The sequence below is a fragment of the Neofelis nebulosa genome, chromosome 18 (genome assembly GCF_028018385.1).
Source record: "Neofelis nebulosa isolate mNeoNeb1 chromosome 18, mNeoNeb1.pri, whole genome shotgun sequence".
Classification (NCBI taxonomy): Eukaryota; Metazoa; Chordata; class Mammalia; order Carnivora; family Felidae; genus Neofelis; species Neofelis nebulosa.
In genome coordinates this window covers 27,371,187-27,443,275 of record NC_080799.1, presented here as the reverse complement: position 1 = coordinate 27,443,275, position 72,089 = coordinate 27,371,187, and the positions used below count along the sequence as shown (strand labels likewise).

The 72,089-nt window shown below is 44.1% G+C and overlaps 2 long non-coding RNA genes across 3 annotated transcripts; one reads left to right on the top strand and one right to left on the bottom strand.

Annotated features, from left to right (window-relative positions):
* Positions 1-4,182: 4,182 nt before the first annotated feature.
* On the top strand, positions 4,183-11,383 carry LOC131501703 (uncharacterized). 2 transcript variants are annotated; one of them, XR_009256857.1, is made up of 4 exons: positions 4,183-4,485; positions 5,461-5,608; positions 6,005-6,090; positions 11,100-11,383. It is a non-coding gene; the product is annotated as an uncharacterized LOC131501703 (long non-coding RNA). The 2 variants fall into 2 exon arrangements; XR_009256858.1 differs by lacking the exon at positions 11,100-11,383 and adding an exon at positions 8,150-9,294.
* A 22,782-nt stretch (positions 11,384-34,165) lies between these two features.
* On the bottom strand, positions 34,166-44,123 carry LOC131501704 (uncharacterized). Its single transcript, XR_009256859.1, has 3 exons — positions 43,886-44,123; positions 36,537-36,622; positions 34,166-35,473 (listed from the first exon to the last, which is right to left on the bottom strand). It is a non-coding gene; the product is annotated as an uncharacterized LOC131501704 (long non-coding RNA).
* Between the last annotated feature and the right edge of the window lie 27,966 nt (positions 44,124-72,089).

The window sequence follows — 72,089 nt, the reverse complement described above, 5'->3', positions numbered from 1 at the left end:
AACCTTAAAAGCTGATTTGGTTGATAGAAAGTTTTCTGTAGGCTCTCCTTTGTTGCAATATGCAGATGATTTGCTTCTCTGTTCCCTTCTTAAACCTCTTCACAGGAAACTACATTCACCTATTAGGACTTTTGGCTTTAAAGGGACACAGTTTCCAAAGAAAAATTGCAGTTAGCTTAAACTCAGGTTCTATACTTAGGATCTGATCTTGAAACAAAGACCACATTTGGACCCAGATGAAACCCTTCATGACCACTTAACCCTAATAGATTACCTTTTGACTCCCTGTGGAAATTTACAGGAAACTCCTCTAGCCAATGCAGAATTTTCATGGTATACTGATAGTTTGTTTTTAATGTTTATTTATTTATTTATTTTGAGGGAGAAAGTGTGAGCAGAGGAGGGGCAGAGGGAGAGAGAGAGAGTCCCAAGAACTGCAGTGCAGGCAGAGCCCGATGTAGGACTCGATCTTGTGAACCATGAGATCATGATCTGAGCCAAAATCAAGAGTCAGATGTTTAACCGACTGAGCGCCTGGTATACAATAGTTCTTGTTTAAAGGATGAAATGGTAAACATGCTGAGTCTATTATTGCAATTCTTTTTGAAGTCATCGAGATGACAAGTTCACCTTTGGATACTTCAGCCCTGCAGGCTGACTGATATGCCCTTACTTGGGCTTGTACTTTAGCCAAGAAACCCCTAAGCATTTATACCTATAGTCAGCATATCTTTGGGGTAGTTCATGACTTTGGAATATTATGGAAACAACGAGGTTTCCTTATCTCCAATGGGAATAAAATTTAAAATGGCTCCTATGGGGCGCCTGGGTGGCGCAGTCGGTTGGGCGTCCGACTTCAGCTAGGTCACGATCTCGCAGTCCGTGAGTTCGAGCCCCGCGTCAGGCTCTGGGCTGATGGCTCGGAGCCTGGAGCCTGTTTCCGATTCTGTGTCTCCCTCTCTCTCTGCCCCTCTCCCGCCCGTTCATGCTCTGTCTCTCTCTGTCCCAAAAATAAATTAAAAAAAAAACATTAAAAAAAAAAAAATTTAAAAAATAAAAAAATAAAAAAAATAAAATGGCTCCTATGTCCAAAATTTATTCGATGCTATACTTTTGCTGGCTCTCTGGCTGTTAAGGTTCCTGGGCATTCTAGACTCTACTCCTTGGAGACCAAAGTAAACCACTTCCCTGATATTTCTGACAAAAAGCACTGCTTCCAAGGAAACCCACAGCCAAACCTCTGTCATGTTCCAAAGTGATGTTCACCCAAATGATAATTTGGAAAAATTGACCAGAGATACCCAACATTTGGCCCTAGATAGGGAAAAACAGTATTGGAAATCTAATAGTTGTTGGCTCAATAAAAAGAGAGAACTCTGATTTGGATCTAATAACAATCCAGTCCTACAAGAAATTCTAAAATTCCCATTGTTTACCATTGTATATTCATGAAACCACTGGTCTAGTGACAAAATGATAGCATTTATGAACCAGTATTGGTGGGGAAATATTAATAAGGCCCCAGATAGTACCTACATCGCTTGCCCCACTGTCCAAAGTATAATCTAGGGAAACCTGACTGTGTAAATAGATTTCATATAGCTTCCCTGTCTCACAGATATGAATATATTTTAGTCATGGTTTCTATGTTTTCTACTGGACCAAAGATTTCTCTTGTAGATAGGCCAGTGTTTCTGTAACTAAATTTCTGTTACCTGGGGAACTTCTCTTGAACTTCATGGTGACCAAGGAACCCATTTACAGGTCAGGTGTGTGCTTTTTGGCTGGTTTTGCAACGCTTTCATTGTACCATCCTCAGTTTTCAAGATTAGTCGAACATACTAATGGCACTATTAGACTCAGTTGGCATAATGTGCAGAGACCCCCGAACATTTTGGCCAAAAATACTATCATTGGTCCTTCTAAATCTCAGATCCACCCCCTTTGGAACTCATGGCCTCTCACCCTTTGAGATAGTCCCAGGGCAACCAATGTACTTGGTCCCTGCCTCCTTTGACCCATAGCTGCTAAAAGGAGATATACTTCAATATTATAAAGGCCTGATTGCTGCTATTAAAAATAACCACGCTTTAGTGGAGGAATCTTTTCAGTTGGCTTCCAGGAGACAATGACCTCAGGCATCACATTTTGCTACCTGGAGATTTCATCTATTTGAAAAGACACCTCCCAAAAGATTTCAACCTCAATGAAAAGCCCTTATCAGAAACTGCTTTGTGCCACCGAACTCCAGGGGATAGACTCTTGGAGTCACATAAAACACCTAAAGGAAGCACCCAGCCCTGACTGAACCCGCACACCATCTGGTGACCTGAAAGTTAAGGTTTCCCAGAATTGAACAGGACAGCATCTGATAAGACAGCTTTCCCAAGATGTCGAGACTAGGCCTGTGTACCTTTTCTCAGTGTTGTTTCTTTTCTGTCTTTTGTGGAAAGATAATGCCCTTGTCTGTATTTTCCAAGCCCTGGTGAAAGGGAAAACCTCCTTTCCTTTCTTTCTTTCTTCTTGAAAATTTTTAATGTTTAGTTATTTTTGAGAAAGAGAGCAGAAGAGGAGCAGAGAGAGGGAGACAGAATCCGAAGCACACTCCAGGCTCTGAGCTGTCAGCACAGAGCCCGACGTGGGGCTAGAACTCACAAACTGTGAGATCATGACCTGAGTCCAAGTTGGATGCTCAACTGACTGAGCCACCCAGGCAGCCCCCTCCTTTTTTTTTTTTTTTTTTTAAAATGATTATTCATTTTTGAGAGAGAGAGAGAGAGCGAGAGAGCATGAGCAGGGGAGGGGCAGAGAAAGGGCGACAGAGGATCTGAAGCGGGCTCTGCACTGACAGCAGTGACCTGATGCCGGGCTTGAACTCATGAACTGTGAGATCATGATCTGAGCTGAAGTTGTAAGTTCAACTCACTGAGCCACCCAGGCGCCCCAGAAACTTCCTTTTCTGATTATGGCCTTTTGGAAATGGCCTCGTCTTGATCTCAGGACAAAATCATCTTTCACTTGCTTTTCCTGAAGGGTTAGAAAGTTCAGAATCTACAAGTCATCTGAACTATTAACCGACTTTGAATTCTTATTCATATTCATGATTTTTTAAATTTATGACTTTACAGACTGTATTATTGATAATATTTGGTGCAAACAGTTCTTTTGTGATGAGTACGACTTTAAAATGTCTTTGAAGTTTTGCTCTTTTGCCCAAAGTTCATCAGTGATTGTTTCCTCTTTATACCTGCACTGTATCTTCCCAAATGTACTTGGCTCATTCTTTTTTTTTTTTTTTTTTAATGTTTATTTATTTTAGAGAGAGAGAGAGAGAGACAGAGTGTGAGCAGGGGAGGGGCAGAGAGAGAGGGAGACACAGAATCCGAAGCAGGCTCCAGGCTCTGAGCTGTCAGCACAGAGCCTTACACGGGGCTCGAACTCATGAAATGAGAGTTCATGGCCTGAGCTGAAGTCGGATGCTTAACTGAATGAGCCACTCAGGCACCCCCGACTTGGTTAATTCTTTGAGTGTGCTCTTGCAGCATCCACCACTCTGCTTTCATGGCTGCTTTAAGTGGAGACTTCTAGAAGGCATACGTGAGTCCAGATTTGCCTCCTTTGGGGGAGCACCTTTATCCCTGAGGTTGGAATAAGTGCCAATAAGTACTTTTTCAGTTGCCTACTTTCAGACCTAGAGTCCTGATTTAGAACCACCATACAATTTGGAATGGTCACGTTACTATTTCTGGTGTATAATTATTTGAAGTTTTGTATTTTGTTGCCTGTCAGACGTCTTAAAGATAATGTACCCAAGAAGATGATGTTGGCGCAACATCTCGAGATGGTCTGCAGTGCTTAACCATCTTGACAAAAAATGGACCACAGATGGGAAGGGCCTGAGAGTTTCTCCTTCCAAGCTTCCTTGTTACTCAAATGTGGCTTTAAGTAGCTTCCAGCTGCTACGCGCGACAACCAGAAAAGGTCCTGCCTGGTACTGAGGTACCACTAAATGTAGAAAACTTGAATCTTTATCAGCAGTGCTTTTCAAAGAAAGATCTTTATCAAAGGGGGGGGAGATAAGACAAGGTTAATAAAAGGAAACCTTGTTTAGGATGGAGTTGGGAGGCCGGCAGGGGGAGCTCTCATGCTCAGCGCTAGTCAACGACAGAGCCAGCAGGAAGAGACGCACCTTGCACGGGATAGGCTACCTTAGCTAGTACTTTACTGCTCCAGCGGGAGGAAGACCTGGCAACAGCCCAGCCAATGGGAGGCAGTCCCAGCTCAGCCAATGAGAAGCCACTGTACTTCAGACTCCCAGTTTCCTCCAGTGGACTTTTCGTTTAGAAGGGCCTTCCCTACTTCCCCCTTTCCCCTGGAAAAGAGCATTCCTCTCCTTTGTTCTCCAGACTTGCCTGTGGTTCTGCCGAAGCTTGCTGGTCCTAGGTTGCAATTCTCTGCTACTCCCAGATAAACCCATTTTTCCTGGTAAAATAACTGGCACTTTTATTTATGTATTTAAAAGTTTATGTATTTATTTTGTGAGAGAGCGAGCACACACGAGTGGGGGAGGGGCAGAGAGCGAGGGAGAGAGAGAATCCCAAGCAGGCTCTGCACTGGCAGCGCAGAGCCTGACTTGGGGCTCAATGTCACGAACCATGACACCATGACCTGAGCTGAAGTCAAGAGTCAGATACTTAACCAACAGAACTACTCAGGTGCCCCCTGGCAGTGTGATTTTTAAGGTTAACAAGGGTTACTTATTCTCAGACCATCTTCAAATTTAAACATGATTTGTAAGGATTTCTCTCATTACTTAAAGACAAAAGAAAACAATTGACACAAATTCAATGTTAAAAATATTTTGGAGGATTTGGTATTTATTGACACAAACACAAAGTTGGCGAAGTGAATTACGGGAGTATTAATTTTTTCTTTTTCCTGTGCATTTCGGGGGCTCAGGGTTTTTGACGATGCGGGTGCCATTTAAATGAAAATATGAAGTTGATTTGGTTTTGATACTTGCAAAGACCACTGCACAGTTCCAACTTTCTATTCAAGCCAAGAAATCACAGAAATCTCATTAAAATGAGATTTTGAGAAGAATTGAAATTTTTTGCTTTATGTGCAATTTTAGATCTATTCCCTCTACCACTCAAATAGACCTTGAATCTTAACGTGTTATAAAAAAAATGAGGCCAAGACTTTTTTTAAAAAAAGATTGCTTTTAATTTTTCTTCATGTGTAGAAAATATATTTCCAACATAGAAAAAAATTTAAATGCAAAAGTTTTGGTGTATGTATTTCTGTGCAGTTTTCTGGGAAGGAGGGGCATAGCTTTCTTCAGCTTTTTCGAGGAGTCTGTGGTGCTCATAAAGGAAAGAACCATAGCATATGGCCAGGTTGGGCACTGTGACCTCTTTTCCACCTGGTTCTAATTACTCCCAATCACTGGTTGGTTAGGCTGCGAAGTTGTCGGTGTGCCTTTGTACCTCAGCCAACTACCCTTTGAGACCCCCCCCCCCCCCAAACTCAGGAAGTTTAATCAGTCCAGTCCCTGGCCCTTAAATCAATCAGGACCTCATTGAAGTTCTGCGTGAATCTCCCAAAGGTAAACAGATTTCTGTTTAAATGTTATTGCTCTCATTAGCATCAGCTGTTTTCATTATAAACGTGCTGAGATGTACTTTCTAATCCAGTTTATAAATTATACTTACTACTTTGAGATGTTGAAATATCTATCTATCTATCTATCTATCTATCTATCTATCTATCTATATTCATTCATCTCTGAGGAGCCTTTACTACCTCGCTCAGTGGACCCTTTGCCTGTGTGGTCTCTGAGTTCCTGCTCTTAAAACCTGTGGTTTATCTTCTGCCCCCAAGTGTTTCTTCTTTGACTCCTTTACTGGCATGTTTTTCCTCCTTCAATGCTATTGCATGGCTGTCCTTCAAGATCCAGTACTAACACGTTTTTTTTTTTTTCTCTCTACACTGGTTCCTGCAGAGTAGCCAGCTACCAAGTTTTCACCATCCTGCCACCTCGGTCCTCGCTTCTGCTATGTGCACTGCAACCTGGCTTCCTGGGGCGTGGTAAGTACTTTTAGCTGGTCTGTGGTTTATTTCAGTAGTTACATATTGATTGGAATGTTGCTTTCCACGTATAGCAAGGAATACTGGTTTCCAATTACCTTAGTTGCATGAAGTTTCCTATTTAAAAATGCACTTAAATTAAAAAATGAGTTGATTGACAGCAGGGATTGACCAACTTTTTCTGTAAAGGGCCAAATAGGAAATATTTTCAGTTTTGTGGGCTACATGGCCTGTATTGCAACTACTCGATTCTGCCGTGGAAGCGTGAAAGCGGCTGTAGACAGTCGTACACAAATGGGTGTAGTCAGGTTTGGCCTGCAGCTTGCTGAGCCTTGATTTCAAGGAACTTATTAAAACAAGAATTCAGGGAGTAAGTGGACATAGTAGAAACTTAAAGCGGAATGTACATGTTTTAGGATTGAGACACTTGGTTTAAGCTATCCCTTTGTTCAGTATGTGTTCTCTGTTGCAACTACTCTGTGCATTCAGGGTGCTCAGAACATACATCTTCTGTCTTGAAGGGGCTTAGTCCACACAGAGAGACAGACAGAAGAACAGGTAATTACAGTAGGCATATGTGTGCCTGTGCGTGTAGGAGGAAGAGTGGCTCTGTTGGTCCTGAACAAACTTCCCTTTTCCCCACCTTCTCTAGAATATTCACCTATATGTGTTATTATATACTTTATGCTAGCTTTTGCCCATTTTACAGACAAGGAAACTGAGGTCCAGAGAGGTTAATGAATTGCTGAAGGTCACAGAGCTGGTAAGGGGAGGGAGCGGGATTTGAACCGGATAGTCCGACTCTAAGATCAATGTCCCTAGTCCCCACAGTGCTCCCCTTGCCTCAGTTACCTTGACTAAAGAATTAGTTCATCCCACCAGGACTATTTGGTATAGCAGACCGGCCTAGTCTCTGAAATTTGTCAACCTAGGGAAATGCCCTTGATATCCTCCCTCTCATAATACCCCTGCAAAGGTGACTCAAGCAGTGTAGATGGGAGAAGCTGGTCTCTTCACCTGCACCAGAGGTGGACTGAGGACTTGCTTACCAACCAGAAGCTGTAGGTTGTACGTTAACAATCACCCTGCACTTCTGTATGAGTCACTAGATGTTGGACACTCTCCTAGGCACTTTGCATGGCTTGTCTGTATAATTAATTAATCCTCATAACAACCATTTGAGGGGGTGTATTAGTTTCCTATGGCTGCTGTAACAAATTGCCACAAACTTGGTTGCTTAAGAGAAATTTTTCTCTCTCTTCGTTCTGGAGGCTGGAAGTCTGAAATCAAGGTGTTGGCTAGGATGTGCCCCCTCTGCAGCCTCTAGGGGATGCCGACTCTCCCGGCGTCTTGTGGCTGCCCCTGCCCCATCTGGTGGCCCCCGCCCCCTCTGCTCCCTGGCTTGGGGCTGCATGACTCCCATTTCTGCCCCCACCATCACATGGTATTTCCCCTGGGTGTCTGTCTCTGTGGCTCCAGATCTCTCTCCTCACAAGGACATTGGTCATCACACTTCGATGCTACCCTAATCCACCGGGATCTCATCTTAATTTGATGATATCTGCAAAGACCCTGTTTCCAAATAAGGTCACATTCACAGGTGTTGGGGGTTAGGACTTCCAACTTTTGAGGGGGGACACAATTTGACCCACAACAGGGAGGTACTGTTACTGTTTCCATTTCATAAGTGAGGATCCAAGGCAAGGCATCGTGAAGTTAAGAACCTGTCCAAAGTCAGGCCGCCAGGGTGGCTCAGTGGGTTAAGCGTCCGACTTCAACTCACGTTACGATCTCGCGGTCTGTGAGTTCCAGCCCCTCTGTGCTGACAGCTCAGAGCCTGGAGCCTACTTGGGATTCTGTGTCTTTCTTTCTCTGCCCCTTCCCCAACTTGTGCGTGCGCACACATGCTCTCTCTCTCAAAAATAAACAAACATTAAAAAAACAAATAAAAGAATCTGTCCAGAATCAAACAGCTTTATTAGCAGAACCTGGATTCGAACTCAGGTATTCTGAGAGTCTGTGCTCTTAACCACTGTGTTAACAACTGCTTTGCCTGCAGAGCTGCCTGGCTTGGCACTTCAGGCACGCTGGGCCCTCCCTCCCGCGGCATCTGGTGACAACAACCATGCACTGAATTAGCTGAACACGAATGTCTAAAGCCCTGTGGCTGCATCAGGGTGGCTCCCAGGAGCCTGAGGACAGGTGAGGCGCTCGGCTGTGCATGGGGATTCTTGTTTACCTCAACAGGGAATCAGGCTCCCAGTGCGGCCAAGTTGGGCACATGACCAGCTCCTGCTGCCACCCGGGTAATTGGTTTTCTGTGTTCATTTCAATAATGAACGGCATTAAAGGAGGCTGGAGATGCAAGGGAGATACAAGCATTGTGGAAGGAACAAAGAGATTTTAATGTGTTGAGTCGGGTTCTGGGAAAGATGAGGGACATGATAATCGAGTATTAAAACAGAAGAGATTATGCAGTGGTCCTCACACCATCCATCACCGCCCTCGTCCTGGGCGGGTGGCAGAACTGAGTCTGCCGAGATCCCGGCATTATCTCCGCAGTTTATTTACATCTCAAATCAGGTTGCACTGACAGCAGCTAAAGAAATTCCAGGGAAGAGATGTAACTGCATGATCTATTTCCTACAGAAAGTGCAAACACAATACAGACTATCTGGTTAAATATATCATCCCAGAAATGATCCAACCGCCGAATGCTTAAGTCTGTACTTTATATTTCTCGTTGTCGTGAGACCATTACACGCCCTCAGAGACCACCTGCCTCTCCCCTTCTCTACCTTTCTGTCTGCTCCTTCAAGACCCCTCCTTCCCCCTTGCCTGAGATGTCAGTGCTCCCCAGGGCCTGACTTCCACATTATTTCCTTGTCTCCATATTTGCCTGGACAGCCTCATTTCCTTCAAGGCTTTCACTACCGGCTGGATGTGTACTGATGACTTCCAGACTGACCTTTTGGAGGTGCCCAACACTTGTTTTTCCCTTCTCAGTTATTTACATGGCCCTTCTCAGTTAACTACATCTTCATAGTTAAAACCTAGACAATATGAGGAGTCTGCAAACCCCCCCCCTCTCTTCTTTGTCCTGTATGTGCCTGGTTCCTGTCTTTATGGGAGAGCAGTGCTGGGTTCTTATGACTCCTTCCAGAGGCTCTTTACATATATAGAAGAAAATACAAATATAAATGCTAATTTTCCCTCGTTTTCTCCTCAAATGTTCTACACATATTCTGTACTTTGCTTTTTTCACTTTTGATCTTTCCATGACAGTATTTAGAGAAGTTCATTTTTTTTTCTTTTTATTTAAAAAAATTTTTTTTTGAGGGACACCTGGGTGGCTCAGTCGGTTGAGTGTCCGACTTCGGCTCAGGTCATGACCTCATGGTTCTTGGGTTCAAGCCCTGCATCGGACTCTGTGCTGACGGCTCAGACCCTGGAGCCTGCTTCAGATTCTGTCTCTCCCTCTCTCTCTGTCCTTCCCCTGCTCACTCTCTGTCTCTCAAAGGTGAATAAATGTTAAAAAATTAAAAAAAATTTTTTTTGGAAATGTTTACTTACATTTGAGAGAGAGTTGAGAGTGTGTGAGCAGGGGAAGGGCAGAGAGAGACTGAGACAGAATCTGAAACAGGCTCCAGGCTCTGAGCTGTCAGCACAGAGCCCGATGTGGGGCTCGAACTCACGAGCCATGAGATCATGACCTGAACTGAAGTCAGACACTTAACTGACTAAGCCACCCAGGCACCCCTTTTTTTCTTTTTTAAATTCACAATTGCACAGTGTCCCATTGTCTGGTGGCTGTCCCATAATTTATTTTGCCAGTCTTCTAACAGTGGACATTTGAGTTGTTTCTAGTCACTTGATGTGATGGTTAATTTTATGTGTCATTTTGTCTGGGCCATAAGGTGCCAAACATTTGGTTAAACATGATTTCTGGGTATGTCTGTGAGGGAGTTTCTGGATGAGATTAGCATTTGATTCAGTAGACTGAGTAAACACATTGCCCTCCCCAATGTGGGTGGGCCTCATCCAATCAGTTGAAGGCCTGAAGAGAATACAAGGCTGAAGTATTCTCTCTCTGCCTGTCTTCAAGATGAGACATTGGTCTTCCTTGCATTTGAACTCGGACTCAGACTCAGACTAGAACTATACCACTGACTTTCCTGGGTCTGGACTTCTCAGCCTTTATAATTGCATAAGCCAATTCCTTATAATTTCTCTCTCTGGATATAGTTATAGATAGATGAATAGGGAAAGATAGAGATATACAAAATACAAATCCCAAAGGGGGTATAGATCTATTGCCATGGTTTTCTCAACACATGCCTTTCTAGCACCTCTGATAGGTGAGGAGGAATCGAGAGAGAGAGAGAGAGAGAGAGAGAGAGAGAGAGAGAGAGAGTGAGTGAGTGTCGGGGAGGGAGGTTGGTAAAGACTTCCTACCCAGACAGGACAGCAACACTGGCTCAGGGAGAAGGAGGAGAGAGTGTTAGGGAAGGAAGATATAATCCCTGGCTGGGCCTTTTTTTTTTAAGAGATAGAGTGTGCGAGTAGGGGAGAGGGACAGAGGGAGAGAGAGAATCTTAAACAGGCTCTATGCTCAGTGTAGAGTGTGATGTGGGACTCGATCTCACGAACCTGGGATCATGACCTGAGCTGACTGAGCCACCCAGGTGCCCTCTGGCTGGGCCTTCTTTTATCAAGAGCAATCATGATCTTGACTGATTTGGATTCTGGGCAGAGGAGCTTATGTGCATTGTTATTATAGGGGACAAACCTTGACCCACTCTTACACACTGAATTGCATTTCCTTAAAATTCGTATGTTGAAGGCTTAACCCCCAAAGTGACTGTATGTGGAGGTAGCGCCTTTAGGGAGGGAGGTAGGGTGAAATGACATCATAGGGATGGATCCCTGATCTGATAGGACTGATATCCTTATAAAAAAAAGGAAGAGACAACAGAGTGCTGTCTCTCTTTTTCCCTCCATGAGCACAGAGGAAAAGCATGTGAAGATACAGCAACAGGGCAGCATCTTCAAGCCAGAAGAATGTCCTCACCAAGACCAACCCTGGAACCTTGATCTTGGACTTCTAACCTCCAGAACAATTAGAAAATACATGTTTGTTGTTTAAGCCACCTAGTCTATGGTATTTTGTTATGGAGGCCCAGCAGACTAATGTACCCATGTTGTTTTAATTAACTTTAGTTAGATAAGTAAGAGTTACTTTGAATCTCCTTGTAAAAAAAAAAAAAAAAATCATTAAAGAGTTTTTAACCAACATCTCCTACCTTGGTTCTTTAACCCGGCAATTGGCAATCTGTGGCCCACCGTCCCTATCTGGCTCTCTCTCTGGTTTTGAAATAAAGTTTTATCAGAACACAGCTTATTCATTTATAGATTGCCTATGGTTGCATTTGACATATCTGTGATTATCTACAGCAAAGATCTTATAAGGCCTGAAAAACCTAAAATATCAACCATCTGGCTCTTTATAAAAGATCACTGACTACTGCTGTAGACCATTTCCAGATGTAAGCAGTGTTACCAGTTTGGTGTGGATTATTTCAGTTTAGATGGCACAGCATTACTTGGGGTATGCATGCGTGTGTGTGTGTGTGTGTGTGTGTGTGTGTGTGTGTGTGTTACAGTAATGGTATCCCATCCTTCGGGGAGTCTTGGATTTGTCCATGTTAGTAGACAGATCTACTTCACAGGTTTAACTGCTGCATGGTATTCAAAACTATGAACATACTTTTTTATTCCATCATTTTCTCAATGGACGTTTTGCTGTTTCCAGTTTCTTCTTCTTTTTTTCACCCACCAAAACAGTACCACAATAAATATCCTTTATGCACATGGGTGAGTGAGTGATTGTGATTGATACCAAGACTAGAATTGCCAGGCCACGAGGCAGAAACATTTTAAAATTTGGTCATACTTTTTAATAGATTATGCATTTATGTGATTTGAAAACAAAAGATATACAAGGTATACATTGCAAAATCTCACCCCTTGTTTTCTGATCTATTTTGCCCTCCCCCACCCCTATAGATATTAGTTTCTTGTATATCCTTCCAGAGTTTCTTTATGAATAGATAAGAATAGGTATTCCTATTTTGTCTTATATATCTTGTATTCTTTTATATCCTTCCAGGGTTTCTTTATGAATAAAGAATAGGTATTCCTATATTGTCTTCTCTCTTACACACAAGGTAGCATCCTATCTATATACTATTTTATCTCATGATTTTTCTCACTTGACAGTATATTCTGGAGATCTTCCCGTAACTGTAAATCTTCTCATATAAGTATACGGAGCACATACCCATGCCTTTTTACACAGTATTTAGTTTGCATAGTATCTCTTTATGTGGATGTAGGTTATTTACTCCATTATAGAGGATCACTTCCCCGCCCCCCCATCTGTTGCTACTGTATAAGCAAGACACGCACATTTTACATTTCAAGAGGTACAGCCATGTTACCCTTCGAAGGGGCTGTGTAGTTTGCATGCATTTTTAAGGAGCTGAAACAGCAGACAGTTGCGTGCACTGTATGCTCCAGCAAGTTCAAACTCTTGCTGGTTCCCAGAACCTGACATATTTTGTCATGTGTCCTTGCTATTCTTTTTATTGGGGCCTCCTTTTCTACGCTTTGTCTGTCTAGCTGACTCTAAAATCTTCTGAGTTTTGTCTTGAAAATCTGGGAAGCTGTCACCAGCCCCTATAAGTACAGTTGATTTATTCCCTTTCTCTGACCACAGACGCTTGCCCACATTCTATTTTTGCACCTTTCACATTGTGATTTTTATTTCTTTACCAGTCGTGTCTCCCTTCTTTCACTGTGGACTACTTGAAGTGAGAGACCATATTTTTAGCCATCTACGTATTCCTAAAGCCCAGGACAGTGCCTATTGTGGAATGGCTGTTCAATAAATGTTGGCTGGATGAATGAATGAATTAACAAATGATTGCTACAAACAGAGATGAATCAACCAAACTGAATTTGGACAATGAATCCATGGGTGTGTTTATCCACTAGTCTGCCAATCATGCAGATCAGTTTATCTGCATGTGCCGATGGAATTTCCACGTAATTTGCATGCTGGAGGGGGAGGCTGCCAATTCACAAAGGATTCTTCTAGGCATTTGTCATTCATTAGAGAACATAAGCTTGCACTGGTGTTTATGCAGCACAATGTCAGCCAATTAGAGGGGATTGTAGCTTGGAAACAAACATCTGCTTGATGCTGGGTAAATAATATTTAGAGTCTGGTGTTTTATAACTGCCTATATGATTCATTTGAATCCCATATAATTTAGTATTTGATCATGTGGGACTCATAGAGATCATGCCCGTATGCAAGTTACAGCTGCAAAAACCATACCTGGCATTTCTGACCATGGCCTCAGGTACCAAGAGATGCTTTCTGGTTGAGGTGACACCAGGGACTAGAAGTAAGAGTGTATCCAGTGGTAGCCACCTTCCATAAAGAATAACAGATCGACACCTCTCTCCAAATTCTATCGTGGATAACCCTTCGGTAGACAACTCACGGAGTACTGGGAAAATATGAATATCTTCTGTCAGCCTTTGACAATTGGTTCTCCCTTTTCCAGGGAGAAGGAGGTTAAAATAAATGTAAGGGAAGTACCACTGATCAAGTTCCTTTTCTATCCCACGTTCTTCTCCAGGTTCCAGGTGCTTTTCTCACCTTTTATCCATCTGCAGCTCACAGCACTATGGGGTCAGAATTTTCAGTTACTATTTTACAAATAAGCAAACTGGGTCGGAGGGACTTGTCCCAGGCCTTCAGCTAGCAGGCAGCTGTGTTGCAAGTGAAAGCTGATCTGCCCAAGCCTCCCAGGATTCCCCTGCCCCCCCCCCCCCCCCCAAGCCTTCCCAGAGGCTGTGGCCAATGGTATTTGGTAGAGCCATTGGCTGTGACATAGCTCTGATTCTCTGCAGATAGTGCTGGGTGGATTGGCTGTGAAATCTGTCCCCCTTGCTTCCAAATGAGATAATTAAATGCTTTGGTATCTTGGCCCATGGGGTTTTTAAGAACATCATCCAAGTGCTTTGTGTGATAAGATGAGGGACCTGATGAAAGCCTGCTGCAGGTGGATGTGTGCATGTAGCAAATGACAGCCAAGTGGCCAAGAGGGCAGGATCTTTGCTAAGCTAATAATATTGCCTACCAGTTTGCATCACCATCCTCAGAATTTTTTTTTTTCAACGTTTTTTATTTATTTTTGGGACAGAGAGAGACAGAGCATGAACGGGGGAGGGGCAGAGAGAGAGAGGGAGACACAGAATCGGAAACAGGCTCCAGGCTCCGAGCCGTCAGCCCAGAGCCCAACGCGGGGCTCGAACTCACGGACCGCGAGATCGTGACCTGGCTGAAGTCGGACGCTTAACCGACTGCGCCACCCAGGCGCCCCAACCATCCTCAGAATTTTAACAAATGACTGGGCCACCGGTTTTCAACAGAATCATCTATGGAGCTTAAAAAAATATGCATGTCTGGTCACCACCCACAGATATTCCGATTCCATGGTTATTTTAAACAAGCTTTCCATGCTCTTCTGATGCACAGCCAGCTTTTGGAATCTACAATCTAGTCTATGGATCATTTGAGTCATCAGAACTTGAATAAGGATTGCTTTCTTTGGGTACATCTTTTCTTGATCACATCAAATCAATCTCTCCCTCTCTCTCTCCTTCTCTCCCTCCCTCCCTCCCTCTCTCCTTTTCTCTCTCTTCTATATTTTTTGCTAGCAGTCAGAAATTCTTAAAAGCTTTTTGCCACAAAACCATCTGCTGGAGAAATCTCCCACTAGGTTTCAAATGCCAAACTGTTCCCAGTAGCAATTTTCTTTATTATTTTGGGGAAAAGAATGAATTACATTTCTTTCCTATGAAAGAAAATACTTTAGAAATAAAAATGTTCATTATGGACCAGTGGCAGTTGCTTATATTTTTGAAAGAAATAGCTTTAATATTAGACACGTGTTCTGTGAGTTTACTTCAGGTTTCCCTTGCGGGCTTGATTCTTGCCTCAAGGACTAGCAGTATGGGTGATGGCAGTCTGGGGGTGCTCTGGTGGGCAGTGGTAACCCTGAACGGAGACCAGTTTGGTTCAAAGAATTGCAGGATGTTTTTTGACTTCCTGATGCCCACATGCTTTACTGAAGCAGATCATACAATGCTACAAGCCTAGCTTGAAGGTTTATATGGGTATCACCTTGCATAATCCCTTCCCAGTTCAGACCCTTCCCCCATTACCATGAAAATTCCCATCCTGTGGCAAGTAACAGGAGTGTTCTTAAGAGACTTAGAATAAGCCTGAAAATGCTTCCTTTGCCTCCATTTGGAGATGGTTTTCCTTAAGAGCCTCGTTAGATGATCTTCTAAACCTTTGAAATTCATTTGCTATGGCAGATGGCTATCTATCCACCAATATCTCATTATCCCCGGAGTTGCTTCTGGGACCAGGGACCACACAACCCAGCTCCCCTTGCATCAACATGTGGTCACTGGATTAGCCCTTAAAGGGAACATGAGCAGAAGTGACCTATGTCACTTCTGGGTCAGGGTCTTTTAGAAGTGGGTACCTTTTCCATTCTTTTTCTTTCTTTGGTGAGTGCAGGTAATGTCAAAGCCCTCGGGGAAAGTAGAATTATGAGATGGAAAGAACCCAGGCCCCTGAGTCACTGCATGGAATGAAGTTGCCTGCTGACCACAAACACTCCCACTGGGCCTCGATGTGAGTGAGAAATAAGCTCTCATTATGCTAAACCACTGAATTTGGGATTTGCCTATTATAACTGCATGGATTGCCCTCATTAACCATACACTGGCTGATCAGCCAGGTGCTGAAAATCTTCATCTGGCTTAAGGCACTTTGACCTCCTAACACAGGGATGCTGATAAGAGCAGTGACTCCTAATGTCCAGCGTGGAACATACAGGATAGGTAAGGAACTTTTGTCCTGTAACCACTGTTTGCAGAGAGAAGAGAGTGATGTTTGTTACCAGATAATGGGATGAGTAGAAAAGGATATTAAAGATAAGAGAGGACTGTAAAAGCAATGCCCATTGGGACAGGCAGGCAGACAGACAAATGATTTCTGCTCCTTCGGATGGGGGAGTATTTCCCACCCTGGTCCTGTTTAAGCCACCGATGACAGGATTTGTATCCTCCACTGTGCTAACCCTGTGGGGACAGTTCTGGCAGTAACCAGGGAAGAGGAGCACTTTGCAAATAACACGTTTCAGTATCAATAACAATAAATATCCTTGAAAGTCTCCACAAACCAGGCAGCAGGCTAGGTAGAGCGAGGACAAAAAAATCTGCCAAATTATATGTCTTCAAAGTGCTTACAAAGCAGTCAGGGTGACAGAACATAATAATAATAAATATTAAGGAACAGAGGCCAAGTATAAAGTGAATGGGGGAGAGGGAGCTGACACAGGTCTTCAGGAAGGAACAACCACATTTGGGCTGTGACAGGCATCAAGCAGAGACTCCTGGCTGGGACTCTCCTTTTGGCAGCTACATCTGGGTGAAGTGCAAATAAGAAACAAAGTCTCAAACCAGCCCTACTTGGTGTTAACCCTTCACCTGCTGGATCACAGGTAGATTGTGGAAGGTTCTTTGCGGGGGTGGGGGGATTGTGAGAGTGGCTTTTTCCAACCAATCAGAAGTATTTCATTTTAGCAATCCACACCACTGCCCTTGTGCCTACTGGCCAAATACTGACCTGGTATAGAATTATAAAAACCAAAACATTACAGAGAAAATGGAATCTCATCATGATCCCACCCTCAGAGAGGACTGTTGATAACAGTTTAGGGTGTATCCTGCCAGACTTTAAATTTTGTGTGCAAACACAAACAAGATCTTACTATGCATTCTGAACCACAGGTTTTCCTTTTCTCCCCTCCCAAAGCAGAGTGTATTGTGAACATTATGTGATGTGGGCACACAAAAGAATTACCTTATGCTCTTGCTTTTCCTTTTATCTCCTAATTAGAAGTTGTGGACCTAAATCAATACCATTACTGAAGTGTTTTTATGCGCTACCAAGCTGCATCCTTCCACTCGCACAGCATTTTAAGCATACGTTGTTGTTTGGTGTTGCTGCAAGCTCCATTACAAGTCCTGTCCTCCAGCTACTCTTCCTCCCATTATCTTCCTGGTTGTTTTTCCAGTCTCTCGCTCCATGTCCTGCAGGGCTCAACCCTGGTCTTGACCTCCTAAGTGTACTTTAGCTTTGGAAGGATCCGTGGTGAGTTGTTAATTTCTCGGTCAGATCTCTTGTACCTCTCTCTCTTCCTTCATGCTTTCCCTGGTTTAGTGTTCTGTCTCCTACACCTGGTCAGATGCTGGGAAGATCCTCAGTGGTCTCCAGCGCCTACTGTTCCTTAGGCTTGTCTCCCGGCATCTCACACCAGGAGTCAGATGGTGGAAGACTTTAATTCAAGGTTATGTTGTTTGGGTTCTAAGCTGTAAGTAAGAGGAGCAGATGAATTGACAAGTGGAAAGTAGTGTTTGAGGAGGATGGTGGGAGTAGTAAGGGGCAGTATAGAAGGTATGGTGCACAGTAGAATGACTTAAGCCTAGATTTGTGGGGAGGGCAGCCAGGGATCTGTCTGAGGTGCTACACAGTGCGTGCTGAAACACCACTGGGTATTTAACCACTGGATATTTAAGGTATCTATTTGTATTTAAAAAAATTTTTAATGTTTATTTATTTGTATGTATGAGAGAGAGATGGAGGGAGAGAGAGAGAGACAGACAGACAAAGCAAGAGCAGAGGAGGGGCAGAGAGAGACAGAGAAACAGAGAGACAGACACAGAATTCGAAGCAGGCTCCAGGCTCTGAGCTGTCAGCACAGAGCCCGATGTGGGGCTTGAACTCATGGACTGCGAGATCATAACCTGAGCCTAAGTCAGGTGCTTAACCAACTGAGCCACACAGGAACCCCATATTTGTATGTTTTTTTTTTTTTAATGTTTAATGTTTATTCATTTTTGAGAGGCAGAGAGAGACAGCATGAGCGGGGGAGGGGCAGAGAGAGACGGAGACAGAATCTGAAGCAGACTCCAGGCTCTGAGCTGTCAGCACAGAGCCCGATGCAGGGCTTGAACCCATGAACCATGAGATCATGACTTGAGCTGAAGTCGGATGCTTAACTGACTGAGTCACCCAGGCACCCCATCTATTTGTCTGTTTTTATTTGCAGCAGCAGCAGGATGTAGCAGGCAGGACTCACAGGCTGGAAGTTTTTCTTTTCTGGCTATGCCATCTTTATAAGAGTCACAACAAATAACCACCCAGTATAGGGTGCTGACTGGGTTTTCTTTCTGGACATATGTATTCTCTTGAATATCTTGTAGTCATCTCAGATTCAGAATGTCTTGAAATGAATTCATCACCCTTACTAAGCAAACTTACCCCTCTTCTGCCTTTCCCCACCCCATAAATGACATCATCATTCCCAAAAGGCAGAAGCAGCCTCAATTCTTTCTTTCCTCTCACCCACCTCCTGTAGTCTCACCATATTTGGTTGCATCTTCCAAAAACATACTTAGACCCCATCCTCTTCATTTCCACCTTTTTGGCCTCAGGCACCATCCTCTCTGACCTGGACCACTGCAACAGCCTGGACTCAGCTCCTTGTTCTCTTGTGATCCTTCCATCATTCTCCTCACAGCCAACAGAATGATCTTTCAACACTGTCAATCTAATCAAGCCCCTCATTTGCTTAAATCCCTTAATGGCTCCCCACTGCCTTCAGGAGATAAAAAGAACTCCTTACAGTGACCAGGCCTTGTATGATCTGGTGTCTTTGCTTTATTTTACATCACCCTCTCCACTGTTGTACAGTTCGTCTTCAAAACTGACATTCTCTGTCCAGGCTTAAGACCTTTCCTCATGCTGTTCCCTCTGCCTGGAATGATCACCAGTCCCTGCCTTTACTGAGCTAATGGTGCGTCATTTCTTAGCTCAAAGATCACTCATTCCAGGATACCCCACATTGGTTTGGATCTACCAATTAACATGCTCCTGAAATACTCTATACGTCTTCCCAGTATCCAGTGAACTTATGCCAAGTTTGTTTCCCTTCTAGATTTTTTTTCCCATCAGGCAAAGTTCTACATCTCTATTGTTTACCATGGTATCATTTATACCCATGCCTGGCACTTAGCAGGTGCTCAGTAAACACTTGCTGAATAAATAACCAGGAGTCCAGGGGCCCAGACTGGATGAGAACTGAACTAAATGCTCTTGAATCTGGGTTCCTGACTGTCCACAGGCTGAAGTGATCTGAGGGGCAAGGGTTACAAGTCTCCAACAGCTGCATGTTGCTAAGGAAAGGCCAGCAGATGTTCTGACTGCTTCTAGACGTTGCTGGTGGGCTGTGTCAGATGGGGCTGCCAGCTAGGCCTTGCCATGTCAGGAGACCTTGGGGGAAGGAGCAGATCTCAAGCTACAGCAGATGGTAAGTGCTGTCTTTAGTCTTTAACATTTAAGGGAAAGAACTGGGAATAGACACTCGGCTCAGTGGCAGTTATGATGCATTTAAATAAGCTTTGCACATCATTTACAGAAATGCATATGCCTCCAAAATTCTTAATTGCCCTTAGATTATGTAGGAGTTTCCTCTTGTCCATCTTTCTGTTCTCAAAACCTAGCACAGAGTGTGTCATGGAGCAAGCCCTCCGTGCACTAGGTGGGCTGCCTGCCGAAGGCAGGCACAGACTTAGACCTAGTGGCGTTTGACTGGCCTCGGGTAGCTGATTATCTTCTCAGGGAGAGTCACACCCCCTATCAGAGGAGACTGTGTCTTTTGCCTCTTTTTATCCGCCCCCAATTTACTCAGTTGTTCTGTCCAAGCCAGTATGGAGGCAGGTGGGTAGATGTCGCCTGCTCTATCGTATTTTCCTGGAACACAAAGATTTCTGAATAAGGGAAGTAGGGCGTGGATAGGTATTTCCATTGGCTTCCATTTGAAAATGGGAACATGAATATCTACTTCCTAAGACTGTTGTAGAGGTTAAGTGAGACCACATCTGTGAAAGGCCCTGGCCCATGCCTGACCTATGGGAGATAGCCATAAAAAGATAAATTTGAAGATGTCATGGTGGTTATAGTCATAGGGCTTGCAGTCATAGAGCCATGGGTTTAAATCCTGGCTTTGTCACTTACCAGCTTTGTGAACTTAACAACTTGTTTAACTTTCCCAAACCTCGGCGTCCTCATGGAGGAACTGGCACTAAATAACAGGGTCTAACTCCCAGAGTGTAGGTAGGATTAAATACAGTAATGCATAGAAAGTGCCTGGCTGTACAGTAAGTGCTCAATCAAAAGATAATACTCCTTAACATCATCATTATTCTTGGACAGGGGATGATGATTGGGGTGCCCTGGCTGTTTGAAATCGTCTGGGAAAATTTGGGTTTGGGGGTATATGTAGATACCTATCATCCTTCCAGTTATTCAAGCTGAAAGCTTGGAATTGCCCTTGAATCTTCTGTTTTTCTCACTCCCTTCAACCCGTGCATCAGGTATTCCTGTTGGTTTTACCTTTAAAATAGAAGCTGGCTACCTTTCTACCCCCTCCCCTGCTGCTACTCTGTCTGGGCCGCTGTCCTTTCACTCCTGGGCACTACTATGGCCTCCTAGCTGTAGCTTCTTTGTTTCCAAGTCTTCTCAGCACAGAGAAGTAAAACACAAGTCTGCCCACATCTCTTCTCTGCTCAAAACCTTCCAGTGGGTCCCCATCTCTCCTAGACTAAAACCCAAAGTCATTCCAGTGACTGATGTGGCCCCATAGCTCTCTCCCTATGTGATCTCCCTCTGCTGTTCTGTCTCCTCACCTCCTACCACTTTCTCCCTCACTCATTCTGTTCCAGCCACATAAGTTTATTTGATGTTTCCTTTTTAAAAAAATTTTATACTTTAATTTTTATTTTAAGTAAACTCTACACCCAATGTGGTGCTCAAACTCATGACCCCAAGATCAAAACTCGCATGCTCTACCGACTGAGCCGGCCAGGTGCCCCTATTTGCTGTTTCTTGAACACACCAGGCGCACTCCTATTTGGGGCACTTTGCATGGGCTGTTCCTTCTTCCTAGAATCTCTTCTCCCAGGTATTGGCATGGCTTATTCTCTCCTTCAAGTCTCTGCTCAAATGTCCCCTTCTCTGGAGGCCTTCCTCAACCACCCTGTCTAAATATCAATAGGTAGCCCTTTCGCAATTTCTAATTCCCTTTACTCCTACTGTGCTTTTTCTGTCCTTTTTTAGCACTAGTCTAACATACCGTATACTTTACCTATGTATCATGTATATTGCTTTTTGTCAATCTCCCCCATAAGGACAGAGATCTTCATGTTGTTCAGTGTTCTATCTCCAGTGCCTGGAACATTGCCGGGCATACAGTGGGCATTCGTTGAATGTTTGTTAAAAGGAAAAATGAATCAAAGGGAAGAAACAACTTTAAATATCTAGAGACAATTTATAAATGAGAACTCACAATGCCTGCAAAGTATTTAAACATTTAAAAATATTTGCTACCAACTGAAAAAAAAAACCAAACCACATTGTTTGCTAAAGAATGAACTAAGGGGAGGAAACTTTAAAGATCTGGAGAGTCAACTTATACATGAGAAATCACAAGGCCTGAAAAGTATTTAAACACTTAAAAATATTTGCTACCAGCTTGAAAATAGGGTTTTATTTCTCAGATTACAATCCAAATTTAAAAATTTTAATGAAGACTAAAATGATCTGGTAACATTGGATCCACAGTCCGCAGTGGAAAGTGTGGGTAGAATGGAGAAACAGTCGCCCCCTTTGGACCAGGCAGACCTTCTCCAGTTTGCTATGGTCCTAACCCAACCCACTGTCGTCACTTAGGTTACTGTTTGGCCCCCAGAGGTATCTGAATTTGCTTCCTTTGATTAAATTTGCCAGCAGTTGGAGTGAATGCTCCCATCTCTAAGGCAGGCATTCCTGTGGGTCTGGTATCCCCCCCCTGCCTGGGCTCTCTATTCATGTTTTAAGTAATTAGATACTGGGGTGATTGACCATGGAAGATCAGTCCTCAATCACTCCGGAACACATAAAAATATTCGTGAATACATGAGATGAAAATGTTACTCTGCTGGGAACATTGATCAGAGGGGTGATGTTTATGTAGCATTGTTAATTGGATTTCTACAAGGAGATATTCAGTCATTTGGGGTTTGTCTGATGCATCGTGGGCTGGGACAGTAGCTCTTGGCAATAACTCAGGGTGGCTCCATGGTCAGGGAGCTGGGTGGCCATCTGACCAACAGGCTAGGGAGAGGAAGGAGGGCTGACGAGGTCACTGAGGGGCTCTTATGGTCCAAACTTCTTATCAGTGAACTGCGCGGAGAACACCATCTCTCAGATTTATCCACAGTTTTAATGACTGTCCTATTTGAGATAATGACGCATATCTGGACTTTCACAAAGCCCTGAAAACACTCCCACGGATTGTGTTTTATCTCAAGTACTACAGTGTGCAGCGTCCAACATTACCAATGATATTATCTTTTGAGAACTCTTTCCCAGGTTCTTTATTAAGGTTTAATTAAATTTTATGTGTTATCAATTAGGATTAATCTACATTTAGTCTGAATTAGAAGGAACCAATTATAAATAACACCACTTCTCATTTATTCCTGAATGCAAAATGAAGGTTTTTAAACTTCTCTTGGAAAAAAAACCCCACAACACAACCCCTCTGAACCAAATGTGCACTTTAAAGAGTTTTATGCCCAGGAGGCAGAAAGTTCTATTAAAATAAAGTAAAAAGAGGAGAATTCTTATAGACAGGTGTTACACAGAAAATGGGGAGTAGTGAGGGAAAGGAGAGGTAGCCCAAATTGTGAACAAAGCAGACATCTGGGAGGAGTTCTAAGAAACTTGCATTTTCTATTTTTACACATTTACAAAGTATAGATCTTCCTTGACTTAAGATGGGGTTATGTCTCTACAAACCTGTTGCAAGTTGAAAATATCGTTACTCGAAAGTGCATTTAATACACCTAACCTGGTGGACACCGTAGCTTAACCTAGCTGCCTGCAGATGTGCTCAGAACACTTCCGTTAGCTGATAGTTGGGCAGAATCATCAAGATAAGAAGCTTCTGTACAGTGAAGGAAATAATCAACAAAATTAAAAGGTTGCAACCTTTGCAATGGGAGAGGATATCTGCAAATGACTTATCTGATAAAGGGTTAGTATCCAAAAACCTGTAAATAACTTATCAAACTCAACCCCCCAAAACCAAATAATCCAGTGAAGAAATGTGCAGAAGACATGGATAGACACTTTTCTAAAGAAGACACCCAGATGACTAACAAACACGTGAAAAGATGCTGAGCATCACTCATCATCAGGGAAATACAAATCAAAACCACGATGAGATACCACCTCATATCTGTCAGAATGGCTAACATTAACAACACAGGAAACAACAGATGTTGGCAAGGATGTGGAGAAAGGGGAACCCTCTTGTACTGTTGGTGGGAATGCAAACTGGTGCAGCCACTCTGGAAAACAGTATGGAGGTTCCTCAACAAATTAAAAATAGATCTACCCTATGACCTAGCAATTACACTTCTAGGTATTTACCCAAAGTACACACAATTACTGCCTTGAAGGGGCACATGCATCCTGATGTTTATAGCAGCATTAGCAACAATAGTCAAATTATGGAAAGAGCCATCGACTCCGTCGATCAGTCCATCGACTGATGAATGGGTAAAGAAGTTACTGGGGCGCCTGGGTGGTTAAGCATCCGACTTTGGCTCAGGTCAAGATCTCATGGTTCGTGAGTTCGAGCCCCGCATTGGGCTCTGTGCTGACAGCTCAGAGCCTGGAGCTTGCTTCAAATTCTGTGTCTCCCCCTCCCTCTGACCCTACCCTGCTCGCACTCAGTCTCTCTCTCTCTCTCAAAAATAAATAAACATTAAAAAAAGAAGATATACACACACACACACACACACACACACACACACACAATTGAATATTACTCAGCCATCAAAAAGAATGAAATCTTGCCATTTGCAATGATGGGAATTATGTGTATTATGCTAAGTGAAATAAATCAGAGAAATACAATATGGTTTCACTCGTGTGAAATTTAAGAAACAAAACAGATGAACATGTGGGAAAGAAAAAAAAGGAGAGAGAAGCAAACCATAAGGGAGACTCTTAACTATACAGGACAAGAGGTGGGTGGGGGGTGGCCTAAGTGGGTGATGGGCATTAAGGAGGGCACTTGTGATGAGCACTGGGTGTTATATGTAAGTGATGCATCACTAAATCCTACTCCTGAAACTAATACTACACTACATGTTAATTACCTAGAATTGAGGGGCGCCTGGGTGGCTCAGTTGGTTGAGCATCCAACTTTGGTTCAGATCATGAGCTCATGGTTGTGAGCTCATCGGACTTGCTGCTGTCAGCATGGAGCCTGCTTCCCATCCTCTGTCCCCCTCTCTCTCCACCCCTTCCCGGCTTGGGCTCTGTCTCCCTCTCAAATAAATAAATATTGAAAACTTAAAAAAAACCCTTGAAACATTAAAAAAAAAAGCCAACACAAAGCCTATTTTATAGTAAAGTGTTGAATATCTCCTGTATTGATTGAATACTGTACTGCAAGTAGAAAACAGAATGGTCGCAGGTACAGAATGCTTGTTGAACGGGAGCTATGGCTGCTGCCCAGCATCATGAGAGAGGATCTTAACTGCATGTTGCTAGCTTGGGAAAAGATCCAAAGTCAAAATTCCAAGAAAGATTTTTATTGAATGAGTCTTGCTTTTGCACCATTGTCAAGTGGAACCATTATAATTCAGGAACTGTCTGCATATGGACACATAGCCACAGGTATTGCAACCGTTTGTTACAAATAGACATTTGGCTGTAGCTCCAGGAGTTTTTCACATAGCATGCAACCTGAAAGATAAATCTGTTTTCCTACCTCTATCCACGGAGTTCTACAAAAACCCCTGTCCACGGAGATACAAAGGCCCTGCACGGGCAGAACGATTATACTTGGTGGGAGCACATCAAAAGTTTTTCCTCCTGAAATTCTAGCTGGATGTGGATGATCTAAGTCTCATAGCTGTGAGAGCAGCAATAACAATGAAGATGTGGTTATCTGTGTGTAGCTGAGGCAGAGACTTTGAACTTGACAGTGTTAACCTGGAGCAACTGCAGAGAGAGAAACTGAGAGTTCTGGTTTCTGGCGCATTTCTGTTTCTAGAAGAGGCCGGACTGTCTCCTGCTGTGTTGTGTTCAGTGAGACCAGTTTCGACCAGTTCATATATTTCCAGCTCTTTTCCTTCTGGGCACGGGTAGGCTTGAACTCTTCTCCTTCCCCAGCCTTGAATTTGGATGTGAGCACGAGGTTCGTTTGGTCAGTGAAATGCGAGAAGTGAGGGGTGTCAGTTGCTTGTGGAAAAAGCTTGAAGAACGGTTCACTCTGTTTTCCCTGTGCAGCAATTGTGGAGAGACGGTTCAGCTACAGCGTCCACTAGTCCAACGTGGGCAAGACCCTCCCTCTCAGCCTGCACTGGTCATGTAGCATGAGCACAAGTAAACTTTTGTTATGTTAAGGCATTGAGATGTTGAGTGTTTTTTTACTGCAGCATGAAGTAGCCTGTTTTGCCTCACAGAACTTCTCTAAGCTTTGATTTCTTCTAACCTTTGGTACCTATCTTCTTGGGTTGTTACATGAGGAAAAGAAAATGAATTGACAAAAAGTGCTTCCCTTAGTATCTGGCACACATCAGGTACTTAATAAATGAAAGTGCTTGCTGTTGCTGTTGTTGGGGATGCCTTATGTGTTGTGCATAAATGACTGTACCTGTCATGTTGTGATAGTATGTTCCAAGTTTATGTAAACTGTTAGCATTTCAGTATCTGGCCCTCCATCCTAATCAGGAGTCCCACAGCCCTTGATTCCTGTCTGTGTAGACACAACCTTCTAGCACGTAGTTCTAATTACTTTCTCCTTTCCATGACAACACTATCAAATAAACTCATAATATATAGTTTAAGAAAGTATAACATGTGATAAAAGCCCATTCCGGGAGCCACTGTGTTTTTTTGTTTTTTTTTTTTACAAAAAATTAAAAAAAAAATTTTTTTTTTTAATTTTTTTTTTCAACGTTTTTTATTTATTTTTGGGACAGAGAGAGACAGAGCATGAACGGGGGAGGGGCAGAGAGAGAGGGAGACACAGAATCGGAAACAGGCTCCAGGCTCCGAGCCATCAGCCCAGAGCCTGACGCGGGGCTCGAACTCACGGACCGCGAGATCGTGACCTGGCTGAAGTCGGACGCTTAACCGACTGCGCCACCCAGGCGCCCCTAAATTTTTTTTTTTTAACGTTTATTTATTTTTGAGACAGAGACAGAGCATGAACGGGGGAGGGGCAGAGAGAGAGGGAGACACAGAATGGGAAGCAGGCTCCAGGCTCTGAGCCATCAGCCCAGAGCCCGACGCGGGGCTCGAACTCATGGACCGTGAGATCGTGACCTGAGCTGAAGTTGGATGCTTAACCGACTGAGCCACCCACGCGCCCCCCAAATTTTTTTTTAATTTGCTATTCAACACAATTCTGTTTCTTCTTTCCTGTTATACAACTGATGCAAATCCTCTATGGAAATTTCAGAATTAACATTAGCAAACGCACCATCCAGAGATAATCATCATTGTCACTGAGGTTTCTATTCGTACACAAATACAGAAGTATTATGAAAACCTAGGGTCTGGACTTGAAATGTGTGATGGAAGAGAGGGCTGCACGCATCTCCGTGGTAGGTGCCTCCCACAGGGCGCCCGTGGGCGTCTGTACTTACAGGCCGCAGTCCAGAGCACTGCTGAGAACCACGGCCCCGGGGGCGAGCCCAGCAGGCAAACAGAGAGCACGGCCACCCCGGCGGGTGAGCGCCCCTCTCGCCGCCGGCCGTCCCGGGTATCAGGGCCCCAGGGGACGGGTGGCCACAAGCCTCATAGCCTCTCCCTACCTCGCCAGGCGGCGAGGAGCGTCCCGCTCGGCAGCGCCGGCCCCCGGAGCCACTGTGTTTTCAATGAGCACTTGGACAGGTGGCTTGCACAGGCCTTCAGACTCATCTGTGGACTCAAACACTCCTTTTCCACAAATATCCAGCAGTTGTAGGAGTAACTTGTGATTTGTTTAACTTGGGCCCCCGCACATTTTCTGGCTTGGGTCTCTCATTTGAGTGTGTCCAGCTTATGTACAGGTGTAAACCAAGTGATTTGTAGAGACTTGAATTCTTTTGGTGACCAATAAGTAGGTATGCACTGTGAACTCTTCTCATGGGCTTGGGGTGCTGTTGTGCCTCACAACCTCTAGAGGCTGTCATACATAGTAGGAAACCTCAGGAACATTCAGGAACGATGGTGAGGCTGGTTCAGATATTACCTGGACCCAGAATTTAGACTGTCTAGTTCTGTGGGATGGTAGAGTCTTGTTCCAGAATTAGGGTGTGATCCCACGGTGTGAAAACTCACTATTTCCAGGAATGCTTTGGTTGCAAATGACAGAAACCCAGCACAAAACCCAAAGAAAATGTACTGGCTGTCTTAATTGGGAAACCGCGATGACTAAACCCTTCCAGCTTTATGTATGGCTTACCTGCGTACTCAGATGCTGTCATTAGCTCTTTCTCTCCCCGACTCTGACTTATTTTCTCTGTATATTGATTTTCCTTTCCTTCACTGTTCACATGGTGGTAATGACAGCACCAGTGCCTCTGGGCTTCCATTGCTCTTGTACCAATGATTTCAACAAAAAAGATGGTGTCACTTTCTTGGTAGTTCCAGCAAAAGTACTGGGGAGAGCCCCAGAGTTAATTTTTCTGCTCTACAAAGAACTTCTGCAAACTGAAAAGATTTGTAAAAATCTAATAAAGAAATAGGCAAAAGATAGGAGTAGGTAATTTCAGAAGAGGAAATGCAAATGGCCAATAAGCAAATTAAATTATGCTCATTCTTATGGGGGAAGGGAAAATGTAAATAAAAAGACAATAAGATCATGTTAGAAATTCATTAGTTTGGCCACAATGAAGTGATTTATAATCCATGGCTTCTGAGTATGTGGAGGAAATAAGGACTCTCATACTTTGCTAGTATGAATAATAATAATTATTATTATTTAGAGATGGCCTTTGACCATATTAACCTTTATTTATTTTTGAAAGCAAGAGAGAGTGTGAGCAGGGGAGAAACAGAGAGGGAGACATAGAATCTAAAGCAGGCTCCAGACTCTGAGCTGTCAGCACAGAGCCCCATGCGGGGCTCAAACTCATGAACCCTGAGATCATGACCTGAGCCACAGTCGGACGCTCAACCAACTGAGCCACCAGGTGCCCCTGAGCAACAATTATTTTAACCATTCAGAGTAACTTGTGATTTGTTCAACTTAGGCTACTGGTTAAACAAAAATCTGGAAGTAGCTACTAAAATTAAAAATATACATATTCTTTGCAGCCGTTTCACTTTGGGCAGACAGAAATAAAAACACCAGATCAATAGAAAAATGTTTATTGCAACATATTGGATATTTGCAAAAATCTGGAAACCATCCAAATGTACAAAAATAGGAAATTATTGAGTGAATTATATTATTTCATACTCTGGAGTTTTATGTAGCTGTCAGGAAAAAATCATGGAGATATACCTATAAGGTCTTGGGTGTTTTGTTTTTTTTTTTAACAAGTTTTGTTTATTTATTTTTTAATTTTTTTTTATTATTATTTAGTTTTGAGAGACAGAGACAGGGTGTGAGCAGGGGAGGGGAAGAGAGAGAGGGAGACACAGAACCCAAAGCAGGCTCCAGGCTCTGAGCTGTCAGCATAGAGTCTGACATAGGGTTTGAACTCAAGAATTGTGAGATCATGACCTGAACTGATGTCGGACACTTAACTGACTGAACCACCCAGGTGCCCGTATTTATTTATTTATTTTAAAATGTTTATTTATTTATTTTGAGAGAGAGAGCACAGTGGGAAGAACCAGAGAGAGAGAGAGAGAGAGAGAGAGAGAGAGAGAATCCCAAGCAGGTTCTGGGCTCTCAGTGCAGAGCCTGACACAGGGCTGGACTCACGAACTCTCACAGTTCACATGATCTCGCATCATGACCCGAGCCGAAATCAGTATTCAGATGCTTAACCGACTAAGCCACCCAGGTGCCCCTATCTATAAGGTCTTGTTATGTAAAGAAAGCAAATTTGTATAGAATGATCTCATTTTTGAAAAAAAATCTATTCACGTGATTTAAAAAAATTTTTTTTTAATGTTTTTATTTTATTTTTGAGACAGAGACAGAGCATGAGCAGGGGAGGGGCAGACAGAAAGGGAGACACAGAATCTGAAGCAGGCTCCAGGCTCCGCACTGTCAGCACAGAGCCCGACGCGGCGCTCGAACTCACGGACTGCGAGATCATGACCTGAGCCGAAGTCTCAGACGCTTAACCGACTGAGCCACCCAGGCGCCCCATGTGATTTTTTTTATGGATGCATGTTTGTGTTAGCTCAGGAAGAACCCCTAAAGATACATACCAAATAGCTGACATTAGTTACTCTGAAGGGAGGGGTTCATGTGAGTATATGTTGCTATTGTAGTTTGAGAGAAAGATTGTCTAACATACGTTTTAAAAAGGACAAGGTGTTATCTATGTCCCTGAAACAAATTCTAACAGTACGTGGGCTTTGGCATTTAAGAGATTTAAGAGGCATCTTAAATCTCAGGGTAGGTGTGACTGAGGTGTGGGGGGTGGGAATCTGCACGTCCTGTCAAGGATCTCTTTCAGGGATAGCTGGTAAAAGCGCTTGTTGGCCAGTCTTAACTGTGATATTGGTGCTGCCATGCTGTGCCGCAAGGAGGTGGTATCATCCATTGACCTTGGTTATGCTGGACCTTCCATCTGAAGAATGGACACATTAGATGCATGTGGGGGTGGGCATCGCCCATTTCAGCAACTAGGATATCTTGCAGATGGCGAGAGGATGAGGTCAGGCCTTGGTTGTCAGGAGGTCTTTGCCTTCATTAGGTCTGAGTGGTTTCATTTGGCCGTGTGAGGCTCCTATTGTGGGTTAGTGTTATCTATAGACAGTACGTGGAGCCTAATATTGAAACTGCGTGATGGGCTAAAGGGCAGACGACTTTGGATTCTGCTTATTTTCCTTTTCATTGCATTGTTATCATTATTTCGGTTTTTGGGACATAACTAGGGAGTTGATATTATTTTTCAGAGTTACCAGGCTTTATGTTGCATCACGATCGGTGCATCTATCTGGTGAACGTTCATATATGGAGTGTTGGGCACTGTGGTAGGCATTTCAATGGCCTTGCTCTTGTACTTTGTGTTTTTCACACTTGTACTGAACAGCTATTACTATATGGAAATAAAGAAAAAAGAACAATTTCCCAAGTAATTATTGAGTCAAAAGAAAAATAAAATATATAATCAAAGACCACTTAGAGAATAATGAGAATGTGACTCATACATATGAAAACTTACAGGATATAGCCAAAGCCCTTAAATTGCTTTTTATTGTTGAAAATAAAAATGAATGAAGTTAGCTTTAAAATCAAGAAGTATGAAAATTAGCAAAAAAAATTTTCAGGAAGTAAAGAAAAATAAATCTTTTCAAGAACAAAGCAGAAACCCATGGATTCGAAAACAGAAAAGTTCAAGTTGTAACAAATATATCCCAGAAGTGGCCTTTGGAAGAAAACCAATAGTACAGATAAACCTCTGGCATATTGACTAAAGGGAGGGAAAGCAAAACAAAATTATAAATGAGGAAGTCAAAAAGGTACATGGGAGATTAAAACCCAAGATATTCCTATGCACAAGTCTTTGTAAAGAAATGAAAAAAAGCCCAACGATGCTGATTTTTGTGCACTCTCAACTATAGAAATTGGCTCGTGCAAAAGTAATGTGTGAAGAGCAGAATAATCATACAAAAATTAAAAAGTTAAAGTGTTACTAAATGGTAGCTCTAAAGTAGCCTCCTTGAACAGAGATTTTTCTAATGTGTTCCCCCCCCCATTCTTCCAGTAGCAGATTTTTTCCTATACTTGACTAACGGTTCCAGATTATAGAAAAGCATGGAAAACTCCCTAATTCATTTTATGAGGATGGAACAACCCTGAAATCCAATCTTGAAGAATATAGTGGAGGGGAGGGGGGAGGGGTGGAGAACAGAAGACCAAGGCACTAGATGAAAGACTATAAATAAAATAATAGCAAACAGAATTCAATAATACATTAATAGAATCATTCACCATGACCAAGTAGGATTTAGCCCCAGAATGCAAAGACTTTTGCTTTTCAGATCAATTTCATTAAAAAAGAAATAAAAGAAAATCTCATAGATTAGTTGAGGCAACTTTTTTGCACCCCTCCTGGATTTCATTCTCTCTTCGTCTCCCTCCTTCCCTTCTTCCATCCCTCATCCTTTGCAAAAACAACTATTTTGAAGTTGGTATTTATTCTTCTAATCTATGTTTTGTATCTCTACAATTTTTATGTGTCCATAAATATTTAGCTACATATTATTTTGTATGTCCTTAAAATTTCATAACTGGCTTTATTCTAAATGTGTCCCTCTGGAACTTGCTCTCCCCCACCCCCACCCCTTGGCGTTATGTTCTCAAGATTTATCCATATTGATACAAGTAGATCTAGTTGATTCATTATACAAATGCACTATATTTTATTTCTCTCTCTCTTTTTTTTTTTTTACACATGGACATTTAGTTTGTTTCCCTTATTTTGGTGGCTGATAAAAGTGCTACCACAAACATGGCACATGTTTCCCCAGGTTATAGCAGTTTCCTCTCCTGACAGCAGGGTGTGAGAGTTCTGTCTTCTACAGTCTTGCCAAGTCTTGTGTGGGATAGGCTTCTTGCTTGCTTGCTTGCTTTTTCTTTCTTTCATGTTTGTTTGTTTGTTTGTTTGTTTTGAGAGAGAGGGAGAGTGCATGTGCGAGCATGCGTGCAAGCAAGGGGGGGAGGGGCAGAGAGAGAGAGAGAGAGAGAGAGAGAGAGAGAGAGAGAGAGAGAGACTGAGAATCCCAAGCAGGCTCCACATTATCATCGCAGAGCCTGATTCAGGGCTTGATCTCACAAACCGCGAGATCATGACCTGAGCCGAAGCCAAGAGTTGGATGGATGCTCAACTGATTGAGCCACCCATTTATTTCTTTTTAATTTGTGTCTCCCTGATTACTGGCAGGGTGGAGATGTTTCCAGTGTTCATTGATCAAGAGTGCTCCTTTTTCTCTGAATTGTCTGTTTATATCCTTTCTAATTTACACTAGATTTAAAAAATCCTCTTCTTATTGATTTGTAGGATTTCTTTTTATATTCTGAATGTTGATCCAGGACTATTTGATAACAAGGAATCTATTAGTATATTACATCGCAGCATGAGGTTAAAAAAACGTGCCATATAAGGGGCACCTGGGTGGCTCAGTCAGTTAAGCTTCCAACTTTGGCTCAGATCATGATCTCATGGTCCATGAATTCGAGCCTTGTGTCAGGCTCTGTGCTGAAAGCTCAGAGCCTGGAACCTGCTTCAGGCTCTGTGTCTCCCTCTTTCTCTGCCCCTCCCCTGCTTGCGCTCTGTCTCTCTCTGTCTCTCTCTCTCAAAAATAAACATAAAAAAAAAAATTAAAGAACATGGTTGGATCTTAGGCAAACATTTAAAAATCAATAGCCAATAAGAAGACTATTATTAAAGTCTTATTCACAGTATCAACAAAAAATAAAATAACCAGGCTGTAAGAGGAAATGTGCATGAAGAAGACTATAAAAATTTACAGAGCAATGCAGATGGCTTAGGTAAAGAAATGTATCAGTCACCTGAATAGGAGCCTAAAGAGTTTAGGGATTTAAATTCTTCCAAAATTAGCTTACAGATTAACACATGGAATTTACACTGTTTACTACCTTAAAGAAGTAATTCTGTGGTCTAGTGAGGACAGCATGGGAAGGGACTTGAAACACCAGATATAATAACATATTACAAAGCTCTAATGACTAAAACAGAGTGGTATGACTCAACAATTCAGAACTGCTTAAGTGGAAGAGCTACTTAACAGCACAGGTGGTAAGTGGAAGACAAATGAAGCCAAGATAATCTTTTAAAAATCAAAGAGGATTGGAAGCTGGAGTAAAGGAAACAGGTAGGGCAGGTAAGGCTGGGCTGGGCTGTGGGTCTAGCTGTCTGCCAGTGAGAGAAACAAGAGGGCCAGGCCCTGACCCATCTTCCCTTTGCATCTATTCCTGCTGGCTTTGGGGCAGGGCTACAGGATGGTCGGAAGCACCCTCGCCATTCCATCCTCATTCCCCCTCCCCCTGGCTGCTTAGATTATCTACGACAGCCCTCCCAACCCCCAATGGAAAGGCTTCATGTAACAGAGATAATGCTTGGGGTCTTTCAAAGAACTCCTACAGGTCAGGGCTTTATGGTTGGCTAGAAAAGTAAACTGTCTCATAAATAACATTCATGCCTTTCAAAAAACCATTCCTGGAGCAGGTCATCCCCCAGTGAGTACTCTGGCTCACTCTCTCAGCTGTAGAACTGGTCTTGGAGGCACAAGGCACCAGGATCCTGCTTGTGGTAATTTAGCCTTCACCCCACCCTCCTCTCAGTACAGAGCATGCAAAGAGGAAGGTTGCCCAGGGTCTTGCCAGGTTAAGTATGAGAGTAGGAGGCATCTGGGTGTCTTATTCAGTGCTCTGGAATAGGCTCTGACTTGTGGAAGTGGCATGAAGGAGTAGGAGAATGCATTAGGAAGTAACACTCCGGTGTGATGTATGATCTAGAACAGGAATTGGCAGACTTTTTCTGTAAAGGGCCGGATAGTAAATATTTTAGGCTCTGTGGGCCATATGGTCTCCGTTGCAACCACTCAGCTCTGTCCTTGGTTGTGAAAGCAGTCATAGGCAGTAGGTGAACAAATGGGCGTGAGTATGTTCCAATAAAACTTTATTTACAAAAACAAGTGGTAGCTGGGGTTTTGCCCTCAGGCCATTGTTTGCAGATCCACAGTTCAGATTTTGATTTTGTATTAGACCCATCTCTGTTGCTTCCTTGTATGATACTGGTAAATTATTTTACTTCGTGAGATTCACTTTCTTCATATCTAACAATGGGGGTCATAAGTCTATAGGATTATTGTACATGTAAGTGAAGTGGGAGCTTTGTTGTGTTCTGTTTAAAAAATTTTTTTTTTTTAACATTTATTTATTTTTGAGACAGAGAGAGACAGAGCATGAACGGGGGAGGGTCAGAGAGAGAGGGAGACACAGAATCCGAAACAGGCTCCAGGCTCTGAGCAGTCAGCTCAGAGCCTGACACGGGGCTCGAACCCACGGACCGCGAGATCGTGACCTGAGCCGAAGTCGGACGCCCAACCGACTGAGCCATCCAGGCGCCCCATGTTGTGTTCTGTTTTTAGCATCATCACTGTGATTATTGTTTCTTGTGAGGAACAGAGGAGAGTCCTGAAGGTCACCCCAGGACAAGCACAATCCCCCATCCTAGCTTAAAAAAAATCAGAACAGTGATTCTACTTAACGCTTCTGTCAGCAGGCACGAGTCTTGAACATTTCCAAGATGCTGTAACATCTGTTGGCAGGTCTTTGGATATACTTCACATCAAATCTGAATTCCTGAAGGACCCATGCTCATTTTTGTAACTTCAAATTGGAAGTTGAACTAGAGGTTTTCACGGAAATCAGACAGGTCAGGACATTATGGTTGTTTAGGAGAATAAGTCACTGTCTCCATAAATAACATCTCACTTCTCAAGGGTCTGCAGTGTGGCCAGACCATCCTTCTGCACTTTGGCTAAATTTCTTTCTCACTCGGCAGTCATTTGTTGCTGGACATTTGGGAAGGAACATACATTTTCCTTCTCCTCTCTGCTCTACTGGAACATACCCAAGTCCCTGCTCTGGGACTTCTGTGGCGACACCAATTTTGTCACTGTCAGGAGCCAACGTGTGGTCTCTGAAAAGCTGGCTGTTATTTGATGGAAGGGCCTCTGGCATTAAGATGTCCAAATTATTTTATCTGATTTGTGTCAGAGCCAATACATCAGTGTCTGAGCTCTGTCTTGCAGCCTTCTCCTATCTGCATCCCCACTGCCCCGATGGGGACCATCATTGTGTCACTCGTGGTGGCCGGACTGGGTTCCTGACTGTCTCTGTGCCTCTCCTCTCATTGGTCCTTGTGCAGCCCTGCATCCATTTCTCCATGCAGCAGCCACAGCGAGCTTGGGAAAATGCAAATTAGATTACAATAAAAAATTTTAATGGCTTCCCACCAATTTTAGAAGAAAATCCAAACTTCTTACCACGGTTTCTAAGGCCTCACATGATCTGGCCCCTGTTTGCCTGTCACCTTGGCATAGGGGTTGGCTCACTAGGTACCAGCCACACTGATGGCCTCATACTTCTCACTAACGCTACAAGGCCCCCACCTTGGAACTGTACACAACTGTTTCCTCTGTGACAATGCTTGTATTCATTTCCTCTGCCTTCTGTAACAAATGACCAGACTTAGTGACCTAAAATAACACACATTTCTTATCTAAAAGTTTTGGAGCTCACAAGTCCCAGACAGGTCTCAGGGGATTAAAATCAAGGTGTATTACTTCAGAGGCTCTAAGGAGAGAATCCATTTCTTTGCTTCTGCCAGAAGTAGAGGCTGTCTGGATTCCTTGGCTCCTGGCCATGTCAGACCTCTGATTTCCTTGGCACACCTTTGATTCTCTTGCCTCCACTTTTCCCTCATGAGGACCCTTCTGGTCAGGGTGGACCCCGTGGAATAATCCAGGATAATCTCCCCACCTTACAGTTCTGAACTCGGTCATGTCTATAAGGTGCCTTCTGCCAATGTAAGGTAACAGTCATAGACTCCAGGGATCAGAACATGGACATCTTTGGTGGGCAGTGGTATTCTGCCAACCGCAGTGTTCTTCCCCATGTAGCTAACTCTCTAGTCCTGAATCTGATGGCCCTCCTCAGAGAGGCCTTTCTACCAGTCCCATCTACATAGGTTTCCCCTGATCCTTCCTCTTGTAACACCACGTGACTTTCCCTTATTGGAAATCCCTCAATGAATAGGCCCCATTATTAAACCTCTTTGGGTTGTACACTCTCTTCCCTGAAGCTGAAGGTGTCCTTACTCTATAGACCTTAACAGCCTGAGTCTCCTCCCTGCAAGATCTCTATCCAGATGGGCCCCCTTCTCCCCTCCCCCAGGCTTGGTCCTGCCCTGGCCTGGCCTGAGCTGAAATCCGGGAGAAGGAGCAGGTAGAGATGATCTTGGCTTACCCTCAAGACAGTCTTGCCAGCAGGCTTCCATGTCCAGTTTGGTTGGGATGCCAGAGGCACAGCCTCTTGACTCCTTTTGCAGGGCACTGGGTCATGGGGCAAAGATTGGAACGTTGGGGGGGGGGGTTTAGTGCTCTCTCTTTATAGACGGGGCGCTCTTGCCAGCTTAGAGAGTTACTGGCAGGACCTATCCTCGTCTGAACCAGCAAATGGTCTGGCTGGAGTGCTTTCATGCACCAAAATTTATGGTATTAATCACAGCTCAGCGAGAAACTTTTCCAGCAGCAGGCTCTCTGTTTTAGGTTGTGCTCCCCAGAAGCAGCCCCTGTGATGCAGATTGTGTAGAGTCATTTATTAGGACTTCTCAGGGGACACGGGTAGAGAAGTAGAGACATGGGGTAGGGACTGGAAGAGGCAAGAAGAGTGTGATATCATCAAGCAAGGTCCCATGGAAGGTCCGCGTGGCTCAGTCCCACAGGGGAGCTCCAGTGGCTATACAGGTCATGCCTCACAAAGACAAGAGCTGGTGAGTTCATACACCTGTACCTGTCACTAATTGGTTAAGGGCGAAAGAGAATTCTCTAAAGGGAATGGGAATTCCTAGATACTTTGTGCTGTTGGCATACCCAGGCAAAGTGAGAGCCGTCCTCTGACAGGACATATGGGTGCTGGCTGAGCTGCACACCTGTGCACACCTGTGCTTGTGTGCTAACAGCAGCGACAGATCTGAGTGTATGTGCAGAGCCCTGGAAGCCCAACTATGTTCTCCTACTCTTAACTGGACTCATCAATTCACTAAACACATACTCATTCATCTTCAAATCTATGCCAGGCTCTGGGGATGCAGGTGACAAAGGACATGGGCCTAGCCCTCATTAAGTTCAAAGCTGAGTAGGAAAGACAGACTTAATGTTTAAAAATGCCTACAAAAATGAGAAATTACAATTGTGTTCAGTGTTGTGGATGAGAAGGATGAGCTACCACTAGAGCAGACCTGACATGGTGGACAGGTGGGCATGGGAAGCTTTTCATAACAAGTGATGCTGAGCCAAGAGCTGAAGGATGAGTATAACTGAACCTGGCTAAAAAGGGAGGAAAGAACGTTGTAAGCCAAGGGAGCATGTGCAAGGGTCCTGAGGCAGGAATCACCAGGAGGAACTGAAAGAAGGCTGGTGTGTCTGGAGTTCCAAGAGTAGGGGGAGTGGTAAGAGACCAGCCTATGGCTTGTTGAGGAATGATTTTTTTCCTGCTTGCCACCTCATTTCTTTCTGATCTTGTCCAGTGTCTTTCACACCCAGATCTGTTGGCCATTCTATAGTATGTTCTCTGGAAGCCAAAGGGAAATGGGGACATAGAAAAGATGTTAGGTGGTAGAGTCTATTTTCAACTGTTCATATTTTCCCCACTGAAACTTATAGCTGAAATTAATACATAAATTTACAGCCGCAAGTCAGTTGTGATAAATAATCCCAGAAGTGTTCCGATTATTTACATTTTTATGGAATCTTGCCTGAGCAAACCCAGAGAGCTCACTAGGCACTTGAAGAATTATGTCTTGTTCAAAACCAATTTAATAGCAATGGCAAATAAAGCCATCTGTGGGAACTTGTAGAGTAGAGTAGTAATTCTCTGCCAGATGAGCAATATGCAAAAAGCACCAAATGAAGCTGAGCACACCGAGCTCAAAGAAGAGTAACAACCACAACTTAACTGAACCGTCCGAGGACAGCAGGCCTCCGAGTATCTCTTGCTTACATGTCATCCAGATGAGCATTCTGGTCACGTAGCGATGTGAGCAGAGTCCCTCATGCTAGCCCCGTACACAGCGGCGTGGGCTGGAGGCAGTTTGCACAACAGGGAAGAAAGTTCGCTTAGCGGAGGGGTCAGCAGCATGGGTTTGGGGTCAGAGTTGAGGTTCGCATCTGGGTTTTGTCACTTACTAGCTGTGCGACATCAGGCACATCATTATTTCTCACTGTCCTAATGCATAAAATGGGATAATACGTGTTTGTGTTTTTCTCTCTAAACCCAGCTAACGGCATTGGTTTTCTGTTCCTTCTTTCTTTTCTTTCATAGTTTACTGCTTATTTTTAAAAGCTTTACTGAGGCACAATTTATATGCATTGAAATCCACCCATTTTAAATGTACAGTTCGATGAGTTTTTAGTTTTAATTTATATAATCGTGCAATTACCTCCTCAATCCAGTTCTAGAATACTTCCATCACTCCCCAGAGTTTCCTTATTCCCATTTGTGGTTGATGCCTTCCCCCACCTCCAGCTGTAGGCGACCACCAATGTGTTTCCATCTCTACAGTCTTTTCTTGAAATCTCCTGTCACCCGAATCACATAACACGTAGTCTTCTATGGCCAGCTTCTTTCACTTAGCATACTGTTCCTGAGATCTGTCCCTGTTGTTGCACGCATCCAGTTTGTTCCCTTTTAATGCCTATTTTACGCATTTACCAGTTGATGGATACTCGGGTTGTCCAGTTTTGGGCTGTTACACTTGCATAGACGTCTTTGTGTGGACACATACTTTTATTTCTCTTAACTAGGTGTCTAGGAGAGAAATTGCTGGGTTGTATGCTAAAGTAATTTTTTAAGAAACCGCCAAATCGTTTTCCAAAATGGCCATACCATTTTATATTCTCACCATCAGTATGAGTTACCATCAATATGCATTTACTCTCCATCCTCACAAACGTTTGATTTGTCCATCGTTTTTATTTAGCCCCTCTAAATATGTTGTGGCATCTCACTGAGGTCTCCATTTGCATTTCTGTGATGGCCAACGGTGTGTGCACCTTGTCATACACTTAATACCCATTCATATATCTTCTTTGGAGAAGTGTTCATTCACATCTTTTGCCCATTAAAAAAATTGGGTTGTTTGTCTGCATATTATGCAGTTGTAACCATTCGTTCTTTTCTTTTTTTTTTTTTTTTCAACTTTTTAATTCATTTTTGGGACAGAGAGAGACAGAGCATGAACGGGGGAGGGGCAGAGAGAGAGGGAGACACAGAATCAGAAACAGGCTCCAGGCTCCGAGCCATCAGCCCAGAGCCTGACGCGGGGCTCGAACTCACAGACCGCGAGATCGTGACCTGGCTGAAGTCGGACGCTTAACCGACTGCGCCACCCAGGCGCCCCCCATTCGTTATTTTCGATACAGGTCCTTTATCAGGTATGTGTTTGGCAAATGTTTTCTTTCAGTCTGTGGCTTGTCTTTTTCATTTTACTTCATGCTATATATATATAGACTCACAGTCTCCACGCTGTGAGTGCAGAGCCTGATGCCAGGCTCCATCTAACAAACTGAGATCATGGCCTGAGCTGGAATCAAGAGTCAGAGGCTCAACTGATTGAGCCACCAGGCACCCCAACTTAGCGCTATCTTATAAAGAGCAGAAGTTCTGGGGTGCCTGGTTGGCTCAGTCGCTTGAGTGTCTGACTCTTGATTTTGACTCAGGTCATGGTCCCAGGATTGTGGGATTGAGCCCTGTATCAGGTTCCATGCTGAGCATAGTGCCTGCTTGGGATTCTCTCTCTCTTTGTCTCTGCCTTCCCTCCCCCACTCGCACACCCTCTCTCTCTCTAAAACATTAAAAAAAAAAACAAACCCGGAAGTTTGAAATTTTGATGAAGTCCAATTTGTTAACCTTTTCTTTTATGGATTGTTCTTTTAATGTCAATACTAAGAAATGTTTGCTTAGACCAAGGTCACAAAAGTTTTCTGTTATGTTTTCTTCTAGAAGTTTTAGTTCTTACATTTGGATTATGATCCGCCTCCAGTTAATTTTTTTGCATGTGGTGTGAGTTAAGGGTCTAAATTCATTTTTTAACATAAGGATAGCCAATTGTTTTCACACCATTTGTTGGGAGATTACCCTTTTCTCATTGAACTGCCTTGGCCTCCTGTTGAAAATCATTTGACTATTTATGTGTGAATTAAATTGTAGATTCTCTTACTTTACTTTTGAAGAATCACTTTTCTCCCCCTTGATGCAGGCTCATGGGATAGTAATTGGAGACCCCATCCTCTCCTAGATGTGGAGTGGGCACAGGAACGAAGCTGGTGTATTCTGATGCTTTCTACCTAGGATTTGAATCCTGGGCAGATCAGGGGACAGATAATGGAAGAAATTTGATTTAATGACAAAGGTGGTTTCCTAATCAAACTCATTCTAGTCTCAATTACAACAGCTAACGCCCACAGACCACTTACTAAGTGCTCAGCAAATAGTAAATACTTTTATTATATACACTTATTTAATACAGTAAAACCATCAGGCCTGCTCTTATTATCCCCATTTCACAGATGGGAAAGCCAAGGCATGCATAGCCCAAGTAATTTGTGCATCTTAAAGCTAGTAAGTATCAAGAACAGGATTTGAACCCAGGGAGCCTGGTTCTAGAACCCATGCTTTTATTTAATTTTTTTTTTTTTAATTTTTTTTTTTCAACATTTTTTATTTATTTTTGGGACAGAGAGAGACAGAGCATGAACGGGGGAGGGGCAGAGAGAGAGGGAGACACAGAATTGGAAACAGGCTCCAGGCTCCGAGCCATCAGCCCAGAGCCTGACGCGGGGCTCGAACTCACGGACCGCGAGATCGTGACCTGGCTGAAGTCGGACGCTTAACCGACTGCGCCACCCAGGCGCCCCTTTTATTTAATTTTTTAAAAAATGTTTATTTTTGAGAGAGACAGAGAGAGAGAGAGATGAAGACACAGAATCTGAAGCAGGCTCCAGGCTCTGAGCTGTCAGCACAGAGCCCACGTGGGGCTCGAACTCATGAACTGTGAGATTGGATGCTTAACCAACTGAGCCACCCAGGTGCCCCAGAATCCATGCTTTTAAATATCGGACTATTCTATCTTTGTTGTGCTTCTTTCTTTCTTTCTTTCCTTCCTTCCTTCCTTCCTTCCTTCCTTCCTTCCTTCCTTCCTTCCTTCTTTCTTTCTTTCTTTCTTTCTTTCTGTCTTTCTGTCTTTCTGTCTTTCTGTCTTTCTTTCTGTCTTTCTTTTTCTCTTTCTTTCTTTCTTTCTTTCTTTTTTTCTTTTCTTTTCTTTTCTTTTCTTTTTCCTTTCCTTTCCTTTCCTTTCCTTTCCTTTCCTTTCCTTTCCTTTCCTTTCCTTTCCTTTTCTTTTCTTTTCTTTTCTTTTCTTTTCTTTTCTTTTCTTTTCTTTTCTTTTCTTTTCTTTTCTTTTCTTTCTTCATTCACTCATTTTTAGTAATCTCTACACCCAGTATGGGGCTTGAGATCCACTCCCAGATCAAGTGTTGCATACTCTTCTGACTGAGCCAGCCAGGCACCTGGTGCTTCTTCTTCTTCTTCTTCTTTTTTTTTTTTTTTTTGCTTCTGGAAGTGCCTTGGTTCTTGTCTGCTCCCAGGCTTGGCTCTAGTATAGTCTAGAGGCTACTATAGATGACACGGTCTCCCATTTCCATACAGTAATTTCCCAGTGGCTTAAATCACCTACAGTCACTTTGTTTCTTGCAACTAAAGTATGCCGACAAGCCCAATTCACAGTTATTGTGAGGAATAAAGGAAGATCATGCATGTCAACCACTAAGCACAGTACCTAGTGCATAGCACATCAATAGATGTTAGAGGTGGTGATGATGATGGTGGTGGTGGTGGAGAGACATGAGGTCAGGTGATAGCAGTATAATACAACAGCTCTATGTGCCAGGTATGGTAGTGGCACAGAGAAGGAAGGATCCAACTCTGCCTGGGAAGTTCCATGAAAGCTACAGAAGAAATACGAAGGCTGGGTCTTGCAGGATGCATCTAGGAAGCATGAGGAGGAGGAGTAGACGAGAGGTGGAAATGGTCCGTAGAAAGCCCTGGCATGTTTTGAGAAGTGTGAAATTTGTTATGGTTGAATTGAAGGTGGAACTGGATGGGTGACAGAAGATGAACTTGGAGAGGTATTTTGGAGGGCCCTGTAGATCTTGCCAAGGATGTCTGACTTTATCCTGGATGAGGCATGGAGTCCCTGAAGGAGAATGTGTCCTGGTGCAACACTTGTCAGACGAGCATTTAAAAACCAGTTGAGATTTCCAGCACAAGATGGGGTCTTCTTCAGCCGTGTATTAGTGCACCAGGGCCGTGTCACAAACCACCACAGGCTGGGTGGCCACACCACAGAAATTCACCTCTCACACTTCTGGGGTCTGGAAGCCCAAGATCAAGTATTGGCAGGTTTGGTTTCTCCTGAGGTCTCTCTCCTTGACTTAGAGATGTTGTCTTGTTGCTGTGTCCTCACACGGCCTTTATCTCTGTGTGAGCTGGTGTCTCCTTTTCTTCTTCGAAGAACACCAGTCATACTGGATTAAGGCCCCACCCTTGTGACTTCATTTAATCTTAGTTACCCCTTTAAAGGCCTTATCTCCAAATACAGTCACACTGAGGGTTTAGGCTTCAACACGTGAACTTGGGCGGGATGGGGGATGACACAGTTCAGCCCACATAACTAGCATTTTGTGAAATATGTATTATCTCCTGAGCCCTGTGCCAAGTAACTTCCATGCAGTCTTTCATTTCATCCCCATACCAGCTTTGTAACCTTGGACAATTAAGTTAACCTCTCTGTGCCTCAGTGTCCTCATCTGCAAAATGAAGATAATAATAGTCTCTGCCTTATGGTGTTGTTATAAGTATCACCTGAATTAATATATGTAAAGCTGGGTGTTTGTTAAATATATAAATAAGCCCTTTCTAGGATGAGGGCAGAATTCATCTCCTCCTTTTACAGACCAGAAACCTGAGACCCAGAAGGAGTAAGCACCTTGCCCACAGTCAGATGGCAGAAACACTTGAATTCAGAGCTGTCATAACCACAACCCTATCATCTCAGATCTCTGAGATGGGCTCAGGGGGTCCTAGACTTGTGGTGGATTCTGCTGTTTCTCAAGGAAAAGAGCTTGACCAAACTCCTTTTTGGAGCACAGGGCTTTTCAAAAAGCATTCACTGGCCACTAGACTGGCACCGGGACTGGCACTCTGATCTGCCCAATCTGCTGCCTCAGATGACCAGCATCAGGGAATTTTTTAGGTGACAAGTTGGGGATAGATTTGGAGAAAGAGCAGAAATTCTGGTGGGCTGAAGCACAGGGTGCTTGGTGGCTGGTGGTGTCCTGAGCCGGAGTTAGTTGAGATTTGTACCTCCTGTCTGCTCTTTGGGTTGTAAGCCACAGGGAGACACTGGAGATCGTTTAAGCAGGATCACTTCATCAGTATGAATTCACAAAAATGGATACTGGCCAATTTAGGCAAATGAAAAACAAAACAAAACAAAACAAAACAATTAAAATTGAGACAAAGGTCAATACTCATACCTTTAGAAAGAGCTGCTCCAAAGATCTAGGCAACAGGAACTGACAAAACTCTTCAAGGCACTTTTACAATTTTTTCTTCTCTGCAGGATCCCCTTTGGGCTCGTTCCGGGGAGAGGGAATCTGATTGGCCTAGCCTGGGTCACATGACCAGCATCTGGGCGGGCAGACCCTCTTGACTGACAGTGCCACCAAACGGTCGCCGATGCGGGAGGGGGTTCCTCAAGTAAAAGTGGGTGCTGTTACCTGAAGATGGAGAGTTGTTAAAAACATAAGAGAGGATGCAAGTAGACTTCTCCTAACTGAGAGAGCAGACCTGAGAACCAAACCAGAAAAGGGTGCTCTTGCTAATTTTTCACAGCCAACTCAGCAGTTCAAGTGCAGTACCGCTTGAAAACCTGCCCCCTGCCTAATTTTAGCTTGTGACTCTAGGGATAAATGTAGGTCTTTTTCAATAGTTAAAATCTAATGGTGGACAACTGGAGACATTTCTGCCCATATAGAAACAGAGTGTGTTTTATGAAGAAATTTACTAGTTTTTTGAATAGATAATGCTTGAGTGGTATCTTCCGCTGGTTGAAAAATCAAGATGATACAAAAGGTGTACACCTGAAAGTCTCCTCCCTCTCCCAGGCCTACAGATAAGCACTTATTAGTTTCTTGGGTGCCCTTCTGGTGTTTCTATAAGATTCTGTTACAAGTACAGGTGAAGATGTATAGGAAGGACTTGTCCTGGGTTTCCTTTCTCGAAGGTGTTGGACTCCGCCCTTCTCCACCCCAGGAGGCTCAGTGGAATCCTCTAGCTCATTGGGACTGGGGAACTTAGGAGTTGAGGCCAGTTTTCACATTCCTCCAGGTTCTAGCCAGAAGGGCCAATCCTGTTGGCCACTTGTTTTGTAAATAAAGTTTTAACTGGAACACAGCCACACTCATTTGTTTACCTGTCGTCTGTGGCTGCTTTTCCTTCACAACAGCAGAGCTGGGTAACGGAGACTTTCAGAGCCTGACACGCTTTCTATCTGTCCCTTTGCAGAAGACCTTTGGGAGGCCTGCTGTAGGAGCTTCCCAGGATTAGAGAAGCCTTGATGGCCCCAAGTGAGGAGGCTATGACTTCAGAGAAGGAGCAGTTCAGACAAGAAGTCTGAGAGTCATCCTTGTCCCCTCCTTTGCCTCAGCCTACCCCCACCTCACATTAGTTCAGTACCAGTGCCTGTTGGTTTTTGCTCCAAAGTATTCCTGGATTCTGTCCATGTCTCTCCCTCTCTGGCAGCATCCTGGCTTCATCTTCCACCCAGACCACCACTGTCCCCCCCCAACCCCCCGAGTCTCTCTCCTGCTTCCATCCATTCTTCACAGAGAAGCCAAAGAGGGTCTTTGCTAAGTGTAGATCTGGTCAGGTTGGCTCACCCTCCTGCTTAAAACCCTTTAGTGGCTTCCTATTGTTCTTAGAATTGGGACTCAAATCCACAGTCTGGCCCCTGCCGGCCTGTCCAGAGCCCTCTCGGGCCATGCTCCCCACTCTCTGCACTCTGGCCACACAGCTGGTGCTGGGCTCCCTGCAAAACAGGGCTTTTGCCCTTGATACTTCCTCTACCTGAATATACCTGAATGTTCCCTACCCTCCTTGCTTTTTCAACGGACTCCTCATCCTCTGGTGTTACCTTGACCAGTACTTTCTCAAAGAGATCTCTCTTGACCTTCTCACTTCTTAGAGGCTTCTGTCCACATCCCCATCATCTTGTCACAGCTGCAGTTCTGTGTTTATTTGTGATCGTTTCTTTTTGGTCTGCCTTTTCCGTGAGAGTGGGACCCCTTATCCGCTGTTGCTGACTATGGGCTCCTTGGTGCCTAGCACAGTGCTTTGCACATAATAGACCCTCACTAGGTATTTACCAAGTAGAGAATGAATCGTGTTCCATTCCAGCCACCTCTGGGTGACAGGAGAAATCCTGCTGTGCAGCTTGTTGAGGTTTCAGGTGCCAGAGTCTCAATTTCGTCCCCCGAGAGCCACATTTAACACAGCGAGTTGGCAGAGGCAACCTTAGGCTGGTGTTGATTGAATGCCACTTTGAGACAGCAGCTGCTGAATTCCTTCCAGTTGGTGTCTCCAGCCCCAGACAGGGTGTACACAGTGTGCTTTTCTCCAGACTGTGTCCCCAGGATCAGTCATACCAGGAGGGCTGCTTGTCGCTTCCCTGTGCCCAGTCTCCCAAGAGCTCAACCAGTGAAGATACTAATGAGGAAAGACAGGTGTCTCAGTGTCCCTGCCCCCCATCTGTTAAGTATTCCATGGGATCCAGACACAGAATTTTATTTGTTTTTCTGGACCTAAGCTGCCCCTTGACATAGCCAGTGATTGCTTTTTTAAAACCATGAAGGGGGACTAGGTCCTTTCATCCACTGATAAGGTGCTAGGTGACAGAGAGATCAGCATCCCAACACATAAATCTGCAACTAATCCTTGGGAATCAATATTTTTCATTAAGAACCTGTGAGAGTTGGGCCATTATGGGGAAAATCTGTTTAGGTTGACACCTTGATGAAGTTATTCAGTTCAGGGGCTTAAGTCATTGAAAGGTAATAAAGAGCACAGAGCAATCTCGGGGCTGGTTAGGGGAGAAAACGATGGGAGTATTGAGTTTCAGTTCAGTGAAAAATGACCTCCTGATTTATTGGGGAATGATGGGGTGCTGGCCTCTTGGGCAGGCCGGGCCAGACACAATCAACATGGCAGCATCTCACTCACCGCCTTGCACCCACTGCAATAGTAGCTGCTATTTATAAGCTGTCTGGAGGGGAGAAATGGGGAAGTATGCCAGGGTCTTGGGATATTTTCAACATTCTCCAAGTCCTGACCTCATAATGCTCTTTCACATTTTGGATTTTCTCCTATAGATCATGTGAGATAGGGGCATTGAAGTGTTCTAAAGAGTTTAACAATGAGATTGAATTTACGTTTGTAGAACTGCCTTTATGACCCACTGTATCTAGAAGGACCCAGCCCATCACCAGAAAGAACCAGTCTTTCTTGGAGCCAATCATGGGTATATTCAGAATCCAGAGGATGGTGTCCCAACTGTGGGTCCCATTTGTCCACAGAGAATTACCTTAGATGGGCTCTTGGAAGTACACATTCTTGTCTCTTGCCCTCTTCCTTCCCCTCTTTCTTCCTTTCTTTCTTTTCTTCCTTCTCCCTCCCTTCTCCCTGCTCTGTGCATTTACAAGTGATGTTATCCGCGTCATATGAGGAGTTTCCTTTGACATTTTCTTGTAAAATCAAAAAAGTGCCAGCATCAGAGTGTTTTACATTGGATGAAATATGGTATTTTGATTTAGTGCAGACGAAAGATGTCCTCTCTGGGGGTGAGGATGAGGAAGTATTAAAGAGATGAAGGGTGCAGGAACCTCGTTCTACTGAAAAGTCACACTGGCAGCTGGATGGGATAGGTATGGGGAGGGCAGAATGCAGGCAAGGAGTCCAGGAGAGAGTCTGAACTCAGGCAGTCACAGTAGGGATACTAAGAAAGTAGATTCAGAAAGTAGTTAAGAAGTCAGATCAATAGGAGTTGGCTGACAGTTTGGATTTGGGAGATGAGGACAAGAGCTGGCAGATGAAGCAGGTGGGCTGGACGCAGGGCTGTGAGTTCTTGGTGATGAAGAGGGAGTGAAAGGCCAAGGCCTGAATGGGATCACCGAGAAAAGAGTGGAAAGAAGGAGAAGATAAACAGAACCAAGCAGCAAGGGACAGGTGGAGGGACAGGTAGAGGGGACAGAGGAGCAGGCAGAGAAAGAGAGAAGGAAAACCAGAGGGAGTGGAACCGTGGAAGCCAAGGGTGGAGAACGAGGGAAGAGACAACTGTGCTAACCGTCTGCAGAGAAGGCAAGTAAGATCATAACTCAGAATGCCCATCTGGCTTGGCAATATAGTGTCATTTCTGACCATACTCAGAACAGTCTCGGTGCCACGCTGGGAACCAGAGAGCAGCGGATTGAGGAGTGAGTGGACCTCAACTCCTGGGGCTTCTTTCATACTGTTCTGTAGAGCTGTGCTCCCAGACACGTGGTCCTTGCCTAGCACAACGTGAATGGCGCCCCCTACAGGCCTGGATGGAAGCGCAGCTTCTTAGTGTAGATGAGATGCTTGGCTTTGGGAGGTGGGAAGGGGCAGTTGCTATAGAGGAGTCTCACTTGCATTATTTCAACTTTGAGGAGATTTGAGCTATTGTTTTGGCACTGAGGAGGAAAACTTGGAGAAGAGGCTCGCGCTAAAGGTAGAGAAAACAGAGGGCAGAAAATTAATGAAAGGGGTAAGATCTAGAAAGAGATGCAGAAACCAGCCTTGTGCAGGAGGCCTGTCTTCCTTCAAGTCAGGAGGAACGGAGGTAAGTGCCCTTCCCATTTACTTAAGCAGCAAGTGATCCACTCTTTATGGGGCTCGGTCCTCAATGCAACACGCCGCTTAGATTTTGTGAGAGCCAGCGTAGGGTAATAGTCCTGGGCTCCGTGTTTATAGACCACAGCCAGGCTTGCCTACGGGAGTTGTCAGTCTGCTCTCATTTCCTGGTCTTACCTTCTAACACTTTATTCACTTATGTATTCATTAATTTATCCATTCCACAAGCACTCATTGAGCACCTGCTGTGTTCAGATACTGTACTGAGCCCTGGTGGGTACAAAACTGAACACAACCCAGTTCCTGCCCCCATAGAGCTTAGCGTCTTGTGGCAGAAGCACACTGGCAAGCAGACAGAGTGCCATGGGATCGCGACTTTCATGTGGAAAAGTGCTGTGCCGGCAGCCCCTGCGCATGGTTGTGGGGAGGCTTGTTTACATCCAGCCCAGCATTATTCCGCCAGTTAATCATTTGTCTAACTAGCCTGTTGGAGACGTTAGGATCTATGCCTTATTGGTTCCTGTGTCCCCTGTGCCAGGCAGAGCTTGGTTCTAGGAAGATGTGTAACAGACATGAGTGCTTCATGAGTGCTTCTTTCCAGCTATAGCTATAGCTATGTCTTTGTCCGGTGTTTCTCAGCCTTTTAAATTCTGGGTACCCCTTTCGTGATTTATCCTCCACCACCCCCAAATCCTCCCTTAAAAAGATTTAGTCTTTTTAAACCATCGGTGTTTATTAATAGCCATTAATTCATGTAGCCATTTAAAAATTAGGCATTTTGTAAAATAATAAATCGCAATATAAAATAGCAGTAACATTAAAAAAACAGCATTGGGGCACCTGGGTGGCTCAGTGGGTTAAGCGGCTGACTCTTGGTTTCAGCTCACAGTTCGTGGGACTGAGCCCTTTGTCTGGCTGTGCGCTGACAGCACAGAGCATGCTTGGGATTCTCTCTCTTCCTCTCTGTTTGACCCTTCCCTGCTCTCTCGCTCTCTTTCTCAAGATAAATAAGCATTAAAAAAAAAAAAAAAGGCATTTACTTAACCAGTCCGGTGGGGTTTTTGTCAACCTGTTGTGTTATGGTAGCTAAATGTCCAGATTTCTTTAGGGATTTGTTGTGGGTTCCCTTCCCTCTGCCTCCAGGTGGCAGCATGGAGTAGTGGTGAAGCCCTTGCATTTTGGAATCCAGTTTTTCTGGGCTCAGAATCTTGGGACTGCCAGTTACCAGCTGTGTGACCTTGGCTGAGTTACTTAGTCTCAGTTTCCCCACCCATAAAAGGGGAATATAATCAATACCCATCTTACAGAGTTTCTCTAAGGATTTTCACGAAGAGCCTAGGATATAGTTGGCATCTCAGAAGTGTTTTCCATCCGGTGAGGTCTGTGCTCTGACAACCCAGTGACTTCTCCCCGGACTGCAAGAAGCCCCTGGCCATCCCACCCCTCTGCGCCGAGGGAGGAGCTCTATAGCTTTTTCGGTTTGCTCCCCGTGATTTCCAAAGGCAGCAGCATTTCTGAGCGGAAACCAATGCTGGCCTGCTGCTCGCTGGTTCTGTATGTATTGATTAGCGTTGCAGGGGTGGGGATGGGGGTACTGTTCTAGAAACACTCACTTTGATTCCTCAAATAAATCCCCCCCGGGTCCTGCTAGGAAACTAATTGGGAGTTGATTCTGATGAATAAATGTGCTGCCGCCGCCTGAGGAATTGACCATGCTGGCAGATGGCTAGAGCATGAGAAACACTCTGTCGTGGCCTTCTAAGGGGCCCATCAATAATAGATCTGCTCCAGCCCTAGGAGGGGGAAGCATTTCTGCTGTAGGTATGAATTATGGATGCCGTTTAGGGTAATGCGGATCTATCTCAAAGGTTCCGCTCAGTTTATGTGCTAGTAAAAGCCGGCAATTTGCTTGTGTTCCAGCTATAATTTGCGCTACATTAAGGGACCCTCCTTTCCATAATGGATGTGCGGTTTGAACGCAGGCGCAGTCGGGCCTCGAGGGCAAGGCCCTGCCCGCCAGACGTGGATTTCGGCCAGGTGGGGCGTCCGCAGCCAATCGCAGGGCTCCAGAGCCCGAGAGCTGTGCTGCCGAGGCAGGTGGAGGCCTCCGCTCCTGCCCAAGGTCTTGGGAAGATGCTGCACGAAAGCCCAGAGCACTTCTGTGAGTCTTCCATCAAATGCACCGGCTGTATTTCCCGAGAGGAGCACAAAAGAAAACCTGTGGGCTGACAGTCTAGACAGAAAGACCCGGCGCTTTTGCAGGAGAAGCCTTAGGGGACATGGTTGAGAGCACAGATTTCTGGAGCCAGACTGTCCCGGTTTGAATACTGACTTTGCCCCTTCTGAGCTGTGTGACTTTCTGCAAGTTACCCAGCCTTTCTGTGCCTTTGTTTCCTCCTGCCCCCAAATGGTACTAATAGTCCCTACCAGTTACATGCTAAAGCCGGAACAAGCTCTTGAAAGCCAACTGTTTAATTATCAGGAATTGTGTGAGCTGGTTGTTCAAAACAGCCATTACCAAAAATTAAACTCTATAAACTTGTACTTACAAGTTATATTGAAACCAAAGGTAGTGAGTACTCAAAACTTATCGATTCCTTGCTATTTTACTCCCTTTTACTGTTATCTGTGCTCCTGAGGCTATTTATGTCTCTTATATCTGCATGGTGGCAGTGATATGGCGGTATGTCCCTGTGTCTCTCCTCCCATATCTGAGGCCTGTGACATCACAATGGTATCCTGAAATTGGCCCTGGTGGCAGTATTTACACCAGGGACATGGGCAAACATTTCCCCTAGAGCTGTTTGTTAAACTTTTTTTTTTTTTTTTTTTTAGAGCTGACTTTTTTTAAATTAAATTTTTTTTTAAATTTTAGAGATTGAGAGAGGGGTAGAGATAGAGATAGAGAGTGCAGGCAGGGGAAAGGGGTGGGGGGTTTGAGAGAGAGAGAGAGAGAGAGAGAGAGAGAGAGAATCTTAAGCCGACTCCACGCCCAGGGCAGAGCCCAACTCGGGTCTCCATCCCACGACCCTGAGGTCATGAGCTGAAGTCAAGAGTTGGGTGCTCAACTGACTGAGTCACCCAGGCACCCCAAGATTTAGTTTTCTTATCTGCAGTACTGGGGCAGTAACACTTCTCAGTTGTTGTGAGATTAAGTGGAATAATGTACTTAAGGAGTTTAACACCCTACCTGGATATAATAGGTACATAATAAATATTAATGGTGACCATAGCTACTACCTGGTCCTCAGAGGTCTTTACTCAAAAGCAGTGCCTGGGAGGTTGTCTCTGGAGAGCAGGCACTATGGGTAGGAGCCTGGGAAGCCATGGAGGGAGGATACTCCTGAGGCTGGCTCTGGGGAGGTGGGGCAGTGGTTCCCTGGTGATCCTCCTACCCCCGTGAAGGAGAGCAGATGGAACCCCTGGATGCTCAGTGAGAAGCCAACCACTGATACGACTTAGGGCTTTTCAGGACTCCAGAAAGAAGGGGGGCCTGAAAAATGATGGAGTGTAGGATCAGTGACGGTTAACTTCTTGAGAACCTTCTTTTGTAGGGGTGCAGTGGGGTTTCAGCTGGATTGTATTTGGTTTAGACAAATAAACAATGTTACTTCCACCTTAATATTTGAGAGCAATTCATAGTTGTGACAGGTGTGAAGTGCGTGGCTTGTAAAAGAGGCTCAAGAAACAGTTGTTTCCTTTGTTTTTTTGTTTGTCTTTATCACATTTAATCTCAACCCCACAGCTGTTTAGAGGTTGAGACCTAAGCTTTAAAGCCAAATAGACCCAACTGCAAATCCTTCACCAACCACTTACTTGGCAGTGGGAACCTGAGTGAATCACTTAGTCTGCACACACCTCAGTTACACTATCTATTCAATGGGCATTAAATATAGTACTGTTTTTAAGAATGAAATGACCCGGGGCGCCTGGGTGGCGCAGTCGGTTAAGCGTCCGACTTCAGCCAGGTCACGATCTCGCGGTCCGTGAGTTCGAGCCCCGCGTCGGGCTCTGGGCTGATGGCTCGGAGCCTGGAGCCTGTTTCCGATTCTGTGTCTCCCTCTCTCTCTGCCCCTCCCCCGTTCATGCTCTGTCTCTCTGTCCCAAAAATAAATAAATAAAAAAAAAGTTGAAAAAAAAAAATTAAAAAAAAAAAAAAGAATGAAATGACCCTTAAACATAATAAGTACTAACTAAATAAGTGGTGGTTGTTGTTACTGTATGCTTTATAAGTCAAGTAGGAAAAAATAAATTCCATTAAATAAAGGAAGAAACGGAGGCACAGAGAAGCCAAAAGTCTCCTCTGAGGTCAGGAGGGATTCAGAAGCCCAACTTGACTGTCTTGCCATCTATTCCAGGAGGGAACACTTTGTTCCCTGTACCTCTCAGAGCCAGGATTCCACCAGCCTGAGTGTTCCATGCTCCCCAAAGCTTTCCAAAGCTATAAATATAGATGGAACTTTCTGAGAAATTTGCTGGATCAGAGCTTTTGTCTAAGCAGACAACTTTGGTTGGCCTTGGCTCCCTTTCCTGATTGCCTTGTTCCATGAATCCATTGTTTCAGTTCACTCTGTGGTTTCTACTGGAATCTTCCAGAAGCACTTTAAGCTTAAAGAGGAGAGGAGGGTGGGATGCCAACCTCTGGCATAACACAGACAGTGAAAATACTCAGTCTGATTTGCTAGAGTTGCCAATGAACCTGATGGGGCTGTTGTTTTTAAAATTTGAGGGGTATGTGTACTTATTCAGGTATTTTTAGAGCCAGTTTTCTGATTATAAAAGCATTATGGGGCAATTGTGGGAAAATTTGGAAGTCAGAGATCCAATACTTTTTTTTTTCTTAAAGGTAAGCAGTTTAGTAAAATCCCAATTCCCTAAATCCCATTGGATTTTTAAAACAACACCTTATAGAATTTATAGCCTTTCCAATTAACTAATCAGTAAATCAATTAACCAGAAAAATCTTTATTGAGTGCCTTTTTTGTGTGTGCTAAGGTTGGTGCTGGGAGCTTGGTGAGATAAGAGAATGAAAAGCTCTGAACTAATAAAGGTTGTACAGTCCCAGAGGGAATCCAATCTAATAACAGTGCAATTAGTGATCAAAGTTTGGTCCTAAGGGTGGCAGGGGTTAGGACAGACAATAAATGCAGTATGAACTGAGACAAATGAGCCCCAAGGTGATAGGAAAGCTTGTTGAAAAATCTAGTGAGAAAATGTCCTGTTTCTTAGGCCAAAAGTAAAGGGAGAGGGAATCCTTCCCTCTCTCTCTCCCTCCCTCCACCCATTACCACCTATCTATCCATCCGTCCATCCATCTGTCCATCCATTCATCTACCCACCCATCCATCCACCCATCTATCCATCCAATTAAAATTTTTTTATTATACTTACCAGTCTTTCTGAGGAGTACTGGATATATAATAAATTGCATGAAGTGTGCATTTTGGGGGCTCAGTTGGTTAAGTGTCCGACTTCAGCTCAGGTTATGATCTTACAGTTTGTGAGTTCAAGCCCTGCATGAACTTTCTCTCTCTATCCCCCTCCTCTGCTTGTGTGCTCTCTCTCAAAAATAAACACTTAAATTTTTTAAAATTTTTATTTATTTATTAAAAATTTGTTTTAATGTTTATTTATTTATTTTTTTTTTTTTGAGAGAGAGAGAGAGAGAGAGAGAGAGAGAGAGAGAAGGGCAGAGAGAGAGGGACACACAGAATCTGAAGCAGGCTCCAGGCTCTGAGCTGCCAGCACAGAGCCCAACGCGGTGCTGAAACCCATGAACTGTGAGATCATGACCTGAGCTGAAGTCGGACACTTAACTGACTGAGCCACTCAGGCTCCCTAAAAAATATTTTTTAAATGAAGTATGCAGTTTGATGTTTTGACCTACTTACACACCAGTGAAACCATCACCACAGTCAAGGTAATGAACATGTGCATCACCCTGAGAAGTTTCCTGTGCTGCTCTGTAAGCCTTTCTACCCACCTTCCCAGACAACTCCTGATCTGCCTTCTGTCGGTGTGCATGAGTTTGCATTTCCTACAATTTTATAAAAATAAAATAATGTACTCTGCACTTTTTTTTGGTCTGGTTTCTTTCACATAGCATAATGACTTTGAGGTTTTTCCGTGTTGTAGCGTGTATCAATGTTGCACTCTTTCTTATTGCTGAATAGTATTCCATTTTACACACGTGTTAGTACACATAGTTTATAACTCACCTGTTGATGGATATTTGTTTTTTTTTTAAGTTTTGGACTATTAAAAATAAAGCTGCTATGAACATAGGTACATATTTTTTATGGACATATCCTTTTATTCTTGGGAAAATATCTAAGAGTAGAATGGCTGTTGCATATGGTAGGTACATTGTTACTTTTTGAGAAACTGACAAACTGTTTTCCAAAGTAACTGTACTATTTTATGTTCCCATCCGCAGTGTGTGAGGCTTCTGTTTTCTCCACATCTTTGCCAACCCTTCGTATGGTCAGTATAAGTTTTAACCATTCAAGTAAGAATAGTAGTGGGATGTTGACTTTAATTTACATTTCTCTAGACAGTAAAGATTGAGTTATTTTTCATGTACTTATTTTCCATCGATACGTCTTATTTGGTGATGTGTCCAGATATTTTCACTATTTTTTATTGGCTTATTGTTGACTTGTTAAGTTTTAAGATTTCTTTTTTAAAAAACAATTTTTTTATTAGAGAGTGCATGTGAGCAGGGGAGGATCTGAGGGAGAGAGAGAGAGAGAGAGCACGTGAGAGAGACAGGGAGAATCTTAAGTAGGCTCCATGCTCAGCACAGAACCCCACACAGGGCTTGATCTCACAACTGTAAGTTCGTGACCTGACCCAAAATCAAGATTTGGACACTCAACTGAGCCCCCCAGGTGCCCCCAGAGTTCTAAATATACTCAGGATACAGGTGTTTTATCAGCTGTGGGATTTAGCAGCTCTCTGATCCTCTCAGCCTGCAGCTTGCTTTTCATTCTTGTACAAGGTCTTTTGAAGAGCACAGGTTTTAAAATTTCATCAAGTCCAGTTTGTCCTTTTATGGATCATGCTTTTGATGATGAATCTGAAAAACCTCTCCCAGATCAGGGTTACAAAGGTATTCTCCTATGTTCCAAATGTTGTAAAGTTTTAAGTTTTCTATTTAGAGTTATGATGCATTTTGAGTTAATTTTAATATCTGATGTGAGGTATGGATAGAAGTTCATTTTTCTTTTTGCATATAAGCACCTAATTGTTCTAAAACTGTGTGTTCAAGGCTCTATCCTTTCTCCACTAAATTGTCTCTGTGCTTTTGCTACAAATTGGTTGTCCATATATATGTGGGTCTATCTATGGACCTTTTATTCTGTTTCTATCATCTGCTTATTTATTTTTCTATCTTTAGGCCAATGCACACTGTCTTAATTACTACAGCTTTATAATAAGTCTTGAAATCAGATTGTGTTAGTACTCTACCTCATTTTTCCTCCCCCAAGGCTATTTTAGCTCTTGTAGGCCCTTTGCATTTACATATACATTTTATTTATTTTCAATTTTTTTAATGTTTATTTATTTTTGAGAGAGACAGAGACAGAGAGTGAGCAGGGGAGGGGCAGAGAGGGAGAGGGAGACACAGAATCCGAAACACGCTCAGTGCTCCGAGCTGTCAGCACAGAGCCCCACGTGGGGCTGAAACCCAAGATTCTCAAATCATGACCTGAGCCGAAGTCGGATGCCCAACCAACTGAGCCAGGCACCCCTTCATATATATTTTAGAGCTTATCAATTTCTACACACACACACACATGCACACACACACAAGCCTACTGGGGATTTCTATTTGGATTGCATGGTTTAACTATAGATCCAGTTGGGAGAATTTACATCATCTTAACAATACTGAATCTTTATGAACATAGTGTATCTCTTAATTTATTTAGGTTTTCTAAAACTTCTCTTAGTGATGTTTTGTAATGTTCACTGTATGAGTATTTCACATCTTTTGTCATATTTATTTCTAAGTATTTCATATTTTTTATGTTACTGTAAATGTAATTTTATTAATTTCAATTTCTGATGATCTGTTGCTGTTATATAGACATCTAACTTATTTTTTTCAGTTTATTTATTTATTTTGAGAGAGAGAGAGAGAGAGAGAGAGAGAGAATGAGTGTGTGGGGAAGGAGCAGAGAAAGAGAATCCCAAGCAGGTTCCACACTGTCAGCACAGAGCCTGATGTGGGGCTTGAACTCACAAACTGCAAGATCATGACCTGTGCCAAAACCAAGAGTCAGACACTTAGCTGACTGAGCCACCCAGATGCCCCTCCCTTTTCTATTTTCTAGAAGGGTTTATATAGAATTGGTCTTAGGTCTTCCTTAGGTGATCGATAAAGGTCATCAGCAAAGCCATCTGTACATCTAGTTTTTATCCAGGTAGTATAGCCCCCTGGGTCGTGGAGTTACACTGCCTTAGTTTGGGTCCTAGATCTAATACTTTGTGGTAGGTGACCTTGGGCATGTCTCCAGACACCCATCTGCAAAGCAGAGGAAAAACAGTGCAATGGTACCTACATTATAAGATTGTTGTGAGGAGTAAATGAGATGATGTGCATAGTCAATAAATTCTATTTATCATTATTATCATTACCATGTGCCATTGCCTCCTGGACAAGAGTGAGCTGCAGAGTAGGATAGAAAAGGACCTGGAAGGAGAGTGTGGGCTCTTTGTGTTTCTGGACACGGCCTCATCACGCAGGCCTCTTTGTCCTTACTCCCTATGGTCACTGAAAAGGAAACTGGGCCCACCCTTTAATGTGTGACCAAATTAACTTCTCCTAGCCTTGTTTTCCTCATTTGTAAAAAAGGGGTATTAATCATAGCAAGTATTGGTTGGCCACTTACCATATGCCAGTCACTGTCCTGAGCACGATCCATGTTGTCACCCTGTTATATCTCATGAGGCGGGTACTATTACAATCCTCAATTTTCCTCATGGAAAATGGAATGAAGCAGAGAGAGGCTAGTAACTTGCCCAGAGCAGCACTGCTAACCAGTGGCACACTGGCATGTGAACCTAGGCTGTCTAGCTCCACGGCCTACCTTCTTACCCCCTACGCTTCTACCTTTTAGTCTGCTGTTGCGGGGGGGGGGGCGGTTTCTGGGGGAGGTGGTGTGGGGCGGGGGTTGAGGATTAGCTGGGATGACCTGGGCCTCATGCTAGGCATCGATAAGTGCTACTCTACTTTCCCCAAGTTCTACAAAACTCTGGAAGGAATCGGTTTTCAACACACCAGTTTTTGCTCAGCTGCTGCCCCCGGCTCAGCCCAAACCCAGGGCGGACTCCCAATTAGATGGGGCTCTGTTTCAGCAGAGAGGACGGGCTCCAATCCTAGAACAACTCTGACTCCTGAGGCTAACGGGCCAGCCAAGGCCCCCTGGCCCCTTGCCCCTCCAAGTGTGGTCCTTGGTTCAGCAGCATCCGTATCACCGGGGGCTCGTTAGGCACGCGCAGTCTCAGGCTCCTCGACAGGTCTGCCGAGTTAGAGTTTGTATTTTAACAAGACCCCAGGTGATTCGCATGCACATTAAAGGGTAAGAATCACTGCTTTAAATCAATACTTTTTCTGCTTGATCCTTTCAAGTGGTCACTCAGTTGATGAGATGATGGGGGTCCACCGACACATCCTCCCGACAGCTGTGATGTTTGTAGTGAGTACACATTTATTTCGTAGAGACAGAGATGCAAAGTCAAACGTCTTCAGCAGGCCAGGTGGGAACTGTGGACAGCTGGAGCGCATGTACTCTGTTTAAAGCTGCCGCCTCACTCCAGACAATTGTTGTTAAATGGGAATGCAAGCCCAGTTTGTAGACCTTCCCTATTTTTTTTTTTTTTTTAATTTTAGAGAGAGAGGGAATGCCAGTGGGGGAGAGGGGTAGAGGGAGAGAGAAACTCTCAGGCAGGCTCCACACTCAGTGCAGAACCCAACACAGGGCTCCATCCCATGGCCCTGGCCTCACCACCTGAGCTGAAATCAAGAGATGCAAACCAACTGAGCCACCCAGGTGCCCCTCCCTCCCTCCCTCCCTCCCTCCCTCCCTCCCTTCCTTCCTTCCTTCCTTCCCTCCCTCCTTCCTTCCTCCTTCCATTGATTTATATCTTCTGCTATTTTAATCAAAGCTGGACATCTGAATGTTTTTCTGAAACCTCTTATCTGTCAAACATTAACAACTAATTGGAAGTAATAACATAACTTGGAGGGTCAGACAGGTGTGTGTGCAGGCCATATTCCCCATGGGATGTAAATTTGTGACCTCTGACCTAAAAATGACTTCAGAGTAGCCCACGTTCTTGAACAAATTAAGTAGGTATTGTGCATGACCATCTTTGGAATGCTTGGAAGTTTTCACACACAAGATGTTCCATTATTTGGTTGTTTCTAATGCCAGCCACACACAGCCACAAGCAATCGATTGCTGTTCCATCTTCTTTACTTTGGCACATATCTGTTCCCTCTGCATAAAACCAGCCATTCCCTGCAAATTGGTGCAGCCACTCTGGAAAACAGTGTGGAGGTTCCTCAAAAAATTAAAAATAGACCTACCCTATGACCCAGCAATAGCACTGCTAGGAATTGACCCAAGGGATACAGGAGTACTGATGCATAGGGGCACTTGTACCCCAATGTTTATGACAGCACTTTCAACAATAGCCAAATTGTGGAAAGAGCCTAAATGTCCATCAAGTGATGAATGGATAAAGAAATTGTGGTTTATATACACAATGGAGTACTATGTGGCAATGAGAAAGAACGAAATATGGCCCTTTGTAGCAATGTGGATGGAACTGGAGAGTGTGATGCTAAGTGAAATAAGCCATACAGAGAAAGACAGACACCATATGTTTTTACTCTGATGTGGATCCTGAGAAACTTAACAGAAACCCATGGGGGAGGGGAAGGAAAAAAAAAAAAAAAGAGGTTAGAGTGGAAGAGAGCCAAAGCATAAGAGACTCTTAAAAACTGCAAACAAACTGAGGGTTGATGGGGGGTGGGAGGGAGGGGAGGGTGGGTGATGGGTATTGAGGAGGGCACCTTTTGGGATGAGCACTGGGTGTTGTATGGAAACCAATTTGACAATAAACTTCATATATTGAAAAATAAATAAGTAAATGATTATAGCAAAAAATAAAAATAAAAAAATAAAACCAGCCATTCCCTACCTTGCACATCCAGCTAACTTTGATTCATCCTTCAAGATCCAAATCAAGCTTCACCTCCCCTGTGAACATTTTCTGGTTTCCGCCTTTAGAATTGACCGTTAGTCCTCCCACCCCCATGCCTGGGCCATGTTCTCCTGGAATCACTTATTCATATCTTTCTTTCCTGCCTCAGTTCTCAGATGCCAGAGACTGAGTTTTACGTAGTCCCATATTCCCAACATTTAGGGAGTGTCAAGCATGAAGTAGATGCTTGTGCTAATTATCTATTACAGCGCAGTAACTTACCCCAAAACATAGCAGCTCCAAACAATATTATGTCCACTCATTACCTCCATTTTCAGTGGATCAGGAATCCGGGCATGGCTTAGCTGAGTGCCTCTGGCTCAAGATCTCTCACATGGTTGCAGTCAGAGCAGGCTGGGGCTGTGGTCTTGTGTGTGTGAAGGCCCACCTGGGAAATGTCAGTTTCTAAGCTCACTCATATGGTTTTTGGCAGGATTCTGTTATTTGGGGGCTGTTGGAACAGAGGGTCTCTCTTTCTTGCTGACTGTTGGCCAAAGAACTTCCTCAGTTCTTTGTGACATGGGTCTCTCATTGAACAGCTCACAACATGGCAGCTGGCTTACCTCAAGAGTGTGAGAGAGCACTCCAGAGGGGAGACCCTGCCTCTTTGTAACCTAATCCCAGAAGGGACCTCTCACCTCTGCTGCTAGCAGCCAGCCACAAAACACAGCCCACACTCAAGGGGAGGGACTTGCCCAAGGGAGGGACCAGGAGGCAGGGACCACTGGAGCCTTCTTAGAGGCTATCTACCTAATGCTCAAGTTGCTACTTGTGCCACAGTTACTTGCCCAGTTGCACCCAGGTTTAAATCCAGTCCCACCACTTACCTTGAGCAAGTTAGTAATAGGAATGGGCATCAAAGGCTTTCTGATCCACAGAATTATTATGGCAACTGTGGTTGAACAGTACCACCCTAGCTCTGTAAAGGTTTGCTGCAATTAGTGTTCTTACTTGGAAATATTATTGAATATACCAGAGCAACACAGGTAAGAGATTGAACAGAGGAGAAATAGAATGAACGACAGAAATAGAAGGAAAACAGGGATGCCTGGTTGGCTCAGTAGAGAATGTGACTTTTGATCTCAGGGTGGTGAGTTCAAGTCCTAAGTTGGGCATAGAGCCTACTTAAAAAAAAAAAAAAAAAAAGAGGAGCACCTGGGTGGCTCAGTTGGTTAAGCTACCGACTCCTGGTTTCAGCTCAGGTCATGATCTCACCGTTGTGGGATTGAGCCCCATGTCGGGCTCTGTGCTGAGCATGGAGCCTGTTTGGGATTCTCTCACTCCCTCTCTCTCAGCCCCTCTCCCACTCTCACCCTCTATCTTTCTCTCTCTCACAAAATAAATAAATAAAAGTAAAAAAAAAAAAAAAGAATTAGGAAACGGCTGGTGAGATGCCCAGGTCGCTGAATCTCGCCCTCTCAAGGTACTCATTTTTAGACTTTTTTTCCCTTCCTCATGACCATTAGCTTGATCTTTGCCCTCATCTGACTCTCGCTCCCACAACCCTGGCCTCTCCTCCAAGTCTAGCGGGATCTCTCTACTTTGCTCAGATCCTTTCTCTTTCCCACACCAGATTGTTTTCACCCTTGCTATCCCCAGACCAGAATGTTCCCAACCATCCATTTGTTCCTCTCCCATCCTGTTGCTGAGTGTGGGTGCTGACAGTGCGGGTGATTCATCACAAGTTCATCTCAGCTGGCTTCAACCAACCCCTTGCGGCCTCCTGCTCATTTTGTTGTTATTGTTTGTTTTGTTTTTGAAGCTATGAGAAGTCTACCTGAATGGACATGATACCTCTTTCTGATTTCTCCCCCTGCTTCCTGCCCTTTCTCAGCTGATGGTCTTGTCATTGATTTTACTGAACTAGTAATAATACCCAGTACTTCCTGACCACTTACTATGGGTTGGTTGCCATGGAAACCCCTGAAATGAATGATCTCGATGATCATGACTCCTACGAATTGGTACTGGTGTTACGTCTATTTTACAAAAAAGGAAAATCAAGCTCAGAGAGTTGGGATCTGAATCCATCGTTAGACTAAGCACCCAGCAAAGCACAGACTCACTTTAAAAAAAATTTTTTTGTTGCTTATTTATTTATTTTGAGAGAGAAAGAGCAAGTGGGGAAGGGGCAGAGAGAGGGAGAAAGAATCTCAAGCAGGCTCCATGCTGTCAGCTCAGAGCCCGATGTGGGGCTTGAACCCATGAACTGTGAGATTGTGACCTGAGTCAAAATCAAGAGTCGGATGCTTAACTGAGCCACCCAGGCGCCCCTCTGACTCACTTTTATTGAAAAAGTAGTTTAGACTTTTTGGTCTGCCCACTCCTTATCTCTGCTTAGCAAGCAGATTCGCGAGAAGCTTCCTTTCAACCCCCACGCTTCACTGACCTTGTTTTCCCCAGAGGCCTGGAGGCCACATTGCCAAATGTCCTTCCAACGTGACCCTTCTTTGGCATTCCAGACTGCCAGCTACCGCAGTCCTTTCTGGAGCGCTTCCCTGGCTTATGTGGCTCTGCACACTCCTGGCTCTCCCACAACTACCCAGGCTTCATACTGACTCTGTGTCCTCATTCCATCCCTTAAATGTCAGCATTTCCTAAAGCACTGACTCTCCTCGGAGGCTGCACCATCTCCCTGAGCTGACCTCGTTTACTCCTGTGGCTCCAACCAGCAGCCCTCCATGACCTCGTTTACCCCTGTGGCTCCAACTGTCAGCCCTCCATGAATGATTTCTCTATTCATGTTTTAGTCCTTACTTTTTATTTGAAGCTTCCGATCTACTGTATTTCTTACCTCTTGGTTGTTCTGGAGGTATTTCAAAATCAGTTTGACTAAACTCAGTGTCAGCTTTCCCGAATTATCTCCTTTGCCCTTAACTACATGGCCCTGGCAGTATAACCTTCTCCCCAGTCTGCTCTTTAGTTACCAAATTCTATTGATTTATTGTAAGTGTTACTAATAATGATTCCTCTGGAAAGACCCCTGCCCCAGCTCAGTTCCTCATGGCCTGTTGACTGGACTGATTCAGTAATTTCTTGAAAGTCTCCTGCCTTCAGTAACCCCACGGCTACCCATCTCCACAAAAATAGACCCATTTATGCTATTTTCTGGTTTAACTTTTTTCCACTGTGTACTTAGTAAATAGTGGATTTATCAGACTAGCATTCCAGGGTCCTCTCATGTTGCCCAAACCCACTTTTCTAAGTTTAATTATTATTAAAAGCAATATTTGGCAATTATTAGTGTTGTAAATAACTCTTGATTTTTAAAGAATGTTGATTTATTTTTGAGAGAGAGAGTGTAAGAGCAAAAACTCTTGATTTTGTAGATTTATCTTACAACCATACAACATAGGAAATTTCCCCTCTAACTGACTGATATAGTGGATTACAGTGATAGATACTATGATCTTCTTAAGCCATGGTTGTGTTCCTATTAAATCGGTTGTATTATTCTTTGGGTGAACTTATGGATTTAATTTTCTCACCACTTATTTAAAATTGTGTGTCTGCATTTATAAGTGAATTTGTGCATTGCTTTCATTTTTTAATGTTTTCTTTATCAGACTTACGTAATGAGGCGATTCTGATCTCACAAAAGTAATACTATCAAACACGTACACATGGGCCTGTTATGTTCCAGCCACGGTTCTAGGCTTTTTATATGTATACAGTCATTTAAACCTCACAGCATCTTCTGAAAACCCACTCTTACAATTTATGTTACTTATGGGTCAGCACACCCTTTCAAGCCCAAGGCACAGGTCTGAATTCACGTTTGGGAAATTTTCTTCTGCAATGTTTGATTATTGCCCCCATTCATTTCTCTCTGTTCTCCCTGCTGAAACTAGATGGATTCCAGAATCCCAGACCTTCCACTTAGCAGTTGTGTGTATCAGTTCACCTCATGGTACCTCGGCTTGTTCACGTACACGAAATGGGGGTAAGAATGAGCAGTTGCCTATGGAGTGGCTGTGAACACTCTAACATGTAGTCAGGTTCAGCTCCCTGGAAAGTGGTCGCTAAATGTCAGCTATTATTATTTGTCTTAGCATTACATTTGTATTTATGGTCCTTCTCCTTTCCATACATGGGAGTACAGGTCACAGAATAGCCCTGAGGACGGTAGGGATGTGTGACGAGTGGAATTGGCCGGTAGCTGGTGTGGATTCTCTGTGTCCCTCCTGGTTTTTTGGGGGGGGAGGGTGGTTACTGGCTACATGGGCTTCTTCCTGCATCTCCAGCCCAGAAATACACATACAGGGAGCCGTGCTGTCCCACTTAAGCCCCATTGGTCTCTGGGCCCCAAACCATACAGATTTGGTCTGTTCTCCAGGGCCTGTGCAGTTACTTCCTTAAATGACTATCCCGTCAATCACATAACCTATTTCGAATACCATATAACTATAAATAAAAGATTCCCCCAAACCATAGACTCCTGCTTGCAATGAACATCAATCTCTTGAGCTCAGGTTCACTATAAAAAGTAAAAATAAAAAAAAAAAATCCATGGTGATAGATTCATGTTAGCCTTTCCTATGGTTTTAATAACAACTGTCCAAACACCAATAAATGAAAGTATAAGCCCTTCGCAGTGCAAAGAGACCAGTTTCTTTCGTTTTAAAATCTAATTTCTCCCTGGTGGGATTTTTCTTCACCAAGTCTAAAGTAACTGTCTTTTTCTCTTTTAAATATTTCCAACTTGGAAAGCTAGTAGGTAACACAGCTGCTGGCAGCCAGAACACACAGAACCTTTTCTTCATTCTTTCCGTTGTTCATTCATTCACTTAAAACAGCGGCAACAATACAGACCACTGTGGGTGTTCACTGTGCCCTGGCTGTGGCAGAGTTGGGAGGGGTGTGGGTACAAGATGACTGAGCTCCTGACTCCCTGTGGTTACCCATGACTTTCCCTCCAGCCTTCTCTCTCCCACCCATTCACCAACTCCGAGTTCCTCCAAGCACCTAGTTCCTTTCTCCCAGGACTTTTGCGTGGGGAGTTTCTCTTTGCTTGGGAAGCTCTGTCCTTTCTCCTGTGCCATCTGGGCCTCCTCCTCAGGAAAGCATTCCCAAGACTCCAGGACCTTGCACTTCCTTCCCTTGGTGGCCTGTACTTCTTCCTCCCAGCACCTAGCTCAAGTGTAGTTTAAGTCATGTAACTATGGCTTACTGTGTGTCCCCTGCCTGGAACCTAATTTCCATGTGAACAAAGGCCATTCTGTCTTTTTTGCCACTGTATTCCCTGTGCTTAGCTTACTTAGCTCAGTAAATACTTGGGAGGGAAGGAATGAAGTCATGTTCTCTTCCTTGTGGTGTTTACAATCCTAGGGGTTTGGTAATCACCAGCTGAGTGGCCATGGATACTTTGCCGGCCACTCTGTGCCTCAGTTTCCCCTTCTGTGAAGTGGAGATGACAACAGTACCAGTCATAGGGTTGTGAGAATTTAATGACATAATACATGTAAAGCTCTTAGAAAGTGTCTCATGCATAGTAAGTGCAATGCTCAATAAGTCTTACTGGTGACGATGACAGTGATGACAGATGCGAGGTGTTGTGTGGACACTGTTGGTTGATGTTGAACTAGGCTTGGAGGGATTCACTAACAGATGCTGGAGCAGCAACACTGGACTGGGTGGTCAGGGGAAGGCTGCTCTGAAGAGGGGATGTTTGTGCTGAGACCTGAGTGGCAAGAAGGAGGGAGCCAGGGACGGATCTCCCAAGCAGAGAGAGCAAAAGGTGCGGTGGCCTTAGGAGGAATCAGCTCAGTTTGCTCACAGAACAGCAAGGAGGCCAGTGTGGCTGGGGCACAGCGGGCCAGGGGGTGGGTGGTAGGAGAGGAGGTCAGATCATGCAGGGTCCTTTAAATCTTGGCACAGATTTTGGATCTTATTTGGAAGTGGTGGAGAGTTTGAAGAAGGGGCGTAACATGATCTGAGTTTAAAAGTGTCACTCTGTGGAAAACAGTATGGAGGGTCCTCAAAAACCTAAAAACAGAAGTGTCATATGATCCAGCATATGGGATAGGTATTTATTTGTCTGAAGAAAACAGTCATTATCTTGAAAAGGTATCTGCACCCCCATGTTCATTGCGGCATAATTTACAAGAGCCAAGACATGGAAACAACCTAAGTGTCCATCAGCAGTTGAACGGATAATGTGATGTGTGTGTGTGTGTGTGTGTGTGTGTGTGTGTGTGTGTGCGCGCGCGCGCGTGCGTGTGTGCACAGAAGAATATTATTCAGGTATAAAAAAGAAGGAAATCCTGTCATTTGCAACAACATGGATGGACCTTGAGTGCATTATGCAAAGTGAAATAAGTCAGACAGAGAAAGACAAATTATAACCTCACTTATATGTGTAATCTAAAAAAAACAAAGCAAAGAGGAAAAATAAAACAGAAAAACAGACTCATAGATACAGGGGTAGGGGTAGGGGTGGGTAAAATGGAGGAAGGTGGTTAAAACTCCAACAAACTTGGAGTTATAAGATGAATAAGTCCTATGGATGTAACATACAGCATGATGACTATAGTTAACAATACTGTGTTGTTTATTTGAAAGTTGCTAAGAGAGTAGACAATAAAAGGTCTTATCACAAGAAAAAAATGTAACTACATGTTACTTGTGATAGATGTTTTATTTTAAGTTTATTTATTTATTTTGAGAGAAAAAGAGGGAGAGCACAAGTGGAGGAGGGGTAGAGATGGAGAGGGAGAATCCCAGGCAGGCTCTATGCTGACAGCGGGGCTCGATCCCAAGAACTCTGAGATCATGACCTGAGCCAAAAACCAAGAGTCGGACACTTAACTTGACTGGGACACCCAGGTGCTCTGATAGATCTGAACTAAACTTATTGTGGTGATCATTTGCAATATATCCATATATCAGATCATTACACTGTACACATAAAACAAATATAGTGTTATATGTCAGTTACGTATCAGTTGAATGAATGGGTCACTCTGACCACTGGATGGAGAATGAGCTGTAGGGATATGTGAACAGCATATGCCAGGCAAAGAAGGGCATGTCAGTGGGAGGAAAGGCCACAGTGCAAGGACCGGACTTGAGAATGAACATTGTCTAAGGGAACAGAGAAATTTCAGGTGGAAGGAACCTAATGTGCTTGGAGGAAGATGCGTTTGCAAATGTGACTTGCTTCCAGACTTTCAAGTTCTGAAGGACATTCCAAAGTTTTTGAACTTTATCATGGAGAAAAGATTCTAGAAGGTTATTTAAGAAGGGGGTTGATAGTATCAATTGGTCAAGGTCCAACCAGAACGGCATAAACTTTTCTAGATACTTCAAACAAAAGTTGTTTAAGAGCTGAGAAGGCAACTGAGGGATGGGATAGCAGCTCACCAGTTACCAACAGCAGCTAGCCAGCACTTCCCTTTGGACTGGGGGTGGGGCACGAGGAGGGGGGTGCTGTTACCAGAATCCAGAAGCTGGGGCTGTGCTGTGGGACGTAGGTCCATGTTGGAGGCTGTCCAGCTAAGCTCAGTCCATGGGAGAGGTGCAGAAGCCACCAGTCCCTGCCTGAGGCTGACTTCTCTCTTTCTCAACCCAGATATCCCACCAATGCTTCCCATTGACCAGAACTGACCAGAAATCAGCTGGCAAGGGAGTGTGAGAAACACAGCTTGGTGGAGAAGGGCATGAACAGATCTTTGGCCAACAGGACACGGCTGCCCCCTGGACCAGCTCTGTTTTCTAGGGAGAGTGCAGTAGCAGCTGTGTTGGGGAAGGGCTGGCTGGCATTAGGGAGCCGATTAGGAAATTACCATAAGACTCTACGGGTCCGAGATGAGAATGTGAACTGGGCAGAAGGAGTGGGGATGGGGGTTGTGGATTCAAAGGACACTACTACTTGAATGTAGGGGGTGAGGAGGCGGAAGAGGGGGTGTTTGATGTGTCTCATTTGAGCAGCTATGCAGAATCCAGGCGGGGAGCAGGAGGAGTGACCGTGTGGATCTCCATTTGGGGTTCCTGTAGGTCACCCACAAGCAGACCTTGTGCTCACCCCTCAGAGCCTCGGTTCCATTCTCTGTGTGGTGATAATGAGTAAAAGCAGATAGCATTTATTGGTGCTTCCTACATGCCAGGCTTGGCTCTGAGCACTTTATGTGTGATAACTAACTTAATCCTTACAGTGCGCTTACGAGGTAGATGTTGCTGCCCTCATTTTGCTGATGAGGAAACCGAGGCACAGAAAGTTAATGCCTGACTAAGCTCACCTAGCTTGTAAGGGCTGTAACGTAAATCCAGGCATCCTTGCTCCAGCCCACCTCAACTTCCCAGCGCCGTTGCGGGAATTGAGGTAAGAAAGCAATCGCATTCAATATTTTTTTTAAACAATTTTTTAAAATGTTTGTTTATTTTTGAGAGAGAAAGAGCTAGAGCATGAGCGGGGGAGGGGCAGAGAGAGAGGGAGACATCGAATCCGAAGCGGGCTCCAGGCTCTGAGCTGTCGGCACAGAGCCCGACGCGGGGCTTGAACTCACGAACTGTGAGATCGTGACCTGAGCCGAAGTCCCACGCTTAACCAGCTGAACCACCCAGGCACCCCCACATTCAATATTATTGTCGGAAATATGTTTGCTTTTATGAGAAACTTTGGCCCACGCTACCTTTAGAAGAATGAGTGATCTCCCCGAGAGAGGGAGGAGGTGTGGGAGTTGAAGTCACAATATTTGAGGTTTGATAGACTTGAATTCAAATGTGGTCTCTTTACCTTGACACCTCAGTGGCCTGGAACAAAGGCACACAAACTGTCTGAGCATTGGCTTATTCATTTGTGAAATGGGCACAACAATGCCTCGCCTGCGTGTTGGGGGAATTAAGCAAGGCTAAGGCTGTGCAGTGTCAAGCTCGGTGCACAGCACATAGTTAGGTGCTCAGTAGCCGTTAGGTCTCCTTTCCTGGGGCCTCTCTTGGTCCAGCCCTCTAATCCTGGGTCCTTGGTCCGAATCCTGGCTCACTAGGGGTTTGTCTTTTTGTGAGCACCTTCTCCTCTCACCCTTGGGTCCTCCTCATCAAGGTGTCGGAACAGACCTCCAAGGCCCTAGCTCCGAAAGCCAGGCAGCCCACGATCTCATGTCCTCAGCTTTCTATGCTGTCAAATGGGCTCATAACCACAACCTCCAAAGCAGACTATGTACTGGGGGCCACGCTGAGAATGTGTCGTCTTTGGGCACAGCAGTTTATCCTCAGAGGGCATGGATTTGACATCATGAGGCCATTCTGAGTCTTTACTCAAGGCAAAGGAAGAAGGCCTGGGGACAGGATCCACACTGGCATAGTGTCTCTAAGAGTTTCAGGCATCTTAGAGATGGGCATTCTATTCATAAAATGGCATTTATTACTCTACATCTGGCCATAGGAAAAAAAATCAAATTGCTCTTACCTTCATTTAGTTTTTCACCAAAAAATTACTGAGTACCTACTATGTGCCAACGCACAGTGTAAGGTGCTGGAAACACAGCAACAAACGGAACATCCTCTTGATGCTCACGTTCTAGCTGGGTTAAAGAAACAGGTCAACCAATAAACTAGTAAACCGATGACTAAGGCAATTTAACTTGGTGATAAATGTTATGTGGGAAATAAGAGACACAGAAGTGTGCTGGAGAGACCGATCAGGGAGCCCTCTCTGGGAAGGGCGCATCTAAGATGAGACCTAGGTAGATCTCGCTTCTATTCCAGGTCTGCAGATAGCTATTGGAATTCTCTAAGCATGGAAGGGACGGTCTGGGTTCAGACTTCATTTACATTTCAAGAGTGCTCAGAAACCTTTGGAAACGATTTTCTCTGCTGACTTGAGAGAATTAATTAGTTAATACCTGAGTGACACTTGAAAATCTTGGAGGAACGGGAACATATTATTATTATTATTATTTCCCCATTGAGGCTTTCTAAATGGAGGTCTGAGTTCCTGGGATTCTTGCCCAAAGGAGGCTGAAAGAGAAGGGCCCGCAGCCCCCTGCTAAAGAAACATTTCTTTCTCCTGCCCTGCTGGGAAATCTGACTTCCATTTTTATAAGGCCAAAGAGGAACTTGGAAACAGGGCCAGTTCTGACCCTGTAATTAATTTCAAAGAAAGTCTTTTACCTTCTCTGCCTATCAAAAGATTAAAAAATAACTTTTGTTTAGGTAATACCTTCCTCTAGAGAGTTCATGCCACTCGACAGCAAGGAGTTTGATCATGTTGCTTTGCTGTGAAGTAGGCAGGAAATACACTGCATTTTCATTTTTATTTTTTAAACATGCAAGAAATTACACCAAAGTTTCCCCAGCAACCTTGGGGGATCCAGCTGTCAAAAGCTGTACCTTTTGCTCTATCCCAGGTCCTTATCCTTGGCTCTGTTTGCTTCCTTTTGAGAATTTGGATTTTCACCGATAATTTTCAACCAGTTAATCTCTCCCTCTGCTTTTTCCTAATAATAGCTAATGCCAATCGTGCCCTTGCCCCAAGCCAGGCACCTGCATGCATCATCTCATTTAACTGCAAATTTATGGAGGTAGGTACTGTTGATTAGCAAATGTCACATATGAGGAAACTGAAGCTCACGGGAGGCAAGTAACTTCCTGAGATCCCGGTGCTTCTAAGCGGCAGGGCTAGGACTCGGACCCCGGCAATTTGACACCATGGTGCACACACAGAAGAAGTACCATGTACTGCCTTGTTTGAATTGAAGCCCTGAGAATCACTTGGATGTCTTTGCAGATTCTTTGCGCAGTACCAGATTCGGGGCACCGAAGGCATACCATTTATTTATTTATTTATTTTTGGGATGACAGTACAGTTTTTTTCTTTTTCTTTCTCTCTTTCTCTCTCTCTTTTTTTTTTTTTTTTTTTTTTTTTTTTGCATGTGAAGCAGTGTGGGTGGGAGGTGGGCGGTTGCAGAGTGGAGAGAAATGCCTTTTATGGATCGTCTGCTAAACCTTGTGAAGCTGTAGCCGCGTCTCAGTGCCAGACAACTGCGCCTGCTGACTTAATGGCTCTGAAGGATGACAAGGCTTAAAAAATCGACTGTCACTGCAGAGCTTGGAACAGATTGAAATAGAGTGCTTGAGTCATCTGTTAAAGATGCCACTCTGGGCCCGTGTCATGCAATGCCCGGTTAGAGCCAGGAACACATTTAAAAAAAACCCCACAACTTTGTTTCAGTTTCATGCCTAATGGCCCTGTCCTGTATCAGAAGACTGCAGGATGGACACTACGGCTTGGCACACATCTCATTTCTGGTGGTCACTTGTCACGGAACGGTGCAGCTGAGTTATTACAGGAAGGGCCTCTGGTTCAGCGATTAGTAAACAGTGAGGTTCCCAGTAGAGCTCCCGGCAAGGGTAAGGAGATAGGTCCCCTATTGCCTGCAATGTCCCTGTCGACTCTGCTTCAATGACCCTGTGTGCCCCTGGCATGCCACACACTGGGTGCCCCCCTGTGTGTTCCCCGTGTGCACCTGCACCCACAGCCCCACCCATCCTGTCTCCCGCCCGAACTGCACACCAAGCCTTGTCTGAAACTCATCCTCACCTCCACTCTTACGAAAATTATTCAGAGAGTGGGGTTTGGAATCAGTGGAACCATAAGTAGAGGGTCCCCATCGTTTCAAACATGCATATGATGAACCCACGTAAACTAAGGAAGGCCTGACTGCAACCAATCAGGATGTCAGTGGAAGGTCAGAGAAATACCTTAAGGGTTATTGTGAAAGGGGAGCGATGTGCATCTTGTCTAGCAAGGTGGATGAGGGGCTTTTGAAAGGTAGGGTGGGTGCACAGACATAATGGCAGGGAAGGCCGGAGGGTAGAGATACTGATACTGATGATGGAGCGGACCGACTGGCTTAGAATCCTGGCTTCGCTAACCAGCTGTGTTACCTTGGGCAAACTATTTAACCCCTGTGTGCTTTTGTTTTGCCAGCTTGAAAATGAAGATTAATAACAGCATCTATTGGGTGTCACTGAGATTAGATCATGAAGAGCACAAGTGTCTGGCACTGTGTTAGTGCTCAGTGAGTTTTAGCTGAAAAACAAAGCCGATAAAAAGGGTCCCGGATCTGTTTCTTGACTTGGGAAGAGAGAGAGAATTGGAACAAGCAGTGGGTCATCGTCCAGCAGGATGATGATTAAATAGAAAAGCCTGCAGGCTGGGAAATGGTAACTGCATCTTACAGAAGTATCATGACTTCCCCCACGAGTAGCACTGATAAGGAGACTCTCTAATACTGGAAGAGGAAAATGTATTAGGGTAAATGATGTATACGTAAGAAGTATTTAGTTTATATAGGTGTGGTATCATAAGCATATTTCATCTTTTTTTTTTTTTTTTTTTTTACTTTAGAGAGAGAGAGAGCATTTGCTCCCTTGGTGAGAGAGGGGCAGAGGGAATCTTTTTTCTTTTTAATTTGAGAAAGAGAGGGAGAGAAAGAGAGAGAGACAAAGAGAGAGCAGGGGAGAGGGGCAGAGGGAGAGAGAATCTTAAGCAGGCTCTATGCTCAGCGCAGAGCCTAGCATGAGGGTCGATCCCAC